This window comes from Centruroides vittatus, unplaced genomic scaffold (assembly GCF_030686945.1).
Source record: "Centruroides vittatus isolate TY-2023 unplaced genomic scaffold, ASM3068694v2 contig_971, whole genome shotgun sequence".
NCBI lineage: Eukaryota > Metazoa > Arthropoda > Arachnida > Scorpiones > Buthidae > Centruroides > Centruroides vittatus.
Window position 1 is genome coordinate 57,910 of NW_027122644.1, and position 72,089 is coordinate 129,998.

At 29.2% G+C, this 72,089-nt stretch overlaps 4 protein-coding genes across 4 annotated transcripts; all 4 read left to right on the plus strand.

The window, feature by feature from the left end:
- The first annotated feature begins 2,250 nt into the window (after positions 1 to 2,250).
- LOC136985536 (patched domain-containing protein 3-like) lies at positions 2,251 to 13,530 on the plus strand. Its single transcript, XM_067282831.1, has 4 exons — positions 2,251 to 2,402; positions 5,788 to 6,800; positions 6,865 to 7,182; positions 12,155 to 13,530. Exons 2-4 carry the CDS (start codon positions 5,804 to 5,806, stop codon positions 13,480 to 13,482), a joined length of 2,643 nt encoding a protein of 880 aa, XP_067138932.1. The 5' UTR covers positions 2,251 to 2,402; positions 5,788 to 5,803; the 3' UTR covers positions 13,483 to 13,530.
- Positions 13,531 to 28,578: 15,048 nt separating this feature from the next.
- LOC136985514 (patched domain-containing protein 3-like) lies at positions 28,579 to 40,036 on the plus strand. Its single transcript, XM_067282804.1, has 3 exons — positions 28,579 to 29,587; positions 32,587 to 32,904; positions 38,775 to 40,036. Exons 1-3 carry the CDS (start codon positions 28,579 to 28,581, stop codon positions 40,034 to 40,036), a joined length of 2,589 nt encoding a protein of 862 aa, XP_067138905.1.
- Positions 40,037 to 45,737: 5,701 nt separating this feature from the next.
- Positions 45,738 to 53,796, plus strand: LOC136985513 (patched domain-containing protein 3-like). Its single transcript, XM_067282803.1, has 3 exons — positions 45,738 to 46,742; positions 48,024 to 48,341; positions 52,562 to 53,796. The coding sequence occupies exons 1-3, from the start codon at positions 45,971 to 45,973 to the stop codon at positions 53,794 to 53,796; spliced, it is 2,325 nt and encodes a 774-aa protein (XP_067138904.1). The 5' UTR covers positions 45,738 to 45,970.
- Positions 53,797 to 58,225: 4,429 nt separating this feature from the next.
- On the plus strand, positions 58,226 to 61,888 carry LOC136985547 (patched domain-containing protein 3-like). Its single transcript, XM_067282852.1, has 4 exons — positions 58,226 to 58,265; positions 58,794 to 59,800; positions 60,248 to 60,565; positions 60,639 to 61,888. The coding sequence occupies exons 2-4, from the start codon at positions 58,804 to 58,806 to the stop codon at positions 61,886 to 61,888; spliced, it is 2,565 nt and encodes an 854-aa protein (XP_067138953.1). The 5' UTR covers positions 58,226 to 58,265; positions 58,794 to 58,803.
- Positions 61,889 to 72,089: the final 10,201 nt, after the last annotated feature.

The following is a 72,089-nucleotide window of genomic DNA, read 5'->3' on the forward strand; positions in this document are numbered from 1 at the left end:
TTAACTTGTATTTAATTTTATGTTTCTGGTAATATTACAATTTTGCAATGTTTAAAAGGAATCTAAAAATTTTAAAACAATTAATATAAATAATATAATTTTAATTTGAAATACTTATTAGGTCATTCATAACGTGAATTTAAAATTATAATATATGTAAAATATATAATATATATAACATCTGTATTATATTGAGTAATACAGTCAAACCTGCGAATAATAGCCACTGACGGGAACGTAACAAATGGCTATTGTTAGCAGGTGAGCTGATCGTATAAATTGAAGCAAAATTTAATTTATTACTTTTTAACGTTGTAGAAAATACAAAAAAAAGAAAAACTGTACAAAAGTTCTATAACATTCAGAGAACTCTAAAACTGCACGTAGATATATCTTCACTTTTGGGGCTACAACCTACGTTAAAATATGTCGAAAAAGAAGTATCTTCTGCCGGCGGTGATAATCTAATTTATTCTTTCAAATACTTTTTAAAAACACCTAACACATATTTAGTCTTTGACGTTGAATTTTTTTTTTTTTTTTTTTTTTTTAATATCACCGCCATGAGAAGATACCGTTCCTCCTATATATATCTTATATCTTAACGTAAGTGATAGCTTAAATAAAAGATTGATTTATATCTGTGTTTTTAAGGAGTCCATTGCACGTTCGAGAAGGACTTCACTAAAAAAAATGATTTTTTTGCGATTGATTTTACAACGTTAAACGTAGTTAGTCCTTGATTTATTTTAGAAAGATATATTTTTTTACGTTTTTAACCAAGTTCATTAACCACGTGAAAAATCAGTTGTCAAATTTCCAATCATCAATAATGATTAATTTCGTATTAAGTGCATTATATAATATTTTCTGAACGTCATTTTGATGGCAGTGACTGGTTATGAGAGGTTGATAGAATTGTTAGTGGCGGGGCCGTTGTTGGGAGTTATCATTGATCATTGTTTGAAGGTTATTTTGTACAGATTTTTTGTTTAAAAAGAAACATTCTTGAAAAAATGACCGCTGTAGTTTTTTTTTTCATTTTGTAAGTTTATAATAACTCATGAACTTAAGATAAAATGAATAAAATTCCTTACGTAATTGTAAATAAATTATGTTTCTGACTTCAATATCAAGTAAATACATAAAAAGTTGAAGAACGAATTTGAACTCGTTAATTAAATAAGAAATTCACTGTTACTAATTTTAGATCGGAGTGTTCACCTAATTTTAGATCGGAGTGTTCTAGAAGACTAAAGTCCTCTAGGTAAACATCCTTGGACCCCACGTCCTTGAACCCTTTTTTATGATCATGAATCTATTCAGCTACAGATCCCCCAAATCAATGTTTTTATATACTATTTCATATAAACTACCTGCATATAAATCAAAGTGTAATATATTTATAATGAAAATATAAATAGATTTACAAAAATAACGAGTTTATATAATAAAAAAATACTTCAAAAAAAAACTATGAGGTCAAAATTGACCGATCACCATACTTTCCCTCTGTTATCTTCTATAGTATCCAGGGAGATAAAATATCTTAAGTTATCATGAAGAGTGAAGTTCATAAGAAAAAATCTTTTAAACTTAAGGAAAAAATGGATCCATTTTGATAATAAAGAAGAAAGTTAATGTAATATGATAATAATAAATTTAATTACTAAAATAAAAATATTTATAATACCTTTTTACTTTATAATACTTTAATTTACATACTAAACTAAAATTAAGATTATATATATATATATATATATATATATATATTAAAAAACTATTTAAAATAATATAAAAGACAATGGAAAGACTCAATTCAAGCTTTAATTTAGTTAGCTTTTTGTTAAATTTAATTGAATAAATTACACAATAAATAAAGGAATATTTACAGTGAAGTATAAAAGAATACACTTTCGGATGTATTTAATTTGCCGTAATGAAAGATAGGTTACTACAAACATAAAATTGTCTGAGATTATGTCAGTACTTGTTTAAATTACAATAGTTGATAATTTAATTTAAAAATGCTCAAGTTATCCAAATTTTTTAGCTGTTCGTATAATTAATATTAATGAAAAAGTATGTAATTAAGAAATCGAAATTTGACGTGGAAATGTCCCCCCTTTTTTTCCTTAGTGGATCGACTTTTAATGTCAAATGACCTTGACTGATGAGAAACGGTGATCCCCTCTTTCCTTCTGAAATACTTACTCGAAAAACAAGTTTCGTTCAGTCATTTAGCGATTTTTACTTAGCGTTATATCCGATGACCCAGTCTACTTTTGTTTAGTATACAATATATCCTGCTAAGTATCACAGCTCTCCACTTGACAAACTCTATAATTTTCTTTTTGTGATCAACGCTTCCGATACATCTTCCTTCCTATAAGTCAAACAAGGTAATTTTTTCCTTTTAACTACGAAGGTAAAATTTGTTAATTCCCTACAAAAACTTCCGCATTATCCGTTATTTCCTCTCAATTAATTTATTTTTGTTTAATTTTAAGATAATTCGTATTTGGTTTTCATCTTTAAAATTATATAGAAAACTTAAAAATATGTCTTTTATATTGCCAAATTTAAATTTTGGACCAAAATACGTCGCGTGAGCTATCTATTTTGCGTTTTAGTTTCTCTATTTGATTTTAATTGTAGGTTATTATAATATAAAAAAAAGGTAAACAACGTAAAAATTAATCGATTAATGTTTTATTGACAAGTTTGTCCACTTTTTCATATACAGGATTTAGATGTAAAGACTAGATAACACAAAGGATAGATTTCTTTATAAAGCTATATTTATTGTAACTGTTTATATCTTTTAATCGTACTTTCAATAGTTTTTTCCCACTAACAAATTAGTAACAAGTTAGATAACATATTTAGTTTTATTGTAAAGTAAATAGAATAAAAAGAAAACTATTAATTGCTTGTGTCATGCAAACAAAATGACAACCATTAAGAATAAAAATAATTTATGAAACAATTTTAGTGGATAAAGTACGCTTGAACAATCATGAAATTACTTTATATTGTAATAAAAGTCTTTAATAACTTTTTAACAATGTAATATTTTATATTCGAATTCATTTAAATCCTTTTGTGTCTCCATCCTCGTTTATCGAAGTTTTCTTTACATAATTTCAAACTGTATGCTTAATATTAATGTAAGTAAAGTTTTATTATAATTTTCTATAAAATAAATTATTCTGAAATACTAATTAATATTCTTTACATTATTTTTTTACAAATATAATAATAATAAAGATAATAGTCATTATGGTAAGGTATACTCGATATAGTTTATAAGCGCCAATTGATAGATCTCAATATTTTATTTATTAAATCAATAATAATTATATAGAGTATTGAAAAATAAAGTAAACTTACATATATTTAAGGAGGCTTTTCAATTGTCAGCAGTATAAAATGAAAGAACTTTTTCTGTTTCGTATTGGCGCAAAATTTTATTGCTATAGTTATGTATATATAACTCTGATAAGGATAGATAATATTTTGTAAACATAAAAGGAAAAAGCGTAAATGAATGAAAGAAGAAAGTATTATTTTTTATAACTGATAATTTTATCAATTTCATTAGTTCACAAGTAATTATTTTGTAGTATGTGATAAACCTTCTTGTGTGGAATTTTAATTAATTTCTTTCTATTTTTGTGTTATTTTCATTTGCATAAACTTGTTTAACATATGAAAGTGAATTCCACAACGTATACTTTCGATTTTAATAAGTTTTTAAGGATAAAACTGCAAATAATTTCACTTTTTATTATTTTTTTTTATCCTGAAAGTTGTAGAAACGAGTAAGAGGACAAAGAGTCTGACCTATTATATATAGGAAAGTTTATTCTTCCCTAAATTTAGGCCCGCTAAATATTTTTGGTATATAGTATAAATTTTACAACTACTTCCTTCTAGAGTCTGATCTTTCGTGGCATCTTCATAACATTAAAAAACTATAACTAAAACTAAAATAATTGATAATAAAAGCTACACTTAAAAGCTGAAAATACAACTGATTACATGTTACATCCACACACATTGCATGCAACAGAATAAGATCAATGTCAATGAAAATACCGCAAACATGTTTTATGGAGTAGAATGCTTTTCCTGGCTGTGCAATGAGTATAAAGCTTTTATATAGCCTATATATTCGAAACTTGACCATCATATTTTGAAGGGAATAAAAATTACATTCTAAATTCATTTATCCAGGAAATAAGCATAGTTTTTGCATTAGACAGGTGTGGTATTATAGCCTAGATAACTATAATTGTAATAGGGAAACTTTACGATTTTCCTAAAATAAATTTACAGTATGCCGAATATTTTTATTAATGATCAAAGCGAGAGAGTTAAACTGTAACTTTATTCAACTTTTTATGAAGTTAAAAACACTAATTGACTTGATAAAATGTATATCTATATCGATCTTTTTTTTCGCAACTTTAATGAACGGGAAATTTTTTTTCTTGATTCATTACTCAGTTAAATTGTATATTATGTTTTATTTATGTTATACAGTACTCATAATTAAACATAAAAAAATCAAAAAAAGTCACATCTCCGATAGGAAATTATAAAGTAATGGCTTCATGCCATTCTAAATACAATATAAAATATAAAACAGGATATAAATGAGAATAAATGATCTTAAGTTACATTTATTTTTCGGTATTTTAACGGTTCATGAATCAAATTTAAACAAAAATATTAGAACTTTTTGATGACTCAGATTGTTTTTAATGCTTTTGGCATATAAAATGAAGTATAGAAATTCCCTAAAATCAATGTCCATACTCTTTTTACAATATGAAGAGAAAATATGTCAGATGATATCAATATAATTGATTAAATATAAAAATTTTCCCTTTTAGAAAGAGATTTTATTTGATAAGAATAAAATATTTTTGTTCAGTTATTCTATTAGTTCAATGTAATCGAATTCAATTGGGCGTTTAGAAAATTTATCTCTTATTATACATTTTTTTAATGAATTAAGAAATTATTGAAAATTATTCCAATGAATAAGTTACTTTTTATAATAAAATTATAATAATCTCAATAGATTAATTTCATTAGTTATGCGTAATCTAACTCTGTAATAATGGCTTATTGAACAGCTCTATGGGCACTTTCTCTTTAATAATTTTTCATGGTCAATTCCTTAGAATTACACGTTTTATCCATTACCTATTCTGGTTGACCTCGTTAAAATTTAGATTTTCCTCATAACTGGCAAAAATAATGAGCAATAAAACCAAACTGAAAAGTATTATTGTATTATTTTACTTTTATATCAATAAAATTCTTTAAATTTCAAAAATTAAAATGTAAAAAGTTGCTTTTCATCGTTTAATCGTGATATTAATATATAAACAATTGAATAATTGGGTTATTTTTACATTAGATAGAGGAATATTCTTTGTCATACAGATTTTAAATACAGTGTATGACGATTAATATCTATTGTTTGTATATCCTTATGGTATATATAAACAAGTGGGAAATGTAACTTGTAATTAAAATTCTTTTATCATCCTATGAAAATATCCTGGAAGTCTTTACTACATTATTTATATCTCACTTGATAAAACAGAATAAATATTCTTACTATGGAGTGTTTTTAATATCATTATGAATTTCATTTCCTGGTTATTTATACGTCTAAATTTTACAAGTGGATATATACAAAATGAATTACGGTATGAAGTAGAATAACGAAAAATGAAATTTACTCATAAAGATTTTTATGTATTTCAGATTACATCAGGTTGAAATGAAACTCATTTGTATACAATATGGATTATCTCGGTATTTGTTGGTACTAGGAAGAATTATCGCTAGGCATCCTCTGTATTTTGTATTTTCACCGATTATCATTACAGCTTTACTATCAACGGGCCTGTTTAGAATGAAATCAAACAGAGATGTAGAATATTTGTTTACAGCTCTAAACGGAAGAGCCGACAATAATAAAAAACTTGTCGAAACTCTCTTTCCACAGAACTTGTCTTATCATTATGATCATCATCGTTTAGCGCAGAAAAGTCATTTCACAATGGTTCAAGTCATAGCAAAAGATGGAGGACACATACTACACGATAAGATTATTAATGAAATATATCTACTTGATGAAATAATCCGAAATATTACTGTTTATGTAGACGGGAAGAAAGAAGACTATAGCACTCTCTGTGGAAAGAAATTTGGCAAATGCGTTAAAAGCAATGCAATGAAAGTTTTATCTAATGCAAACGACATTAAGGCTGGTACTTATAAAATAAGATATCCATACGATATTGATGACATAAGAATGACGTATGACGAATACATACTTTCTTTGGGAGGTGTTTCACTCGACGAAAATCAATATCTGACAAGTGTTAAAGCTGTAAGACTAATATATGTTTTGGATAAATCAAATCCCGCGAAGAGAGAAGCTATTTCAGAATGGGAAAGTATATTTAATAAAGTTATAGAATCAGTAGACTTTGAAACTATATCTGTATCGTATATTAACGATGAAAGTATCGAAGAAGAAATGAAGAGATGCACTGACAGATTGCTTCTTCGAATACCTATAGTAATTACTATTGTTTCGATATTTTCTTTCGTGACTTGTCTGACTAATGACTGGGTAAAGAGTAAACCTTGGCTTGGTCCCGCTGCTTGCCTTTCCGCAGGATTAGCTCTTGCTAGTGGAGCTGGATTTATGTCATATGTTGGAATTGAATACGTGGATTTCAACATCGCTCTTTGCTACATTATATTAGGTAATATTTATTTTCTGTTAGTTATTTTGTCTAATTTATTAACTACAAATATTTATTCTTTCAGGTACAGAGATAGACGATGCTTTCGTATTGATAGCAGCTTGGAGAGTAACAAACCCTAAAGACAGTATAGAGAAAAGAATGGGACAGACATATTCTGAAGCGGGAGTTTCTATTACTATAACATCAATAACAAATTTTGTTTCGTTTTGTATTGGAATGTCAGCACCTTTTCCTGCATTTCAAACATTTTGTATGTATGGAGCTACTTGGTTCTTTTTTACATATGCTTATCAGATTACTTTCTTTGGAGCATGTCTTGCATTGAGTGCATACAGAGAAAAAAATTATCTTCATCCTTTAACTTTTCGTCCTCTTAAATGTAAGTTAATTTTCAATATTTTGATCAATTATATTTATATTATCATTAACTCTTATGTTTCTCTTTTGAATCTTAATTATTTACTTCTAATTATTCTATTTATTAAAGACGAAGATATTCAATTTAGATTCGTGGTTTAGATAATGAATTTCCAACCTGGTGCCAGAGGTGCCCGAAGGATTAAACTTCAATTTCGTTTCAGGAAACAAACACTAAAAATGTTACACGTATAAATATTCAATCAATTAAAGCCAATGAAATTATCGGATTATCCGACTATAATTCGGTAATTCGCTTGACATAGAATCTTACTCGAAATTTAAAATGAGTAAAGAATACGTTAAGTAAATTCACATATTTCATCTATTTGAATATTACTTGGGAGCTGTCCATAAATTACGTAAGGTATTTTGGGGTGGGTGGGGGTCAAGGATTTCTTACGATTTCTTACTCAGGGTTAGGGGGTAATAGATCTCGTCTTATAATATTAATATAATATTTTTGTTTTTTAATCTCGTTGAGTGGTGGAGTTTTGAATTTGGCTTTAATTTGGCGGTTTCTATTAAGAATGCTCGTTGTAATAATGTCATCTCATGTGACGTGATAGAATAATAATACTAGCAGACTCACGCTCTGCACATTTTTTATCATGGGAGAAAGGCCGTGTGGTGGTTTCTCTTTCTCTTTTTCTTTATTAGAATAAGTGAACCACTCTTATGGGTGTATAACACTAAGAATATGCAAACCAAAATACATGATGCAAAGTAAACATAAAATTAGCATTCGGCTTTTAGTGAAAACTAAAATGTAAAACTAGAAATTAGAAATTATAGTCTTTTCTTCCATATATTTTGAACATAATTGTAAAAAGCATCAAACAATGGCTTCTAAACAAGCATGTCGAGTGAACATGCTTAATAGATCATATGGTAGACGGTGTCTAGGTTTTCTATAGAGCAATAGCAAGAGGCAGTTTCTGCCCAGTTATACATCGCCAGCTAGCTTCTAAAATTACCATGCTCAGTAAGAAGTTGAGCAGTAGCAAACGTTAAATCTTTAAATGGCCATGAGAACCTGCATTCAACACTAGGAAAATAAAGTTTTGTTATTCTACCAGTTTTACTCTCAACCATTGTTGATTCCACATTTACATAGCGTTGTCATGAATATAACTTTTAAGGCTGCTACGTGAGAGAGAAATGTGAGTGTAGTCCATGTCAGTGTCGTTTTCAGCAGACTTAGCCTCAAAGTCGGCTTTTTCACTTCCTAGTATGCCAGTATGGCCAGGAACAAATATAAAAGTTATCTTATTTACAAGATTTTTAATATGGTGCTGGATATATGTAATTTTATCGCTATTGCGATTTAATAGAGCTTTTAGGACAGACTGAGAATCTCTGTAAATGTTGATAGACAGAGTTTTGTTTGATAGTGAAGTGTCCCACTGAACAGCTTGGTAGACAGCATCTTCTCCAGCTTGATATGTGGGGGTATCTATACCTTCTAACATATTTTGGGCAAAATATGTCAGTTTGGAGGAAGATACAGATACTTGAGCCGACATGAAGGGGGCTTTTGGACCCATCTGTGTAGATATTAATGTATGCATGGTTATCCATGGAGGAAGCAGATGACACCAAACATACCCTGAGAATAACCTTGTTTACAGGATGGTGATCAGAGATAAGGTAATTGCAATATGGTAGCATTTGAACAGCCGTAGATAGGATTAGAGACTGTTGTTGAACCTTGATGTTTGTAGTTCTGATGTAGTAGTTTAGAACGTTTTCTACAATACATAGTGGCAAAGGAATGAGCTCTGCTAGTATCAGAGAGGCATTAGTAGAAACAGTTCTACAGCATTTTGAAATTCTGATGGCAAACTGTCTTTGAAAAGAGGGTAATTTACTTGATACTGAATTTTTACTAGTTACATGATCCAGCTAGAGTCCGCGTAAAATAGCATTGGTTGTATTGCCCCATTATATAGAGTTTTACAAGCTTTATAATTTAGTCCCCAGGTGCACCTAGCACATTTTAACAGCATGTAGTTTATTTTCTTAGCCTTAGCCAAGATGTAATCAATATGGTAACGGAACGTAGTTTCTCTCTATTCTTTCTTGTTTTATTTTGTAAGACGTTTCTGTTTACACATGCTAGTCGATCTGTCAAAGTATTTTGCGTCCTTTTGTGAAAATTAAAATTAATATAAAAATGAATATTATGACGTTGATTAATGATAATAATAAAAAGATTGTTAATAATTAAAAAATAAAGTTCTTAAAATAAATTGTTCATTCGAATTCATTAAATTTTTATATTTTTAAATTTGTTCACATAAAGTCTTTTATAAATAATAGTACATATTAATTAACTAATTAATAATTATATATTTTGAACCTAAGGTTTTTAGAGTTTCATAAAAAAATTTTTTTTGTTAAAATCTTTCTATAAAATCATGCCTAAATATTACGTAAGATAGGGAAAGGGAGAGGGGATCAAAGAAAATATTACGGTTTCTTACACAGGGGTGGGTGGGGGTCTAGAATGACCGAAATCGCCCTTACGTAATTTATGGACGGCCCCTTAATATACTCATTATTCAATTTAAAAGTTCAACAATGCATTTTTAATATTTTCAAGTGACAAATATTTTGCTGATGTTTCCTTTCATTTCTAGCAATATTTTTATTTTATGGAAATAATCATTTTAAGTTGCGTTTTACAGCATGAAAAAATAGTAAAACTTTGGAGAGTGAATAAGTGCCGAAAAATCAATTTAAAGATGAAGACCTTGCATTTTGCTTTAATGTCGATATTCAATTTTTATTCAGACAGTTTTTTCTTTATATTATCTGTTTCATATTTCTTTTTTTCAGAAAATGAGATAATAATGAAAAAATGATAATCCATACTTATATCAATGAAAATTCATTAAAATAAATTTTCATTTTAAGTACTTTATAATAATATTAAGCTTGTCCATCCACGATAAGCTTTAATATTTATCCAGACACAAAAGAGAGACCTTTCCAGCTTTGCATGAGAGGGCATGTGGTACACTAGTTTCAGTGAGATGTTTATAATAAAATAAATTAATAAATAAAATATATAAAATCGTTAAAGGGGGATATATGTAAATCACGCTATATGTAACAGCATATATTTTAGACGCCCGTATTAAAGAACCAACACCATGCAGTATGCTAATTGGTAGTAACATAGCAATGCATCATACTCAAGAAAATTAGGTTAAGGTGCTTATTATTTATGCGAAACGAGAAGAAATTCATGTGAAGCAGCGCTTACATTGTACAACCTCTTTCTAGATGCATCAAAGACTACAAATACAACGATTATGAACGTAATAATCGCTTGATACAAACCAGTACCACAGTCAAGAGTCATGGTCCAGGTCGCTCTCGTCTTAACGACATTGAAATATTGGCACTCTTCCACACACAGGCATACTTGAAGCAAGATCAAGTAGAATACAACAGACACGAATTTTATATCTATTTTACTGCTATCTGAAGTTGGTGTATGTAATTCGATTGGTGGAACGTGATGCAAATTCACGTCTTGTCAAACCACAACTTTTTGGACACATTGTGTGGATTGACAAAGTATTTCTTTTTAAAGTTTGTAACTGCCATATTATGTGCCATTAGAATCCAAGATACACGCAAAATACAAATAGTTTTTACAGTAAACGTCTAATGAAGTATCTGGGGCGAGCAATTACTTGGTCCTTGACTGGATGATCGTATCTTAATATTCAGAACACAACGGTACATAAATGGCTAGATGACTGCCATTGGAGCAATGTCATCTACATCTTTGTATTTCCGTTGAAGAGGTCTTTTTGAGCGTGTACAATAGCAAAATAAACGTGTTTTCGTATTAATTTATGTAATGTTGATTTTTATCCTTTGCAGTCAGAGATTCTTTGTACATAATGCTAAATCCTAAAATAATTTCCTTTCGTTATCCTTCCACTTGGGAGAGATAGGAAAATTTTTGTGTTGCTGTTTTTGAGCTACTGTTAGTTACATATGTCCTTTTTTTTGAAGGAATTTATTTATTTTACTGTTAAAGCATCCCAGTAGAGTAATGCATCACATACATACATTCGTGCAATGCTGGAAAGATATTTTTGCGCCTGGATAAAAGTAAAATACCCTGTATAATGTAATCACGTATTATATGGTCAGATGAAAAGAATTTTAAGTTTGTGTTTTATTTATTTTTATTTAAAAATTTATATAATATAAAGTTTTCCAGTTTTTCATTGAAAATTTTGATTTTGCCTGTTTTTAGATAAATACTTCGTAATATTATAGAATTAACAGATTAATTAAAATATTTTTCAATTGAAGTAGTAGACGTATTTTTTAAAAATTGTTTAAAATATCTTTGTTTTCTAATTATCGAAAACAATTTCAGTTAAAGAAACTTTGATTCTATTCAAAAGCTACAGATGAAAGACTTAAGCGTACTATAGAAGTTTGCTAATTTAAAATGTAACAAAATGGAAATTGAAAAGACCTTATTTAAGCCAATTTAAAAATATAATATGGTGTTTCTTACTGAAAAAATGAAAATTAAAGTTACCATTTTCATTGTTTGTTTGTAAGGAACAGTACTGTAAATTTTCATATGTATGCTGTATTTGAAACATTAAAAAATGACTCATAATTGAGATACGTGCAGAAATAATAAATAAAGTAATTAAAAACTTTATTTTTTATTAGGCTGCTACATTAATATATATTTCACTTTAATAAATTAATTATGAATTACACTACAATACAGCAAGAAATCATTACTTTGATTTTATAAGAATATTTAATTTTAAAATTAATAATTGATTTTCTTAGCTTTTAAGTTATATCACAAAATGTATATTTAACAAATGCTTATGGTGTCAGCATTGAAACTTTTGCTCTTTCCCTTCCCTTTTCTATTTCAGATAATGAAGAGAATTCAGACAAAAAAGCAGATATATACAAAGAAGAATATATAATGGCAAAGTTTCGAGATGTTATTGGTCATTTGCTAACTTTTACTTCAGTTAAAGTAATTGTTATCATTATTTTCATTACTAATTTGGGAATTGGCATAATGGGATTAATGATGTATTCGAAAAGTGGTAACGATTATGCTGATGTTTTTCGCTATAATTCTTCTTTAGTTACTTTTAACAGCGTTATGCATAAATATTTTAATAAATATGCTTATCCTGTTCACGTTATAATTGACGAACCACTTGATTATTCAGATATGGAAGTTCAAAAGAAAATCGAAGAAACTCTACAAAAATTTGAAGCACATCCGAATATTGCCGATTCTTCCGTAAGACTGTCTTGGTTAAAATATTATAATTTTTTTCTTAATCACCCCACACGGACAATTTTATTAAGAGGATTTAATACATCCGATAAAGAAGATTTTGTATTTGTTTTGCGTAACATATTCCTACGTCTCCCTCAAGCTCAAGAGTTTAAATCTGATATTATTTTTAATGAAAACCATACAGAAATCATGGCCTCTAGGTTTCTTTTACTTTTAACTAATATCAACGATCAGAATGTAGAAATTAATGTACTCAGAGATCTTTATAATATTGTTGATAATTCACCTCTAAAGATACATATTCATAGCATCATGTTTCATATGATAGAACAAGCATTACTTATAACTAGTATTTTATATCAGCTAGCAATAGTTAGCGCAGTTTTGATTTGTCTAGTATTTTTTATTTTTGTCCCTAATGTAACGTGTGCTCTTTGTACCTCGATGATAATCCTGTGTATTATATGCGAAACAGTTGGATTTGTCTCCTTGTTCCATGTAAAACTAGATATAGTAATGTTAGCTTCGTTAGTAGTGTGCGTTGGTTTCTCTATAAATTACCCAACTCACATATCATACTCATTCGTTACATCGAATAAACTTAATCCCGATGAAAGATTGAAGAAAGCACTCTACGAAATTGGTTTGCCAATTTTTCAAGGTTCGTTCTCGACTATACTCGGAGTTTCAGTGTTGCCCTTTGAACCATTTTATAGTTCAGTTTCGTTTTTCAAAATCGTTCTCGTTATAGGTTTACAAACTGCATTTCACGCTATGTTCGTCATACCTGTATTTCTAACAATTATTGGCAATTTTAATAAATCTTTAACGCGTAAAATAGACAGCACGAAATCAATTGGGGCATTCATACCAGAAAATGATTTACACGAAGAAAGTATGGCCCTCACTTCCGAAAAAGATCAAGCCGTTACCACAAAATTATAACAAACATTTACGAATGTAAATATCGTGTATATAGTCATATAAATACGTATAATTGTCTTAACTGAGTTATACAGTAGAGCGTCGATAAGTGGAACCAATTGGGGACTGGGGTCCTTCCAGTTAATGATTTGTTCCAGTTTCCGACTTTGTACGAAAAAATACATTAACCTGTCCGATGTTCAAATTTTTCTCCGTTGCGTATCGCTTCCTGTTGAATTTTTCTCCGTTGCGTGTCGCTTCGTGTTGAATTTTCGTCGATTTTAAGCCTAACGAAAATTTTTATAATAATCATCGAGGCTATCGTATCGTTAAAAATTATTTCTGCATTTTGTACAAACAAAATAAATATATTAAAGAATATAAAAAACATGAAAATTATACTTTAGAAGTAAATTTAGTATCAAAAACATTCGATTCAGCACGACACAGTCCGACTGAAAATCGTTCCACTTTCCGGCCATTCCACTTACCGACGTTCCACTTATCGACGCCCTACTGTATTTTTCTTTTTTTTTTTTTACAAAAAACGTATTAATTTTAAGAACGAAATTATATATAAATTAACATTTTAATGAATTTTTAAATCAGGAAAAATTACGAATTATTAAATTAATAAATAATTTTCATGTTCTTTGTGAATTTTTAACCAATGTTACCCTTTAATAAATAATATTCTTTTGTATTTATTTTTAATAATATTACTGTGATAATAAATTAATTGTAATTATATAATATTATTGTTCTTTATGTATCTTTAAATTCATTTTAACGAAAGTACATCGAATAAGAAATGAATTAAGCGTCATTATAATACTTCGATATCTTTATTGTGTTTAGAATTATATTATGACTTAATAAAGGAGAAAATCTTAATAGAATCTTTAACAAGTATATGAAAGACTTGACATTATTTTTGAATAAAATTCCTTATACTTCCTGACTTTATATATATATATATATATATATATATATATATATATAGCGACATATTTTTATATATGAAATTAAAAATTTAATTTTTGAACAATAGATATATTATTTTCTTATAATGTATCACAGATATAATTCCGTCGTTGTTATCATTTCCTCACTTTATTAAGTCAACGTGCTTTTTTTTCTACGTTAAATTAATAGAGGTCGAACGTATCTTTAGGCATTAATTTAACCTGAATAGCTAGTTTTTTCATGCTATTTAATAAAATTAGTCTTATTAACATACTCTTATAACAACAATAATACCGTGACTAGAATAACAAAAACTTCTTTAATGTGAAATAATCTATGATCTTCGTTTTTACTTCCTCTTGTTCCAGTATAAATAATGATGCTCGATTTGGTTTCTTTTAACGATTAACAATACATTTCCGTATGGTGTTATATAGATACATTCATAGAAAATGCAATTTCTCCTTTAGTAACACTAGACTTTTCATTATATTATATTTGCATTTTTTCGCATACAATTTTTAGAATATTGTTTAAATAAATCTAATTTTTATTTCTTTATTATTGTAATAAACCTAAATTTATTTTAATTAAATTAACAACCTAAAATACTTTTAAAAATATCAGGTAACTAAATAAATAATGTCGCTTTTTGAAATGTGAATAATCCTAAATGAAGCTAATCCTAATCCTATCCCTGAAATCTATCCGAGAGTGAGATCGAAGGAAATGATAATGAATGTCCATACTGTAACGTTAAATATTCTGAAGATCAACGTGGGGAGAAGTGAATAAGGTGCACCCAATGCTGACTTGAGCACATGAAGATTGCAGCAATGTGTCAGGATTATATAATATAATTACAAGTATATCTGCGCGTTTTGCTTAAATCTTTAGACACGTGTTCGATCTCTGTTTAGATACTAAAAATTAAAATGTAAGATTTTCTGGTTTTTCATATTATTGTTTTGAGTTTATGTGAAATTGGTTTTATAGCAAGAATAAGATATAATAAAAGGATATATTCCTAATAATTGGCTTTTTATTCCCTACTTTCAAAAAGTATACTTTGACATAAAGAAAAAACTAAAGGGGACATATTTGACGATTGTACTTCTATATTGTACAGTATCTCATTAAAAAATTAAAAACCTACAACAAAAAGAAGGAAACGAGAAAGACTTTTTATAGGATGATGACGATCAGTCTACCTTAAGCAGCAAACAGTACAGTTTGAATCAAAATTCACTACATCATATTTTCACCAAAACGAATATGGTTCATTATTTCTACTTAAAATTCTAATAGGAATGTTAATCAAAGTTTTATTTCTTCATATAACATTTATTAGAATAATAAAAGATTTTTATTGATGGAACTGTGATTATTATTTTTTCCTTTTTATCATCTGCTCTGTAACTAAGTTATTATGACTTTTTAAATTAAAAAACACCATTAGAGAGCAACGAGTTCCATTAACTATTACTAACAATAATTTTAATTGATAAAAACTTACAATATTGAGCAAAGCTATTAAAATTTACAATGTATTATGAATTATAGTGTCTACAGTCTTCTCTGTAAACTATTCTAGTTTGACACTGAAGGTTACTTTCAATAGCACTTGTTTTTTTTTAAAAAAAGCACATTAAATAATTTCTAGTTCACGCACATGAAAACACCAAAAAATCTAATCTGATCTTTGGCCCATTAAATAAATTCTCTTTAAATAATTAATATAGTTTGTTAATAGTTTGGGATTTATCAACAAAATAAAGTACAGTATATTGGATTAGAAATTTTTGTTATTTAATGTGCATTTTAAATTAAATTGTAGAAAATTTTTCAATTTTCCAATTCTTTACAGAAGTCATTTGTTAAATTTATTCCTTATAATTTTATTTCTAATTTAAAAATCGTGTATCACTGTTTATTTATGCTAGGCAATTTTATACAATATTTGTACTAAAATATTTTCCTGAACCGTCAACGAGAGTGATTATGATAATAACTTCCTTGAACATCGGTCTGAAAAGATTTCATTATCGTATATTATTGAAAAATTGTAAAGATTATTTTATAAATATATACAGTATATAAATAAAGTCATTCGTAATATATTTGGCAACATAGAATTTGCCCCAAAATAAATTTATACTAGAAAACATTATAGTGTAGCATATTGAATAAGAAATAAATCATTTCATATTAAAAATTATATATATGATTCTATAATTCTTAAAAGTAAAATAAATTGTGGATATTTATTTTTAAAAGCATCTAATAATTTATCTGTTATTAGTGATTGCGTTCTCTTTCTTGTTAACATTAAGGATCTGCGAGAGTCAACAGGAAGTTAAGCGTGAGCACTTTTGGCTTTCCCCATTAATGTATATCTTACGGATAAGTGGGTTACACTTCAAAATATCGAAGATTAAATCACAGTAATTTACTAGATATAAACAAAATATTAAAAAAATCCCGATGCATTCACAATGTGGAAAGATAGAACGTGAAATAATCAAAATGTCGGAAATGTCAAATAATCAAAGTGTTGAAATGCTTATTACCTCGATAGTCTATCGATCCTATAACGACGGAAACTATTTTATTAAAAAAAATCGATTCCAGGCAATCGGTTGCATTACTAGTGGCACGATAAGCCTATATAACAATTAAAAATTAAGTTAATATTATAACTTAACTTAACCCATACAGTATTATAACTTAATTAAAAATTAAGTTATAATACTGTATGGGCATTAAACACGTTCTATATAACAATTACTCGTAACTTTAACTACAACACGGGTTAATTGCATTAACACTAGAGATGCGCTTTTATAGAATTCGAATTTTAATCATATCTCGAATATTCAAATATTTTGAATATTTGAATACCTCGAATATTTAGTAAACTTCATTACCTTATATAACTTATTTACTTAATAATTTTATTTAATATTTTTTATTATAGAACTTGCTTTATTTATTTCCATACATTAATAAATTTCACATGTAAAGAAAATATTTAATTATAAAACTGTTATAAATTACTCAGAGTGGATATATGCCTATGCAGTGAAGGATTTCTCTATCATCGTGAAGTTCATATTTACGATGCTAGAGAAATGCTTTACTGCAGTGATATCGAGAATCTATCCGCTTATGTCTTATGAAACAAAAACAAATTCAGAAAATTAATTGAGGAAAATTATTCATAATTTATTCCAATTATAACTTTTATATTATAAAATACATTACATATTCACGTGAAAACGATTAAAAGATAGCGAGCATTCATTGTTCTTTTAATTAATACAATTTAGAACAGAAAGGGCATGCTAAAAATAAAATTTTAAACGCCTTTTTAATATCAAATATCCGTGAATTTAATGATAATAATAAAATTTAATATTTATGTCGTCTTAATTATATCTTGTAATGAAAGTTTACGTGTAAAGTTTTATCACATGTTTAACATTTAAGTAAGGACATTTTCCAATAGATAATACCTCCGGAAGGCAGGTTGCTTACGTATTGTATTACCTTATTCCATCAAACAACAATTAAACATGATATTTCATGTTTAAAGATTATTACAATAAAATTATTTATATTTTAATTTAAAAAAAAGCATCGCAAATATACACATAAACTAATAAACTGAGAATTAGAATCGTGTCTATTTGAAATTTATATAAGATAATTCATAATTAATATATATCATTAGGATTGAAATGGAATTATTCACTAGTAAACACTTATAAATAATATATTAATTGTAATTCATGCATTATTTTTATTATTATAATGCATAAAAATACGAGTATAATAACTCTACAGTTTATTTAAAGTAATTATATTATTTTATTCATAATTAATATGTTTTTAATGCAATGGTCTAATATTCAGGTTAAAAATACAAAGATAATTAAAATTAATTAATAAAATAATTTAAAAATATATCAAAAATTAGAGTTCTTTTTATTTTAATTTAATATACTGTTGTAATACAGTGAATTAAATGAGAATTAAAAAAATTCGAACTTTTGATACTTTTTATTAAAAACAATACAGCTTTAGTGTTATGAATAAATATTATGAAGTGTAATTACAATAATAATCGATGCATAAAAAAATAAAGACTACAATTATGTATTCGTGATATTTTTATTTGTTCAGTAAAGGAATAAGCTAAAGAAAAGGAAATAAAGGAAAAGAAAGAAATTTCATAAGAAAAGTATTTATTTTTAGAATGGACTGACACTTAACAATTTATGCTTGAAACCATTATTAAACTTCACAAAGGTTCAATTACTAGAGATACGTTTCGTTTCCAATTATATCCCATAATTTCTCGACAATTGATTGTTAATATATACATTATAGAGGACAATGACATTTATTGTTTTCAGATTCGTTCATTGTATTAGATGTTCTCGAGTAATTCTTTTGGTTAATCAAATTCGAGTGAAACAAGCTCAATATCATTTATTTTATGCTAAGTTTATCTCTATGACATATTTATTCTTCTCGAAAGGCACAATGCTTGCTTTTCAGGAAGAATAAATGTGATTAAAGCGAATATATTTTTAAAAGAATAAAAGTAATTTAAATAATTTCACGAACATCACTATTTACCCAAATACTGTATAAATATAACATAGGATTTAGCTTATAATATAAATAATAATAATAATAATGAATTGATTTTAAATAGTATTGTAAGTTATTGTTGCATTTGTCATTCTTATAATCCTCCTATACCAATAATACAAACTAATGTAAATTTACACATTCTCAATAAATTTATAAAGATATTTATTAAAATTTAATTGCTTAGAATGGTATTAATAATGTGTAAAAATTTATCTATAATTTTTAATATTTTCTATTTTTATTTCTAAATACAGTAATTATTAATTATTGTGTTACTGAGCTTAATACACATTAGTATTAATATACTGTAACCTATCATATATTAATTAGTGCAATTTTGCATTGAAATATCATATGTTTAATACATATTTTCATAAAACTCCACATTTGATTTTATAATTAAAATTCTCAAGAATACAATTCAAATTAAGTCATTGAGATGATATAAATAAAAGTTAATAATAAAATTATTATTTTATTTTGCTGCAAATACGAAGCGTTTTGAATTAAACGTGCTATGTATATTCTAACACATAATATACATGATTCTGTTTGTATTTACGCTGTTGTGAGAGGTTCTGTCCATATTGTCAACAGTGGATTTTTAACAATATGTTATATTTTATGTTTAACTCTTTATCTTCTATATTAAATTAGTTAAAGATTTGTTGTTTTATTATTTATAATTGTATGAGCTAGCTATTCACAAAAATTTTATACTTTACAAAACCTCCATGAACACAAAAGATTGAGTGTATTTAGTCTGTAGTCATTCTATGATTGTTCGAAACGAATTTTATTCCAGTATAAAGAGATATTTTTAATTTTTTATTTCTAAGTAAACCGAATTCATACGTATTTGAATGAATAATGCAGGAAAGTTAAACTAATTGATTTCACTAGCTCAAGAATTTTTTGTCAGAATTTCTTATTGCGCGATCTATATATGCAGTAAAATACTTTATAAAGTTTTAAATAAATAATTTATTATTAATTTTAGAAAAAAATGTAATTTTCTTATCAATTCAATTATTTTCCTTATGTGCAATCATTAAAAATACATACTTATACTTATCGCATAATTTAATCTAGTTTTTAGTACAAGAATACCACGAATTCTTTTTATTTTTCCGGTAGTTAAACTATTTTTTCACATTCCAATAGTCAGTAATAGACTTGCAAATGTGTTTTATTCCTTGAAAATGTATGTACAGTACAGTACAGTACATGTAGTAACACTCATACAGTAACATACTTCACCATGTGCTTTTCAAACTTGAGATTTGCTAAACAAGTTGTTGCTGCTATGTGTTAGAACATTTCAAACATTTCAAGGAATAAAGTACTGTACATTTACAAGACTAATACTGTACTAATCATTGGAATATGAAAAAAACAGTGGCGTGCCGTCATTGGAAGCGATGGAAGCGCCGCTTCCACCTTCCAATGACCTTTCATTGTATTTTATAAAATATAAATTTTCATATTTTAACGTACTTTGAATTAATTAAAATTAATATTTTATTATAACTGCATTATGTATCTTTTACAAATTTCTATACTACATGTGAAAAAAAAACGATAAGATTGCTATTGTATATTTGAAAAATTCAGTGGCGGAAGGAATGTCGAAACCGGGTCAGTTTCCAATCAGCCAGATTATATAGGCATTAGCACATGCGGTTTACAGGGCACCAACCTCACCCGGTTTAGCTGGTAGAAGCGACACACGCGTAAAGAGTCCGACTTTATATCCCGGAGCGGTTGTGGGCTGTTAGCCGCCTGCTAGATATTCGGCCACCCTCGCCCGATTATGTGAATCATGAGCAGACTAGATCAACGGCGGGCAACCCCCGGCCCGCGGGCCAGCTATGGCTCGCGAAAAGTTTCTATCCGGCCCGCGAGATCTTTAATAGATTATTAAATTGGAAAAATAACTAATTAATAGTTATTTTTCCAATTCTTTGTAATTTTCGAAAACGATAAGAGAAATAAATGTAGTAATTAACTTTTTATTTATTTATTTCATATTTGCAGACTAAAAAAATTACAAGTTACAAGAAGGCGTCAATTGACTACTACGGCCCGCGGAAAATACGTAAAATTTATTCTGGCCCATGTTATAAAAACGGTTGCTCACCCTAGACTAGATTTATAACTTAACCCAACCGATAGGAGTTTACTGGCATGTTTTTATGATAGTTCTGTATAGTTGACAGGAGTTTTAAAAAAGTCCATTAAAATATTTGATATATTTATTCCGCGTTTATTCTGCTCTCCCATCTTATATTACTTACGGATTTAATGTTAAGCCGGTGATATTACGATTTAGTATGTCCCATCTGTAAGGGGATGCAGAAAAAACGTGTACAATTCTAGTACAGTGTTAAAAATTAACTGTTACTTTGGCAGCATCATTTACAACCAAATTTAATGAATGAGACGTACAATGGTACAAAAAAAGCTCTAGAATTTATTTTCCTTAAATTTACGATTTATATATCCGTTGTCATAAAAATTTGTCTTTCCACTGTTTTCCCAAGACTACAGATATTCGGGTACAAAGTAACCGGTTTCAACTTATTTCTACTTAAGTAGTAGTTAAATAATTAAGCGATTAGGGAATTAGAAACATATATAAAACCCTGATGAAAGAGCCGAAATTTTACTTAAACAGATGCTTAACTGAACCAATCTCTTGCCGAGTACAGTGAAGTCTGATCTCTTCATAATATTAGATGTAATAAAGACAGAAATTTTTCCAGTTCAATGAGAGTGACCGTTAAGTTGTAAATTTTGGAAATTTCCGTGAACACTCGGTTCTAAAACGAATTAGTTAGAAAACGAACGACAGACAAACTGTTAAGTTTAACATATTTAGATTTTTACAGCTATGACGAGAAACGTTTAAAATCTACAACAACCCTGTCGCGTCCTTTGAGATATACTAGTAATGCGACAAAAGAGGCATTTGACATTGACCGGTATCGGCACCCTCGGGATTTGGCACGCACACGCCTACCTGGACCGTCTCTGATTTCATTCATTAGCCACTCGTAGGGAGCTATTTCACTAACTTGTAAGTGGATTGTTTTAAGATTTAAAAAGTAAAGAATATTTTGTTATTTTTATGTACGTTTCTTCACAAAGTTATATTTAATTATAAGTTTCTTTAAAAGTATATTCATATAATTGAAGAATTTTTTGTACTGGGTATGTATATTCATCATACATTTTGTTTTACCAAGTAAGTTTTTCTGATAATTTTAATTTTAGCCCTTATATCGTGGCTAATGATTCAAAAATTTATTTTAAAAAAGTTTTGGCTCAAGACCGTATAATGGAAAAGAAAACATTATTAAAAGAGAAAGACAATGCCTAAATTAAATATAAATACGTCTACAAAAAATTTCGACATTTTGACGATAACATTTTTGACGAATGACGATTCTTTCGTAAAATTGAAGCAATTTGGAAATCAAAGAGGAATAGAATTTAACATTGGTAGACAATATAAAATAAATATTGAAAATTATAACGAGATAATTACGATTAATAGGTATATCTAAATTAATAGATGTTATATGTTTTTTCTCAAAGCAAGAATTGGCATTTAGAGGGCATAGGGAATTTATTGAATCTAATAACGGAGGTAATTATATTGAACTTTCTTATTTATTAAGTACGTCGGATAATCTATTAAAAATACAATTAAAGAAGTATACGGTTTTTACTGGCTTATCGAACAAACGAATACGAACGGGCCCTGACGCGCAATTAATTGATTGCCCTTGTAAGTCGGCTTCTTACAGAAACACAGCTTCCCTATCATCAAATGTCACGGCACGCCACTGGAAAAAAATATAGTTTCTTAATCGGAAAACAAAATAATATGTCAGTATAGCTCCAAACATAAAGAACGAATTCTTGAAGTTTTTATATAAACTAGCTTTATTCAATTATATTATAGCATTTTATCAGTTTAAAATATACTACAAGATAGATCAAATTATACGAGTGCTTATGTATGAACTGTTTGAGTAGAAAAGAAAAGAAAAACGAACTTATTACATAACTTATTACCAGTATTTGAAAGTAAAACAATTTTTTCCCCTCTTTCCATCCTATGGGCAGTAGGGGAGTTGTTTTAATCATACCCAACGTGAGTTCACCCAGGCCCACAATAGGGGGTCGGGTGGTAAGAAGTGGAGCCCGACATACCCGGAACATGAAAAATTCTTTGAATTATTCATTCGAATACGATCCTATATCTCCCAGAGAGGTAGTTTGGCTCGACCATATTAAATATTTTCAGTAAAAATAACTGAGAATTGAATAAGTATAAATTATTAAATTAATATTTTTAATATTAATTCAGTTTCAGTATCTTAAAATATACATCAATGTTTTTTTACTCTTACCGTCTCGTGGACACTAAGAGGACCATTTTTAAAACCCATTATAGATTCGACCAGGACCACAATAGTGATCCGGGTGATGAAGGGATATAGTCATACCGATTATGTGTAGTACAACAATAGAAAAGTGTTGAGAATAAGTTTTATTTTAATATAAATAATGTCATTAAAAATCAAATTGAGTTAAAAATTTGCATTAATATGAATGTTCAGACCGATTACATCTATTTTAATATTTAACAACAATTAATAATAAATTATTAATTTAAAAATATCGTGTTTTTATTCTTGTTAATTGCATCTATATTAATTATAACTTTCTCAGTTTGCTGTAAAGTAATATGCATTATTATTATTATCTAATTATGCATTCATGTAAGTCATGTAAATATATAAAGACCAGTTTTACTAGTGAGAATTTTCCGCTATGTCTTCGAAGAAATCAAGCTTAGTCTGAACTATCCCCCCTTTCGATGTACCGAAGATAGTTTTCCTGAAGGAAATACTTTTCCTTCAATATCCGCGAACTGCTGACACAATTCTTCCTGAGTCAACAGTTGACTAACCTATTTTATTTTTATCTTAACATCGATGGAATTTATTTAATATGATCGCTAACCTTTATGCACGAAATTTTGCTTTTCATCGAACTTCTTTCTGCTTCTATGCGCAATAAGAGTGCGTGCATTTAAACCTTGTATCAGTTATCTAGCCTGATTAACATTATAAAAATATAACTAACAATTTCTATATTATTGTCCTAGATTAACTAGATTATTTTTGTAATAAGTTATTTCGAAAGTAAAATTTAAATAAGAGAATCACAACCATATTTTTCCTTTTATTCCCTTTTCATAATGCTAAAATTAGTTTAAAACTATAAAATGTAACTTATATAGTTAAAACACTTTAACTATATATTTGCTCTATTTATGGTGTAATGTATATAATGCATATACTATATAATATAATATTTAAGTAATGAAATAGCGCTCTAATAAAGTATAATGTCACATAACGTAATGAGAATAATAGTGATAATTTTAAACATCGTGCTGTGTTGTAAATGATATTTAATTATATCTAAGTGACATTCCAGAAAACTAAATATATATAATTACAGAGATAAAATGTAAAAACTGTCCTAATAAATAATTTAAGGAATAAAATATGGATTAGAGATCAATTGCTACTTCATTATAAACTGGTGATATAGAACACATCTTTGTGTGATCTTCCTCAACTTGCAGAGGAAAAAAAAAAAAATATTACGAAAAGATATTCAGAACTATTGAGAATAAAAGCTAAATTGAAATAATTTAAAACTAAACTAAAAGAATTGTGTCAAATTAACATTAAAGCGCACACTTTCTGAATAAAACAGAGCTAAAAGGCATTTTAAAAATGTCTTCAGCATCTTTACGGTCGATAGAATAGTAAAAAAAAAAGCTTTATAAAACATAAGTCGAAACCTCAATCGTTTCTAACAAATAATTCTACAGAGACCCAGAATTTTTGGAAGTTTGCTGCTATAAAAGTAGATGCCAATCATTCATGGAAATGGAAGGATGGCATGCGAAAGTCGTGTAAATATCGAGGCAAAGCATTGTGAAAATTGTCTTATCTGAGACAAAATGAGACACGTAGAAAACAAATAAATTAGTTGTGATAATAACATACAAAATTATTAATATCCCAAGACACGGTTAAATTTTCGACCTATCTTTACACTAAAATATTTTTACTCAGCGTAAACCATTAAAATTCTGAATGCTTTCTTAACACCTTGTATAACAAGTTTATCAGATGTACCGTAAATAATTATGATATTCCTATTTATAACATGTAAAATTAAAATGCTAACTAGTTAATAATATTTATAAACATTTAACTTGATTTTCCTATGCATTAATATTTATAAACTTTTCAATTTTATTTGAATTTGTTAAAGGAAGCATTTCGATATCGCCATCTATGAGCTGAATAAACAAGCTTCTATGATTAATAATTGTTCAAAATATGGAAAAATTTTTATTAAAAACATTCTTCTTCAATTTTATAACATATCTAGTTAAATAAAATAATCAATGCTAGACTTGAATATAATTAGATTCTAAATGTAACATTTTAAAGCTTAAGTAGGCCCTATAAACGTCGTTAGTATTATATTATGTTCATTCATTATCTGACAATTTAATGAAATTTTAACAAGTTAATTAATTTGTATTAACAGTGTCAGGCTGACTAGGCTATAGCCAAGGGCGCACAATTTTTCATTTAATTTTTTCCTTGGTCTGTATAAAAAAGTATTGTTTTGATAAAGAAGTATAAAAATTGTTTTTATTAATATAACAATTTATCTTAGCAACGTATTTTTGTACTTGTGCAATGTCCTACAAGTTCTTCCTTTTTTATAACAAAGTTGACAATCTTAAGGCTATGTTTCAATTAGAATCTTTTCAATTAAGTTTCATTTATGGACAATTTTCATATACAGTATATGTGTATATACCGGAAATGAAATCCAGGCGTTGTGTAGAATGCTATATGCTCTGCTTGCAAAAAATAAAACGAACAGTAAACATCTTCTCCCATCTTGTAATCAATTTATAAATAATATTTTTATAAGTCATTTAAACATTTATAAAATTCTTTAATGTTATCCAGTGGCGTTTATGCACTAGACCAAAAAAAAAAAAAAAAAAAAGACAATTGTCTTGGATCCGTAAATCTCAAGGTCCAGTGAAGAATTAGAAGTTGTCAATACTACAAAGAATATAAATGAGAAAATAATTCATTATAATTTTCAATGGTTATTACGCAAAATAATATACTTCTACAAAAAATCTAAAACAATAAAACGATTTAATGAAATACAAAAGCGTAGCGCAGTTTCCTAACAAATCACCTCTTCATTATTATTCTTATGAGGGGAGATGTGTTTAAACAATAAACTACGATTTCCGATGTTTTTACGTTGTGTTTTCATAGTTTAGTTTGCATATTCCCAAGAAAAACTGAGTAGTTTATCTTTGTTAGGAACTGAAAATCAGGCGATAAATGAATTGAATTGTGATACAATAAAATCTCGATTTAACGGACAAAATTTCCCGTCTGTGTGTCATACGTAAACATTAACACCCTGTTAATTTTAAAATGCTTCTTTATATGTAATTAAATTATTCATTAATATGCGAATCCATAGGTTATTTCGCTCAAATTCAAGAGTTCAGTTTCTGCAAAAGTAGTTACAGAACTTAAAACGCTTTTGCATGAAAAGTTCTTGTAACTCAAAATGCCGTTAAAGTGCTACATCTAATAAATAAACCAGGCAGAACAATGAATAAAATTAGTGTCATTTCATGTTCATCTTCTTACATCTTATAGATAGTAAAAACCAATTTGTTTTTATTTTCTCTATAATTTATATCAAAATAAATTAGAAATAAGTATTAAAAGTCAATTTTTGATATCAATGGCGATGACCTTTATCTTTAAATATCGGATTAAAAATATAAAATATAATTGCTAAGTCTTTATAATTATGGAAGGGTTAAAAGTAAATTTTTAAAATATCTCAGAGTGGAGTATAAAACAAAGAAATTTCATATCTAATAGGAAATAATTTCGTCATAATTTCGTATCTAACATAATCATAAATAATGTTCTACTATAAACAATTGTTAATTTTATCGATTTTAAACTATAATATTTAATCCTAAAGCTGCACAGAGACACTGTAAAAGTAAGTTGAATTAAATACTACTACAGTAATTTAAATTTTATATATAATGTAATATAAATTGCATATAACATATTTTTAGTTAAATATAAAAAATAAAATATTATATATAATTTATAGATTAAGTGAAATAAAAATTAGTGATTAATAAAGTTATCTTCAATTTAAAAAACATCGCTGTAGAATATTTTAAATGAATATTTCTCGGTTATTTATTTAAAAGCTTAATTAACTTTTTTTTAAAATAAACTAAAATCTCTCAACTATTAAATAAATATAGAGTTGCATTCTATCATTAGAAAGCTTCTAATTTAATTTTTATTGTTTTCCTGTTGTATTCAATTGCTGTTGAGGTATTCATTTTTTAAGATATTATACAATAATTATTTTCTAACTATATTTTCTCTCTATTAATTAAATATTTAAAAATTCATATTTAAAAACGTTAAAATATTGAAATTTAAAACGTTGAAACTTTTATTAATTTAATTTATATATATATATATAAATGATAAATAAATAAAATGCCTGCACTCGAATAGACTATGGGTCTATTTTTTTTTTTTTATCTGGCTGTGTTGTGGGTTTATTTTAGCCTGTGGGGTTATTCGAATCTATGGGTTTAGTTTTTAAAGTTAGTTTTTCTGTGTTGGTGTAAGTATCTGCAGGGGTCGATAAAAACCAAAAGTTAATTTTCAACGACAAAAAAATAATTTACGAAATTGCAATTTCATGTATATTGTTTACATTAACCACTGGCTTAGAAAATGTGATTTGAATAAATCCACGTTATGGTTTATTCACATACTGCTATTGTTTTTAATGCCATTGTGATGTGGTTCTAATCGAGTGTGTGGAGTAATTTAAACCTGTGGGTCTAATCGAATGTGTGTGAGACATAAATATTTCCTAATACAGTTTAATTATAATACTGTATCGAGAATAATTTTTATATAAAATTTTCATATTTTAAGTTGAATGGATATTAGAAAAATTCGTACTTTATTTGAATTTATTTGAAAGCATTTTATGAATCGAAATAACGACATTTTGTCAGACTAAAGTTTAACTTGTTTGCGGTTAACTTAGGTTATCTTTTGTTTAAAGTATATTTCCATTTAAAACATAAATGAATCTCGATCAATGACCTCTACGGCATTTCCTAATTGAAATTTATTGACACGGAGCAAAGATTTTCTATAAGTATTACTTTATGAGAAAATATAAATATGGATTATAATATAATATATATACTTATTATTATATATTATATATTATATACTTTATATATATTATTTTATGAAAATATAAATATATTTTTTTACAGAAATGAAAGAAAAATTCCAATATCCTTATCTTCAACGAAAACTCTCTCATCAATTTTCTTGTCTGGGAAAACTAATAGCAAGACATTATTTGTGGTTTTTTTTCATACCAGTTTTGATGGCATTAATATTATCAACAGGATTTCTAAAATATAAAGTCAACAGAGACACCGATTATTTATTTACTGCTACAAATGAAAGAGCTAATAGAGCTAAAGATCTTGCTGAACGTTTATTTCCTATGAATACATCAATATATTCTGATTCTACCAGAATTTCAAAGCCAAACGATATGTGTTTGATACTTATATATTCTAAATCTGATAAAAATTTATTCGATGAAAAGATTTTTGAGGAAATTGCAACCTTAGATAAAATTATAAAAAATATAACTGTTGAATGGGATGGAAAATTAGTCAATTATTCGACATTGTGTGGGAAGAAAAACGGAAAATGTGTTGAAAGCGAAGTAATTAAATTAATTCCCCACATTAAAGAAATTATTTCAGGTAAATATAAAATTAAATATCCTGTTGACTTAAACAAGCTCACATTTGTCTATACACAATATGTATTCTCGTTGGGAGGTGTAAAACTTAACAGGAAAGGATATGTTGAAGAAATTAAATCAGCAAGATTACTTTATCTGTTGGATAAAACAAATAAGAAAAAACACGAAGCTATTGAAAGATGGAAAAGCGTTTTTAACGAAGTATTAAAAACCCAGGAATTTCGTTATATATCGTATACGTTTCTGAACAGTTTTTTGTTACAAGGAGAATTGGAAGAATATTCTAATTGCTTAGTTCCTCTTATACCAATATGTTTTGTCTTAGTTCTAATATTTTCTTTCGTTATTTGCATGACAAACGATACAATTAAAGGTAAACCTTGGTTAGGTTCTATGGCATGCATTTCCGCTTGTCTATCAGTTTTAAGTGGAATGGGAATGCTCCTATGGTTTGGTTTCGAAAAGGTGGACGTTGTCTTCGCTTTATTTTTTAGTGTTTTAGGTAAGTAGATATGTTTTAAAATATAGTAAATAAGAAACAATAATACGCAATTTTTAAATAAACTTATTAAAAATCATTGATTATAAGAATTATCAAAGAATTAAACGTTAGAAGCAAATATAATGTTTATATTGAATAAAATTCCATTACTTTAAATTATGGTATAAAAATGAATACAGAGTCTTTCATATATTATAGAAGCTATACTATAAAACTTTTGTAAGCTATAGAGAAAGATATTGCGACGTACTTCTAAATAAAAATGAATATTCGTAGAACATTAACCCTCTTTTCATAAATAGTCTACATTTAAACTACATTATAAAGTCGTCTAAAATAATATAATTTCTATTTTATAAAACTAAAATAGTTTAGAAAACAATTTCATATAATCCATATACTCTTATAAAGGTGCCAGATTACAATTGCAATTCTTCCATTGTGCCATCTTCAGAGCTTAATACTATATACAATAAAAGGAAACCGCGCCATCTGTTGAGTAAATCTGATAAATTAGAGGAATAAAAAATACATTCTCGTGTTTTTGTAACTACAAATTTTACAAACTTTTAAGCAATATTAATTACTGTATAATAAAAGAAAAATTTCAAAGATAAAATAAAATTTTATTATGGCCAAATGAATAAAACGAAACAGATACAAAAAACAATAAACAACATTGTCGAAATAAAAACACTTAATTAACAGAACGAAAGAAACAAATTAAAATAATGTATTTAATTATCATAAAAGTTCTTATTTTAATAAATAGCTAATAAACTTTGGAAAAACAAAATAATTTAAAATATATTTTAGGAAAAAACTCAAAAGTATCTTTTTGGACTGGAAACATAAGTATTAAAGGTTTTTACTTATACTGCGGAAAAATAAGTCAACTTATACATATTACTTGATGAAATCACATTATGAGCATAATGTGATTTCACCAAGCAAGTTAGTGATTTCACTAGAAACTTAGCAATAAGCTCCAATATCTTTACAACTCTGTAGTAACAATAGACGACTTTGAACTATCAAACATAAACAGCAGATAACAGCATATCATCTCGTCACTAGATATCAAGTAAAGTTATTCATGCCACTGTATAGCGCAGAGTTTTAAATTCACGTATGCTTCATTTTGCATATACAGAAGGTGATTTGCTAATTGTAACTAATTTTTTCGCTTAGTTTCTTTCACAAAACACCTGTCCATGAATTGTTTTTGTCTCTTCTCGACGTGTTCTCCATCTCGTTGGCTCACAACACAACATCATTATTTCTACGATTCGAAGACCTTCTTGTAGGCTAAGTTTCGACAGATACCGATGACCATTCCTGTTGAATTACTTTCCAAAGACCATCTAATGTTGTAGCCTTACGAAGAAAGAGAGGTTGCTTCAGAAAGCCAATTCCAAAAAAATCCATGAGGCTGATGTCAAGTGTTTTGGTGGGTATGTCCTCTGTAGGAATGTGGTTCGGTCCACCTTCAGTCTTCAACTTCTGGAGAAAGCTAATGTATATCTATCTGTGTGATTAGACTCTTTGTTATGGTAAAGAGTCACTTTGGCTTTTGCAGGATACAGCTTTGGAATCTCACATTCCAAATATAGTTGCAAAATGTTCTCCACATAGTAATTAGCGTTAACTTTCACAATTTTTGGCACTCTGAGAAAAGGAAGTTTTCGGCCTGTCATTCCTCCAAAAATCATAAATCCTTCAGGCCATCTTTCGTGACATTTGACAAGCCATTCTTCTGGCACTTCCTGTCTGGGCTGCACGAGTTCCATTGCAATAATCAAGGTATATATACACTTTCATCTAGGGTGGCCATGTAGTCGCTTTTCCCTCCGGCCAGACGCCTCTCGAAAGCTTTCTTGCGTGCAGATGTTTGTGTGTAGATGCTTTTTTCTTGGTAGCTGCTTGCAGATCTTCATGTATAATGGTGTTAACTATGAACTGAAATATACCCAGACATTTTGCTATGGTCCTCTGATTAGGTAGATTTCTTTTCTAATCATTTCCTTATCTTCTCCTGACCAAGTTTTGTGAGCCCTTAGAAATATTGGGTGTAACTCACCAGAAGCACTCTCTTATCACTTTTTCGTTTCGTTACCAAGAACTCTGATAGCTGTAGACTGGAAAACGTCAATTTCATTTTTCTTGAGGGCTTTTACGACAGTGCGAGATGAAAGACCTTCGGAAAGAAGCTTGATACGCACGTCAACTTCGCTCGCAACTGCTACCTCCATTTTTGAACAATTGAATTCAAACATTCTTATAATGCAAAAAAAAAAAAAAAACAACAACTACCAGTTTTCAAAATTTGATTTATATTCGACAAGTAGAACAAATAATATCCTATCGTAAATTTCAGTCATAATTAGCAAATCATCCTCTGTAACTGGGTATTTTCTAGGAAAAGGTAACTAAGCTTCGCGACGTAGGTTAACTTTGACACAAAACACAAATATGATTATATACTTCTAACGTTATGCTAATACAGTTTATGACAATGGGCCTGCAAGTATTATGCTTGTCCATCGTCATTGCCGAAGAAACGTGAAGAAACGTTTAAAACGATTCTTAGCGACTGCATATCACTGCGATCTTTTTCCTCTTATTTTCAGTCAGTGAATCGAAATAATTTTGCAAGAACATTAAAAAATTTGTTGTGGTAACTTTTTATCGCAGGTAGATCTGGTTAAAATATTTTAAATTATTATACTGTAAGCCAGTATTTATAAGATAGTAGCTTACCATATTGTAAATTACGCTACATTAGTTAAATTTTAATTAGATAACTTCTTTTTAATAAAATTAATAACAGTTAATTTATTCAGACTAACTGATAATTATTCTAGAATAGTAACAATGTAAATTTAGGATAGTATTAATGGATATTTAAATTTGAGCTTTTTATATTCGGAAACTTAAATTAAGAATGCAAAAATTATTATTTTTTCATTATGAGTAATGAGTGATTTCTGTACTTTCAGCAATGGAAATAGACGATGCTTTTATACTTATAGCAGCTTGGAGGAGTACTGATCCAGAGGATTCTGTAGAAAATAGAATGGAAAAAACTTACTCGGAAGCCGCAGTATCTATATTCATTACATCTTTTACAAGCTTTCTCTCGTTTTGTATTGGAATGTGTTCGATATTTCCAGGCATTCGTATATTTACGTATTTCGCAGGGGCATTTGTTTGCTTTACTTACATTTACTTGATGACTTTCTTTGGAAGTTGCTTAGTGATCAGTGGTTACAGGGAGCAAAAACGACTACACTGCATCACTCTTCAAAAAGTAAAAGGTAAGTATTGTATTGCGCCTATTTTTAAAGCAAACCGAGCTAGAACATTTTCTGAGGTATAGATTTTATTAAGACCATTATATAATGAATTATTACTTACTTATAACATTTTGTAAGAAGTACGAACTATAGTTTTAAGAAACTTTTAACTATTAGTACGTATAATACCGTATATAAACAAAGTAGTAATACAAATCGGTAAAAATACAGGGTTTTCCAAAATGAATGTTACTATTTTAAATTAATGTAATTATGCTAATTATTATTTGATAAGTATGTAATGTATACCAATCGATAGAGTAACTAGTTTCATCTTCCTTTTTCATTTCAATGTCTTCTTGTCTACTATCTCTAGGAAGCGCCGTAGAATCAGTAACAGAAAAGGCGTATCATGTTCTGCAGTTTGCAAAGTGATCATTGTGCAAAACGAATAATATGCAGGAGCTGTAAAATTGTTTTTAATAGCTGTTGTAGGAGGAGTGACAACGGTTATGCTGTAGCCAGTGTAGGAAGAATTTGAATATCGGTTCGATGTGTGAGGTATGACACGAGGTGCACATATTGAGAAATTATAATGAACACATGCAAACTTGGACAGTTTTGCAATGTTTTAATATACATTACATATCTCAGATAATATTAACATAATTACAATAATTAAAAATAGTAGAATTATTTTTGGAAGACACTGTATTTAATAATGATTAAATAAATTTTTTATAAAAAAATTTATTTAATATTTTTTTTAATAAAAAAATTACTGCAATTTCTGTAACTGTTGGAGTGATCATAAAAAGCTATGCAATACATATAAGCCAGTGATAAAAATTATAGAAGCGGTTTGGGAAAAGCAATTACCGATATTAAAGCATACTTTTCGAATTTTATTCAAATTCGTTGTTTTCTGTTTATTAAAAATATCAACTTCTCAATAATAAAAATATGGTATCATAATGGGTAGGTCAGTTATGGACAGTTTTAAACAATAAATAGAAAGGCGGTTGTCTTCTAATAGAAACAATACGATGTATGTATTATTTCTATCATTTTTATGATTAATTTTCTTGATTATTTAATTTATAACCGATAAATCTATTATCTAATATTTTAAAATAATATAAAAGAATACATATCGTAAGTTACAGAATTTTGAAAAGATGGCAAAAATAGTAAATATTTAACATAAAAAACATTACAGTTCATGATATTTCAGCTTACACTTTAGAAGTACTGTACTCTATTATGATGTTTCTACATTATGTATATAATAAAAATTGGTTAACAAGTTTACCGCATTAAGTTTTTATTTAATATTTATATTATAATATGTACTTAAGCCTATATTGTTTTAAAATTGCGGAAAGAATCTATAGAATTCGATATTAAAGAAAATAGTAAGAAAGGAAAGCAGCAAGTTGATGTAACTGTAGGGTTTCTGAAACGGGATCCCGGGAACCCGGGATCCCGGGATCCCGGCTGTTTTTTTACCCCGGGAAATATCCCGGGAAATTTTTCTCATCCCGGGAAATCCCGCAATTTTTTTAAAAGTTCACTTTTTTCTTATTTTGTGTTAAGATTGAAGAAATTTTACAAAGAGAAAGTATAATTAACTCATAAACTGTCAGAATGCCGGAATGCATTTATATTTAATTTAAGCCTGTGTTACTGATGGTGCAGCTGTAATGGTGAAATTTGGAAGGTTAATTGAATGTGAGCATCAGTTATGTTATGCACACGGAATTCATTTAGCGGTATGTGATGTTTTGTACCAAAAGTCAACCACTTCAGTAGCAGTCCCTCTTTCTGAAGAAATTCAAACTGAAGATGAAGAGCGCAATGATGATATTGAGAAAGATGAAGAAGACTTTAGTTATAGTATTGATTTTGAAAGTGTTTTGTGTGAGCGTTTGGCTGAAGATCCTTTCGATATAGATATTTCATTTGAATTACATGACACACTAGGTAATGAAATAGTCTGTTCTCAAATCATTAATAAGGTTAGAAAAATAGCAAAATTTTTTCGCAAATCACCTTTAAAGAATAACATCTTACAAAAATACGTTGAACAGGAACATGGGAAAAATTTGCACTTATTTCTGGATTCCAAAACCCGATGGAATAGCCTTTTAGCCATGTTAGAGCGATTTATTAAAATAAGATCATCCATATCGAAAGCAATCATTGACTGTAATAAAGATACGGACAATTTTGATCTTGACAAACAAGAAGTTACTGTAATTCGTGACATCGTGGCATCACTGCAGCCATTAAAAGCTGGAGCAGAAAAGCTTGGCAACAGAGGATCGACTTTACTTTCATCGGAAGGTATTTTTTCTTTTATTATAAATGAGTTAAATCAACTAAACACACCTTTTTCAAGAAGACTAAAAGAGTCGTTTATTCGACGCATAGCAGAGAGAAGAAATGTAAAACTGACTGGCCTCATACAATATCTCAATAGTGGAAAGAATTATGGAAAAGTTTCAACTTTCCCAAGTGAAAAAAGTTTGCCAGCCTTACCAACCAAGACTATGTTAATTTTATCAGCAAAACAGATGTTAGATCGTCTTTTTGAAGTATCTACTGATTCTACTTCCGGTGATACAGATCAACTACCAGATGTCGCAAGCTCATCTGCAATGACTTTAGCTGAAAAGCTTGATGCTGCTATCAAAGAAGCTGAGATAGACAGATCAAGAAAAGTGGACAACAAAAGCAGTACTGAAACGCGTCTCGAGAACGAAATAGAAATCTTTGAGGCTACAGGTGAAAAAACACACATCATCTGTCTTCTGTTAAATGCGTTAAAAACGATTCCACCCACATCGATTGAATCAGAAAGGGCATTCTCGGCAGCAGGACTTTTTATTACCAAATTAAGAACCAGATTGAGTGATCGGAGTATCGACCATCTTTGTTTCTTAAAATCTCATTATAAAAATTTACAGTAATATTTGTATTATGTTTTATTTAAATAAAAAATATCATTTTCTAAGTTAGAAGTTTGATCAAAGTTCAGTTTTTTTCTTTAAATTTTTAACTCAATTCGTAGGCAATTTTTGTTATAAGCAGTTTCGAACAAACTTTAACAAATTTTTTTTTATTTGTGAATTTTCTACGTAATTCAAAGGTATTTTTAATACATATTTTACACATCATTATTAATACGATTTTGGAGGTTGTAGAACACTTAAATTACTTTAAAAAATGAAAAATAATGATATCATTCGATTTCAAGATATTTTTTATATTTTAAAAATAATTTATTATATCCCGGATTTCCCGGGATCCCGGGAAACAGTTCACTTTTATCCCGGAATCCGGGACAAGCAAAAGACCGGGAAATAAGAAACCCTAATGTACTGTATCTCAGATAATCAGAATATTTATTAAATGAATTATATTTAAATATAAAATGTAATATACTGAAAATATTTTTATGTGATGAAATATAAAAAAAGAAATTAGCTTGAAACAGAGCGAAAACTTTAATAGATAAATATCAAAAGAAATGCATATTTAGGTATTTGCAATTTGCTTATTTTTATGTGTATACCTGTATTTATGAATAGATTTGAAGTAAGTTATATTATGATAGGACGAGATTTTGCAGTAATTAATCTTGAAAGTTTTTATATCTGTAAATGATTTTATTTCCCTTATATTGAGAATAATGTTTTTTTTTTTTTTTTTTTTTTTTTTTAATGGTCTGCTATGTGGCACTAAGAAGTTCTTTTAATCCTATCTGGCATACGTTCGGCCAAGTCCACAATGGAGCAGACGATTGGTGTAGGACAGGGTCCGACAAATCCAGACTACTTTTCATAAAATTCCTGGGGTTTTCGAATCCCTTGGATTCGAGAAAAAACAATATTCGTATCAACTCCAATATTATAAAATTTCATCGTATCTTCACTACAATACACAAATTGCCATAAAAATTAGCAAGCCTAGGAGTTGTAGAAATCGAACGAAATTGTACTGTACATGTATGAGTGTAACGGTGATATAAATAAGTGATTACAAAACGAAAGCAAAAGATCATTTATTGCAGGAAAAACTACTCCTGAAAAGAGATTCTAGTACCTTGTTAGGCCACCTTTAACGTGAATATACGATGAAACACGGGCGGGCATGAAGGCATATAGTTGCCGTAAGGTATTCTGAAGCATCTCAGTCTACAGTTGTTGCAAGCGGTCTTCTAGTTAGGCCAAACTCATAGGCTGTTCAACTTGGCGTCCCAAGTGAACCCAGACATCTTCGATCGATGACAAATCAGGGGACCGGCAGACCAGAGAAGTGAGGCAATGTTGCAGAGGTAGCCTGTGACATCCTTGCTGTGTGTGGTCGAGCATTCCTGTTGGAAAATGGCTCTTGAGAGCTCTGTCGTGAGAGGTGACACATTTGGCTGCTGGATGTCAGTAACATACTGCAGGGCTGTCATGGTCCCTTGAATCAGTGCTAGAGGTGATCGGGTGTCGTATGTAATGGTACTCCAGACTATCACACCAGCTATGGAGCAGTGTGCATATGCAGGATTGAGGCGTTCACCACGGTGCCGCCAGACAGGAACACGGCCGTTGTCAATGTCCTATCGAAATCTGGATTCAACGCTATAGAGGACCCGGTTCCATTCCATTGTGGTTCAATCCCATCGGAAGCAACACTACTCCAAACGGAGGCAACGGTGTATGATGCCAATGGCAGTACACAATGGCCGCCACAATACCAAATATTCCTCACCCAGGCACCTCGAAATGGCACGGACAGACACAGGAGCCTGTAATGATGGTGTCACCTGTGTCCGGATGGCAGACAACGATACGGTCGGCATTGTGTGCAGTTGTCAGAGAAGGCGGTCCTCTCGGATTGTGGTCTGCCGAGGGCATCCTAAACCTGAGCGCCGTGTATGCGGGCTTTCTCTTGTCCACTAGTCTCAATATCTTCACACATGTTGCCAGAACGGCCTAGGTAGTGGGCTATTCGCCGAAATGACCATCTGGCTTCTCTCAACCCAATGATCCTTCTCCTTTCAAACTCGGATAGTTGTTCATATGGTCTTCGATTACAACATAAAGGCATCTCTAGTGATACCAGCCATCTGCAACAGGTAAACTACAGACAGGATGCCTTTGCGCGCTTTTTATAGGCTAAGGGGGACGCATTTTAACTTCCTCTGCTGCCATTACGCAATAAGCCATCACACTATAACTCTAATCATTGCTACATCTGTTTAAAGCTTATCAGCATGCCAAGTTTCGCGGCGATACAACTGTTTCTTGGTGCGCTACTTTTTATGGCAATAAGTGTATTTATAAATTCCTTTGTCATTTACGTGAATATTCTATTTATTATGTTTAAAATCGGAGATTTATCAATTTTTTCCGATTAAAATTTCTAAATATAAACCTAAATACAGTAGAGAGTCGTTTATCTGAACACCGGTTATCCGAACGCTTTCCAGTCGGACTGTGTCGTGCTGAATCGAACTTTTTTGATACTAGATTTACTTCTAAAGTATAATTTTTATGTTTTTATATTTTCAATATATTTATTTTGTTTGTACAAAATAAAGAAAAAATAATTGTATCGTTAAAAAATAATTTTTAAAGATACAATAGCCTCAATTATTATTATAAACATTTTCGTTAGGCTTAAAATCGACGAAAATTCAACACGAAGCGACACGCAACGGAGAAAAATTTCAACATCGGACAGATTAATATATTTTTTCGTACATAATCGGTTATCCGAACAACTTCAATCCCCAATTGATTAGAATAAACGACTCTCTACTGTATAATTTTCTATATATAATTTATAAAATCTGTTTTTTTTCAAAAATTAAATTCTTAAATATTTTTTTGCAGATTCGAAAAATGAAGTTATGAGGAATGGAAATGTTTCTCTAAAAGAAGAGTTTATAATGTCCCAATTCAGGGATAAAATAGGCAATTTCTTAACACGTAAAAGTATAAAATTTAGTGTCATGTTCATATTTCTATGTAATCTTGGAATTGCACTCTGGGGACTAACATTTACACAAGCTGGAAATAATTTCAGTGATGCTTTCAAAGACGAATCGAAATTTTCTCTCTTTTTTAAACTAAACAAGCATTACTATCAATATGGTTATGCTATTAATGTGATTGTCAACGAACCATTAAATTATGCTGATCCTCTAGTGCAAAATTCAGTAGAAACACTCTGCAAACGGTTTGAAAATCATCCAAATATTGCAGATTCATCACTACGATTATCGTGGTTAAAAGAATTTCTAAAGATACAAGCATCTCCAGTAGGAAAATTTCTGTTTTCATCTTACAATATGTCAAACGAATTAGATTTCATAGACGCATTAAGAAACGTGTTTTTAAAATTTCAACAAGCAAAAGAATTCAATTATGATATCGCATTCAATGAAAATTATACTAAAATTATAGCATCTCGCTTTCTTTTTCCAACAATCAATATTAAAACTGAATTTCATGAAGCATCCTTAATGATTGACTCTTATAAAATAATTGATCAGTCGCCAATATCTGCTACCGTTGATGGCCTTCATTTCCATTTAATAGAACAAATGTTCTTGATTAAAAAGGCTACATTTCAGACAGCCTTAATAACATCATCATTAATTTGCCTGGTTTTTTTAATTTTTATTACAAATATAAAAATCGTTTTACCAGTCACTATCATCGTTTTTTGTATTATTTTCGAAACTATAGGTTATATGAGTTTATGGAATGTGAAATTGGACATGGTCAGTTTAGTTACTTTAATTTTGTGTGTTGGATTTTCTATTAACTATCCCACGCATATTTCTATCTCTTTCTTTACTGCCACAGACATGGATCAAAACGAAAGACTGAAGAAATCAATTTATGAAGTTGGTTTTCCCATATTTCAAGGATCTACAACAACTATTCTAGGCATTTTAATTCTATCATTTCAACCATTTTATTCAGTAGTTTCATTCTTCAAAATCATCTTTCTAATAGCTATGCAAACTACATTTCATGCAATGTTTGTCATTCCTGTAGTACTCAGTATTGTCGGAAATTATAATGTTTCATTTTTTTCCGTAAGGAATGCTATTTCTAATTTTAAATTTTCTAATAAAAAACGTTAACAGATATGTTTTTAAATACGTGATAAATATTATATATATATATATAACTTTAAAAACGTCATTTTAAATGTAAACGTAAACTTCTGTATAAAATAAAATAAAATTTTTAGAAATAAAATAGAATTTTTCTTCAAAGTACAGGTATCCCTCGTAAAACATGGCACTTCTACAACACGATTTCTCTCTAACACGGTAAAAAAATACGATTTTAGAAGGATAATATTAATTTCGATTTAATTTATATAGGGCGTCACCAGTGACGTAGCGAACATAACTGGCGCCCGGGGCACGACACTTTATTGGCGCCCCCCTCCCCCTCCAGAAACACATATAGTAATATAATATATAGAATTTACTCGCATTAAGAATATAATACAAATAATAATAGAACGTAGTACCTACCTTAAAATATCTATAATATATTACGAATAGTTACTATTACCTTCATGCCCCCTGCCCACCCTCGCTAGGCAACTGGGTGTCACACGTAAAATCGGTTCCATCGCTGAAAACGATAGAAATGAATTTTGGTAAAACGCACCTGTACACAAGTTATTTTAACATTATTTAAACGTACAGAAACTTGCGAAAAGTGTTAAAAGTGGTGTCTTTATTTATTTATGCACCTTTGTGTACGAATAATCATCGTACATGGAGGTGCATTATAATCATATTCTGACTGATCTTAAGTAAAATACTTATGTCAAGGGTCTTAATGTGAGTGCTTTCCAGTTTGCATATAGTTCGGTGATTGGTTCCATACACTTTTTAAATATCTCCTATAAAATTTACATTACTAATGTTTCATCATCTCATTTGAGCCGATTTTAAATGGGATACCCTGTGTAAGATGTATAAAACATTGTTTATATGTATTTTATAATTTATTTTAAGGTTTATTTACTTTTTAGGTATTCATATGAAAACATCTAATTTAACTATGACAACAAATCTTTAAAATTAATGCAAATACTTTTTGTTTGCATTAATTTGCTTTAAATTTTAGATATATTCTTCAATTTCATTTACATATTTCATTATTTAAATTAATGTAAATTTTGTACTTTTATCTTTTTCCGAATCATATCCGAATATTTTATCTAAACGGATTTAAAATGATAGCGAGGGCTAAGTAAATATTGATGTTTTAATATTATAGACCAATTGATGACAGCAATAACAATACTTTATACAATATTTTTTCCACTTATGATAGCTTCATCATGTAAAGAAACTATACAGTAACTTGAAAAGTCGTTTATTTTTTCTTTGTCAACAATGCCAAATGTTAGTTTTCTCGAATGAAAGGCAAACACTTTTTGAAATTTTTAACGTTGTTAATAGGTTAGTTAAAGTTTGTAATGCTCTTAGTCATGTGATTTGAGACGAATTCTCAAAAAGAACATCTATAACAATTCATCTTTATTTGTCCTTGCGTAGGGTGGGTATTGCAATACTGAACAGTTTTATCAATACAGAAATCTCGGTTGAGAACACTTTCAATACCGGAATACCAGCATTAAAACCGGCATGCGGATTTTTATTCAATACAAATGAACACTTTATTAAAAGATAATAAATAATTTACAATGAATTGAAGTGTTAGATAAAACAATTAATAAAATAATATCTTTTGCCAATCGAATAATTCGATGACTACTCAAAAAAATAAACTAGAATTACTGAATTTTGTTAAAGTTTTTATGCAATTTTAAAGTAAACGTGAGCTATTTTTTGGCTTACGTTTACTTTAAAATATGAACTTATGACTTAAAATATCACTTTACTTTTGTACATACCAATCTTACTGAAGAAAAAGGCTCTTTCCCCTCTTTAATAATAGAAAGAATTTACACTAAATAATTACATGCGAGTTTTTAATCATTGTTTAAAAATGTAAATAATCTTGGGTTTGTGTGAAATTACATGTAAGGTATAAATGAATTCCCAGACTGCACTTTTGAATAAAGCTTAAGATTCACTCAGATTTTCTTATTTTATTTTTAATAAAATATTGTTAATTTTTTCATGTTATTAGTTTTATTATTGATAAAACTACAATTATTTACTCTATTTCATTTCTTAATTATAATTATAATCTAAAGTACACTGTATAATATAAACACTTCTACACATTAATAGGTCACATTGATAAATGAATATTTATATTAAAACTATGGTAAATGTTTATCTAAATTTTCGAACATTTAATTCGGATGACTAGAGTAAGACTCTCTCTGAAAGTAAGTTTTTAATAGAAGTCTTATTTTAAAATTTTAATGTAAAAATTTAAAATTTAATAAAAGATTTGCCGGGACAAATAAGTTTAAACTTACAAAATTTTTTCACAATTCTCAAAAGAGATTATACATTAAAAATGTTCTCAAACTTCGTCTCTTTCACGCACATCAGGAATTAGCGTAAAAGGGATGGCATTTGAAGACACTTTTTATGTATTGTCTGTTTTGAGAATTTTTTGTAAATTTTCTAAATTTAAAATCTAAACTATTCAAACATCTTTAGTATTAAATAATTAATTAATTTCTGATTTATTTGTTTTTTTTCAACAACAATTGAATTTTTTCTATAAACTTTCTGGTTTCTTATATATAAGCAATTACAAAACAATGAAACCGAAATTCTTTGCGACAATTAAGTGTAGTTTAATAAAATAAGTGTATTAAATACTCTAAAGATTTTTTTTACTTTATAGGCTATCAGAAAAATAAGACTTTCGTAAATAATTGTATCTGAAAATTTTTTTAATGCAATTAGCTTTATTGAGTAGTCTTCTTTTATTTAATTCGGATTAATTATTTTTATTTTTATGTGAAGAAGGTTTTTCTATGAGAATTAGACTACATATTTATTGTTGAAATAAATAATAATTAATTAAATTAAAATTTGCATGCATTATTATTGATGTACATTACTGGTTAATAAAATGACTTAATATAAAATAGCACATAATTACAATAGATATGTTACAGTATTTTAGAGTTTTGCAACAATCTTTAAATTTTAAATCAATTCTATAATTAATAGAGACGTTTTTATCAGTAGTGGAAAGCTTAGCAAAACATCTTTTAGTCAACTTTAACTTTCTTTGTTTATATTAATTTTTAACTTTTGGCTGGTCAAGGATAAAAAGTCGAACATATCTGATGGACAATTGATATAGGTATTAGAAATGAAACCCACTTTTTACACAATTCAATATCAGTAAAATAGGAGAAACTTGTTTACGATCACTTGTGAATTAATGCTGTAGAGAACAGATTTAATTATACACTCCCACAACTAAATGTTCTTTAATTTGTGTTTATAAATATCTAGAACCATTTTTCCTTGCAAGGTATGTGACATGTTTGTCATCAGCCGCAGATTTATTCTGTATTTTTACTCACAAGGAGACAGAAGATAATAGAGGACAAGGTCTGACTGTCTCCTTGTCAGCAATAGACTTACTTTGGTAATGGCTATTGGAATGGTTATTTTTTGTGTGAGTGATAATGACAAAACTTGAGATTCGACAACAGGTAACAATACATTTACCGTAATAGGCACTTCTTTACGGCATAGTCTCAACTGGAGAGTTCAATCTGTAAGATATCTGTAGGTCGATCTGTAGATATAAAATAATTCAACTCTACTCAGGCAATATGTTAAAGTATTTTCTGATAAATATGAAATAACAGACATGATATTTATCTGTATAGATTATTTCATTTATTTATTATTTAGGACCGGTTGCATGAGTTACCGTATAAACTTAGTAATAAATTTGAGTTTGTCACTAATCTAAAGAATATACCGCTTAAATAGTCTAAATAAATGTTATCCACAACGAAATCAAAGCTGGTCGGCCATCTTATTTTTTCTCTATCTACAGAATAAATTTTAATCACTAGAAATTCGCCGGTTAACTTATCTGGAACTTTATTCCGAAGGTTTTGATTTCTGCCACGTGTGGAAAATAATTCTGTAAATTAAAGTGCATTTACCCTTGAGATTAAAACACGCGTAACCCACCCTTGCAATAATAAATATTTAGTTTGAATTTATATGGCAAATAATATTTGTTGTAAATTAATCAAGTCAATGTCATCACAAATCTATGTCGTTCAAAATACGAATTATTGTATTATCTATATTGCTGTAATATAAATTATAAAGTTAATTAACGACCTTGATTAATGAAGGTTGTATCGAATCAGCCTTCCGCGAAACAATGTTTTCAAATTTTTAAGGTTCAGATATCCAACGTTGCATCAAAGACGTGGTACTAGACGGAAGAAACACCAGAAGAATGTTTTTCAAACATTTTACGCGAGGATGAGCAACAAAGTTATCCAAGGAGTAGAAGAACTGTTCTTGACTTTTCCTTCAGTTCTTCATCCCAACTCATAAGCCTTTTCAGAAAAATATTGAAAGTCATTCATGCATTCTTGTTGGCTTAATACTCAACTGGTAAACAGTCCATTCTAAAGTCTTTAAAGCACCAAGACATAGCGTACTTTCTAATGACTAATAAATTACGTTTATCACTTCCTGACAGGTTACAGTAGCACAATGTGGTAATGCGATCTATTGCTTTTTTAACTTGTCAATACCTCATGTTTGTAACCCATGAAACCATCTGAGGTGGTCGGTAAAACAGCTCTGTTTAATCTGCATTATAGACTTGATCGGCTGCAGGCAACACAGTTGATTTCCACTCTTCGCCTCTCGAAGTGTCATCACTGATTTTTCACCCTGGGCCCTCTTAAATTTTATTTCATGTCTGGTTTTCTATTGTTATAACCACCATGTATAAATTTGAAATACGTGTGACTCATCTCTGTAACTAACTCTTGTGATTTGGATTTTAACATCGGCCCATTAACGCGTACTCCTCTTTGCTGCGTATGCTATCCTGACAATGGCCCCAATGGTGGGGTGTCCCAAATAAGTGAAGTAAATTTGCCTTTTAATATCTCTTTTGTTTCTGTCTTTCAATACATATTCTAAATAAATGGAATATAATTTTTATAATTGTTAAATTTTCATATTTTATTATGAACTAAACTACAAATTATTTTAAAAATTAGCATATTAAGCTTATTTCAGAAAATGAATATATGAGATGTGTTAACAATATAAATTACTGCACCTCTTCATTATGAACAAAAGTAATTTTAATTCGAAGTGCAGTTATATGCATAAATTTTAAACAGTGAAAAGATATGGGTATATTCCTATTCCATTTGTTTTGTAGAAGGAATGAGTGTACAGGATAGGCGAAAGGAAGGTAAAGGAAATGATATAACGTGAATTACAGGGGAGCCTGCAGCTGAAATCGTGGTTCCTGTAAGGTGAGCTGTAAAGCTGTATGCATACATAATTCATATAAAATCTCTTCACCTTACTTTAGTGTGCCCTGTATATCTATCCCCTACAAAACAAATGGAACATGTCTACATTGTTTCTGTCCAAAATTTGACGCATCTAACTGTACATAATATTCATAGAAGTTGTCCAATCTATTCAGAGTAAACTTTATAACGTATACAATGATTTTAGATAAATAACGTAAGCCTCTCTAGGAAAGCTATAATATTATAATGAAGAAACTTAATTTTTAAAGCTTATAATTCTTAGATAAACGTTTGTAAAGATAAGTTTTTTATGTAACTAAATTTTTATTCTTTTACAGAAATGAATAAAAAATTCAGGCATCTTTACATTCATGAAAAATTATCTCATCAATTTTCACTCCTGGGCAGATTAATTGTAAGACACTATTTCTTATTCTTTTTTGGACCACTCGTTTTAACTGCAATTTTATCACTGGGATTTTTAAAACATAAAGTTACTAGAGATGTCCACAAATTTTTCACTGCAACAAATGGAAGAGCCATAGAAATTTTGAATTTAGTTGAACGTTTATTTCCGATGAATACTTCAGAATTTATTTATATTCCCAGAGTTGCGAGTACAAAGAATGAGTGTATAATTATATTATATACTAAAGAAGATCGAAATATATTTGAAAATGATATCATTCATGAAGTCGTTTATTTTGATAATGTTATAAAAAATATTAGTGTTCAAAGAAATGGGAAAATAGCGAATTATTCAACATTGTGTGGAAAACAACGTGGAAAATGTTTTCAGAATGAAATAATTGAGCTAATACCACATGCACGAGATATAATCTCTGGCAAATATAAAATAAAATATCCTTTTGATATAGACAAAGTAACATTTTTTTATAAACCACATGCTATGTCAATAGGTGGTGTAACAGTAGATTCCAAAGGATACCTTCAAAAAGCGCAAGCATTCACATTTTTCTATACATTTGACACGTCAGATTCATCAAAACTAAAAGATATTTCTGAATGGAGAAAAACTTTAAACAAAATCTTAAGACAATTAGAATTTCGGCATTTAAATTTAGCATTTATAAATTTTGAATCATTAGAAGATGAAATAAAGGAATATTCTAGTGTATTGCGTCCTTTATCTCCTATTGTTTTTATGATTGTAGCAACATTTTCTTTCATTATTTGCATGACAAATGATTGGATAACGAGCAAACCTTGGCTTGGTTTGTCAGCCTGCATTTCAGCATTATTAGCCATACTAAGTGGATTTGGATTGATACTTTTTTGTGGAATTAATTCTTTAGATGTAAATTTTGCCATAATGTTCGCTATCTTAGGTAGGTTTGTTGACATTCGTAAGTATATATATTTTTTAATTTACTAATTCTTACTTTTTACATAATTTATAAAAATAACATTTGTGTATAATATGTAGATAACCACATTGAGTATTAACGTAGTAGATATCTGATATCTCTTTGAAATTTAATTTCAAATGATGCAAATATCGTACTACTTTAAAAGTAATAACTTAGTGTAATATTATTCATATCCCTTCTATTGTTTTGGACATACTCTCAGGTCAAAAATATTATTTAGACAGGTCAAAATTGTCATATACCGGGCGATTATAATTAAAGAGTATGTGTTTAGAGCACTCTGTAAAAAGATTTGCCCTGTCAGGCAAATCTCAATCAAATTTGATATTAATACTGTCTTAAGTATGCAGTTTAGATTTTTGAAAAAAAATTTCAAAATTTAATCGCTAGGCAAAATTTGGCGTTGTTGTATACTTAATTTGAATATTACATACATTTTCTAATGCATTTCGTTATAAAAGTCGACAAACGTTCTTCATAAATCTTCAAGTTATGGTGCTCACTTTACACGAGTGTACAGTACTTGTTAAACTATTAACGAAACAGCAATTCCAGTTTGCCACTTATGAAACACTTTTGAAACAAGAAGCTTTATTCGACAGAAACTAAACATAATTCCCACAGAATTCAAGCAACTATCTCATTCTTTTACTAACCAGAAGATAACTTTTAGATATCGAGATCTTTTTCTGTTTGTATTCATCCCACTTGACGAAGAAGTCCTGGGTTTCTTAAACCTGCAACTTTTAAATGCACCATAAAAATCTTTTTTCATGTTCTCTCTTACTTTAGGGGAAAGATAGTAAGGATGGCATCATCAGGTTGGAGTAAGTCTTGGTTTGCCCTTTCTGATCACATATTTATTAATCTGGAACGACTAATAAAAGTGGAATGGGGAAGCTGCGGATCTTTAAAATCATCACAAAAGCTTCATGGTCTACACTAAAAGTTGTATGGACACCAACAGAAATGTATATTGAAAGTGGTCTTTATAAATACTTATACTATACACGTAGTAAAATTCATATTAAAAGTTCGATTTATTTTTGATTCTACCGTGCAGTATATTTGTCATAAACGTATGTTTCGTAGCATATTTTGACACTGATAAAACTTGATAGTGAATAATGGTTTATTATTTAAGCATTTTTCAATATTAGTTCGTAATCTTCACATTAATTTAAATTAATATAAAAAGTTAAAGAAATTAATATTAAATTCAAGTCATTATATTTCTAGCTATGGAAATCGACGATGCATTTGTATTTATAGCAGCTTGGAGAAAAACTAATCCGGAGGATTCTGTAGAGGAACGAATACAGAAAACATATTCCGAAGCAGCCATATCTGTAACTGTTACTTCCATTACGAATCTTTTCGCTTTTGTCATTGGAATGACTTCTCCATTTCCCGGTATCTCTTTATTTAATCTGTTTGCCGGTGTCTGTATTTGCTTCACCTATATTTACTTAATGACGTTTTTTGGGAGTTGCATGGTTCTAAGTGGATTCAGAGAGCAGAAACGATTACATTGCTTTACTTTTCGTCATATTGAAGGTACGATTAACTTAAAATTATTAGTTAATACAAGTTCACGTATGTAATATTATTTTTATTATTATTTCATGAATATTTATATCTTATGAAATTATTTTGATAATTTACAATCAATAAAGTACACATTATAAAACCCTGTTTAGAAAAAATAGATAACATTATCATGCACTAAGTTTTAAAAGTTTAGTTTTGTTCCCAAAAGGGAAACGTTGGCATTGTCCTTACAGCAAAAGTTCGGATGTAATAACATGTCATCAAATCTCGTCCTATTTAGAGTGATGGTAAAAAACGTTTAGAATCTGCTGCTATACAGAAACATAGTAATTTGCCTAAATGGAGAAAATCTGAAGATATCGCATTTATTAGATAAAGTAGAGCAAGAACACAATCAAATTAAAATCTGATATATTTGAACTGATTTTTTTTTACCCCTCAAATTATCAATAAAATACGGGAGAAAACATGTCTGTATGCATCGCGTGACAAGAATAATCCAAATTTTGGGGATCTGGGCAAGAAATTAGGCAGTTTTTGAGATTGTTTCTCGTTAATGGATACCATTCTTTGCTCACTGGAAATGACTACTGATCAACTGCCAAGGATCTTTCAGCTCCGAGTTTTGGCAAAATTATGAGCCGAGAGCGGTTTTGCAGTTCCATATTGTTGACAACCAAAACTTGGGTCATTCGAAAGTCGCCAAAGTCCTCTAGGAAATTTTAAACTCTCAGTTTCAACAATTTGGCATCTTCCATCAATATTTGGGTATTGATGAAGAAATGGTACTTTATCATGTGCACTATTCATCTAAAATGTTTATTAGAAACAAACCTGTCAGGTTTGGATTCAAAGTTTGGATGTTATGTAGAGTTGACGAATATCCATACAATATGAAAATTTATTGTGGAAAAAAAGCGGTGTTAAAAATATTCCATTACGTTCCAGAATCATGCGTTGTTTTCTTTGACAATTTTTTCGCTAGCCATGAACTTTCAGACAAGAAATTCCGAGCCAGTGGTACAATCCGAGAGAAGCGTACTTCAAAATGTCCACTTTCTTCCACTAAAGAAATGAAAAAAACAAAAAGAGTCTCATACGACTATCATTCAAATGGGAAAATAATCTGCGTGAAATCCGTTTCAGATTTTTTTTTAAATGGTGGTGTCCACTTTGTTAATGCCTTGAATATGACTGACGTTGCAGCATTTAGGTTCTACCAACGTCATCTTAATGAAAAGATTTCACATATTTATAAACTTGGAAACATTACAAAAATTTCTTAAAGACATATTGATTTCACATATTTCTTTCTGTCGTAAAATTGCAATATCACTGTTGAAGACAGACCGACAAACAAACTATCTTTATTCACCCGACACCGCTGGACACAGTCGGGTGAATGTTACATGGTTTACATAGTCGATACATGCCGAACGTAAAAAGACCGACATCAAAGAATTATTAAATAAAAACAAAGCAAAATATCGCGAATATACAAAAATGGGCCAATGCCGACCCACAGGCTCTGTGCAATGCCGGACACCAAACTTTCACTACACACTCGAACACGTGAAGAAAAACTGAAACACCAGCAGCACAATCACGTAAAATTAAAAGTCTAAACACCATTAGAGTCGTATTGATGTAAAGTTTGGTCATGATGTTAAAAAGATCAAAGTACCTTTTGCTGGATATTGTAATTCAAGTTCGCATGGCCAGTTGTGGTTGTCCTCTTCCATTCGCAGTTTAAGCGTGCGCCTGATATCTTCCAACATTGGGCAGGACAGAAGGTAATGTCTCACTCCATCTTGCACATCGCAGATGGGGCAGCAATTCGTATCACTATGATGAAAACGGTTCACGTATACATTAAATCGTCCATGTTCAGTTAGCATCTGCGAGATCTGGTGTTGTGAATGAAACCACTTCCATGTAAGGCGTCTTGCAATGTCTGGGATAAATTGACGGGAGATATGTTGCTGCGGTAAACGATTCCATTCCCTTTGTCACTCTGTGATGCAATGATGCAATAAAAAGTAGTTTAATTCTGGAAGTTGGAAGATGGATGTACGATAGGTTAATGCCATGTTGCCACACGAACCGGTGCGTCGACACGTTCGTTACCCGGAGTGCCAGAGTGTCCACTGATCCAATTGATGTTGTACTTGTTGCTGGATTGATCAGCTGAAATGAAGATTATCCCTTGAGATAGGGTAAAAGCTGTCTTTATTTGTCAACACCTGAACAGTAGCATAGTTGTCCGTGAAGACAGAAATGCCACAGCTGGAAAAGTTTGTTTTGCAAAAGTTAACCGCTTTGAAAACAGCGATCATCTCCGCCTGAAACACCGAGCACTCCGAGTGCAACAGAAAGACGTCATGGTACGTTTCTTCATTGCTATATATACCACGTAAGCGCTGGCGGTGCCTTGTTTAGTTTTTGACCCGTCCGTGTATACCTCGATAATAGATGTACAATCACAAGATGTAAGCCCTCTTCTAAAAGCAGTGTGCAGTAATTCAGTAAAGGATCTACTAACCTCATAAAAAGAGTATCGAGCGAGTAGTCCGTGATGGTAATACATTTACCTCGGGTGAGGAGAAACCTGCCAGTGCCATATTGAATCAGCTGCAGAATAGGAAGTTTCCCTGATAAAACGGGAAGCACAGCGTTCGAAACGGTAGTGTAGGTTCTGATCATGTGCAACGCTTTGCACTTCTGTGCATGACCAGAACCTACACTACCGTTCTGAGCTTACTGTGATTGTGGGAGTGGAATGCCGCCTCACCCCACACAGCAGATGCATAATTTAGGCACAAACACACAATCATATATGACATCCATAGCCTCGTGCGCAAGTCCCCAGCTGTTCCTGGCAACACATAAAAGGTTATTGAAAATGGGTTAGTCCTATTTGTGATGTGGGCAATGTGACTCTTCCAAGTACGTCTATGATCGAAGATCATGCAAAGAAATGTAATTTCTTTGCATGATCTTCGATCATAGACGTACTTGGATTATATTTTGATGGCGGTGTTTTCGAAGCGAACACATGATACACGCTTGTAGAGACTTGTCGATCTGGAGATAGAAAACACAATACTCTTCGTCTTAGTTGCGTTGAATATTAGTTTATTGTTGATGACCCATTCATTAACTCTCGTCAAAATATCACTGGCAGCATTTTCGATCATCCGTCTAGAGTTAGCGTTAAAGACAAGAAAAGCGTCATCAGCATAGACAAAAATTCGGCACTGATGACCAAAATCAAGACGAAGAAAGTTGTCTAAGATAATAATCCAGAACAAGAGACCACAGATAGACCCTGTGTAGATACCCCGCTTGTTCGAGAAAAACTGCTGCCCAATTCTAATGAGGGCCCTAAGGTAGTCTTTAACAAGATTGAAGAGGTTTTCAGGGCATCCGTTTTCACTTAGCCTCTGCAAAATCAGTAGCCATCATGCTGTGATGAAAGTATTTTTAAAATCCAGGCTAAGCCCGAATACATTTTCAGTGAGTAGGTTTCTAATATGTGCCTTGGGATCCGCGGGGGCATCTGTAGTTCCTCTTTGCCGCCGAAAATCGTACTGGGAGTCGCGAAAAAGCCTCCGCGACTCCTAAAACCAGTAAGACGAAAAGATTAGATAAGATTCGTCTGGTTCGCCCACTGCCCCAACTACTCGAGACATTCGCTTTGGTGACATAAACCATATCTTATGTCTTGTAACACAAGGAAGATGCAAGGAAGTGTGTAGTAAAACACTTGAATTCAATGCCAAAAATGTGAAAAACATCTTCATACACAATGCTCAATTGCTTATGATACCAAAAAATTTGCTGTAATCTTTTATAAAAAGTAGCCAAAATAATTAAAATTTTGTTTTATACCATTTTTAATTGTGCAATAATTTTTTTTATAAAGCCTAATAAAAGCATATATTTTTAATACATGGACAATGACAACGTTCCCATTTTGGAAACATAAAATAATTTCATGAATATGAATGGAATTAAAACAGTTTATACAAAAATGTAATGAATAAGTCGTAAAGAGTAACATATTACAAATGACATAATTTAATTAACCAGAAATTTGACCAGCCTTTAAACGGTAAATAGTTTTTTAAAAAAAATACAAAAATTATTTTAATTCATTCATATAATAGGGCCGGAATTTATTTTAATTGCTATTTATTTACACGATTTAATTTTTAATTATGCAGATTCCAGAACTGAAGATTCAAGGAATGATCACAAGAAAGAAAACTTCATCATGGCTAAATTTAGAGATTATATCAGTAATATGCTAGAAAAAAAATATATAAAATTTATACTTTTTTGTATATTTTTCTGTAACTTTGCATTATCGATTTGGGGATTAGATTACATTCAAGAAGGTAATGATTACAAAGAGGCATTTAAGGATAATTCTGAATTTTCTACATTTTGGAATGCAAACTTTAAATATTTCAGCCGTTATAATTTTCCGATTCATTTAATTTTCGATGAACCATTAAATTATGCTGATCCTAAAATTCAAAAGTCAATTGATGAATTGTGTAAAAAATTTGAAAATCATCCACATATCGCAGATATATCAATCAGAGTGTCGTGGTTGAAGTACTATGAAGAATTTCAGAGTAGTCTCGTAGGAAAAATTTTATTATCCCCATATAATTTGTCTAAAGAACAAGATTTTACAAATGGTTTAAGAAATGTTTTTTTAAAGCTAAAGCCAGCAAAAGAATTTACTTTGGACATAGCATTTGACAAAAACTTTACAAAAATTATAGCATCTCGTATTTTATTACTAACGAAAGATGTTACTGATGACAATATTATTATTAATATCATGAAAGATAGTTATGCCATTGCAAGTAAATCGCCGATACCGGTTAAAGTTCATAATACTCAGTTTTATTTAATGGAACAAAGGCTTCTCATCAAATACGCTACATTTCAAACAGCCATAGTAGCTTCGGCTTTGATTTGTATTATCTTTTTTCTCTTTATTCCTGATGTTAAAAGCGTGATTTGCGTTGCGGTGATTGTATTCTGCATTATATTCGAAACTTTGGGATATATGTGTTTATGGAATGCTAAATTAGACATACCTGCCTTATGTACATTTATCTTGTGTATAGGATTTTCTATTAATTATCCGATACACATTTCTTTCTCGTTTATAAGTGCTAAAAATAAAGACTCACACGAAAGAATCAGAAAATGCATTTATGATGTTGGATTTCCAATTATTCAAGGATCGATGTCGACAATTCTAGGAATACTAATATTAGCTTTTCAGCCTTTTTATAGTATTGTTTTATTCTTTAAGATAATTTTCCTTATCGCTCTATTAACTACTTTTCATGCAATGTTTATTATTCCAATTACTTTAAGTATAATTCAAAATTTAAATTGTACTTCTGCTTTCAAGAAACGAAGGATCAACAATTAATGTTTGAATGAATTTACTGTAATTACTAAATAATATTTTTTATAATTTTTATTACTTTTTGTATTTGTCGATACTATTAGAAAAACTGTAATTAAAATTTCAATAAATGACTGATTAAGCTCGAGCGTTAACTCGTAAACTGACGAATTGAAATCATATTTACATAAACAAACGTAACTTTGCTTATTTAAAATGTATATAATTCGTTTATTTGCGAACTGTTTCTTATAGATGCTAAAATATTTTTCGATTTTAAAATTATTTACTGATATTTTCACTTATTTTATCCTGACTGAGAAGGAAAGACGCGACTAATTTCAAGCATAAAATATTTAAATGTTGAGTAAAGTTTATGTGAAATTAATTCTATACGTAATAATGTAAACTCCTTGATTGCAGTTTGAAGAAAATATGAAACCAATTTTGTTATTGCGTTTATATACTCTGGTGCAAAAATATTGAAAATAATGAGTGATGTAGTGGTTATGTGCCCCATGACATTTAAAATAAGCAAACTAACTTGTGTTTATTAATATAAATATGACTTCAATGCAGCCTTTGATGAAGTAATTCGTGGAAAGTGTAGTTTGTAAAAATCAATCAATGAAAATACCACACATGCCATGAAGATGTAAATATGCATTAGAGAAGAACCATTCATGAAAAATTTCTGGAATTTTCGACCGTACAGATTTTTACCCGGATCTCATGGCTGACATCTTAACGGCTATTTTAACGAATTTTATTATAAATTATAATACAAAAAAAGACTTTATTTTTTAAAAAAACATTGAAAGGCAATAACGATTAAAATTTTCATTAATTCCGACTCCACCCAAAACATGATACATGACTCCCTTTATTCCCTCATCCCCTCAAACTTCAACCACTTAAATTTAATAGCATCGATGTCACTTTTAAACAAGTTACCGTGCCAAATTTCGTTTATTAATCTTGATTTCATCCTGAAATATTAAAAGAAATAGATGCCAACACACAATCCACACACTCACCGCACGCATATACATATTCACGAAATTTTCCACTTCTTGACTTCTTTTTTGGGGAGTTAAGGGAGTCTCAAACGTCGAGATTTGCAAACAAATTCGGGAGATTAAATTTGACACGATTCCATTAATTTCCTGATACGTAACAGCCGAGAAACAAATTATTAAAAACATTATAATAATTAAGTATTGAATTATTACAGAAGTAATTAGAAGATAAATATCGAAATTTGTCTGCTGATATATTATTTTCATTGCAAACAGAAAAGAGATACATCATATTATTCCAAACCTGCCACTCAAGTAGATAAGCCAATAGACAAACTGAAGCTACAAGACATAAAAAGGAATCATATATGCTCTTTAAGCATACCATGCTTTGTATAACGTGTTAAATTGCGAATGAATGTGCAATAAAAAAGGGGGTTATACGATAACACAGTAATATTGGAATTTTACTCTGAAAGACTGTCATAACATGCTAGAAAGCATTGGAAAGAACATGTTAAATCACAATTTATTTTTGTCAGCCTATAATTTTTTCGCAAATTATTATTATTAGATAAGAAAAATTAATTATACTTTAATAAATTGTAATAGATCCTTTTAAAATGAATTATATAATAATGAAGCGATACATTTTCTTTCACCCACAAAATACAATATTTTTATAAATAATTTATACTGGTCAAAATGTTCTATAAGCTACATTATCATATCTTTAGATCCTGATTAATTCTTTTGACGTTCATAATAATTTTTCGTGTTTTGTCTTGTCAACTAAATATAAATACTATTTGAGTAATAAAAATTGTTTCGACAAAGATTACCCGACACAAGAAATATGCGTTTCAAATTACCAAAAAAAATTGTGAATTTGCGCCCAACTAATGGGTTGACCACCTGGACGTTTTCAGGTTTTTTTCACGTGGCTAACGTCTAAAGAGAAGCCATTTTCTCATTCAAAATCCTCCCGGGAAGCACTTCCCTTGGTACATGGTCCACTTATCCTCATCACTTATCCTCATTCCACTCAAACAACCGAAAAAGTTTCATCTGAGAAAAATGCAGACAGTCCACTAATATACAAGTACCAAACGACCTTTTGATTCCACCTAAAGTTATATTCAAGAACTTCTTAACTTTGCATTTCTGACAATATTCAAAAATTGTTGAAAAATTCTGATTGAAAATATTTTGGAAAGTAAATGAATTGGAAAACGTAAGCAGTGAGAATATAATCGAGAAATTTTTGTATTGGTCTTGGAAGTTCTTTATGTCACCATTTAGGGAAAAGATTTGATTTTTCATTATTGCTAATCTCTTTTCATTAAAGGACTTTCCTTTTCTTCGTGTACTCCTTCTTTTTGTTTAAATTTGTAAATACAATTTCAACAAATTTGCTTTAATCTTTCGTCGAGCGCATTAGATCAATTTGACACCATGGACATTGTGAATTTATTATTAATTTAACGGAAAACTGTAGTCACGCAATTTTTCAGTGGTGTCATTTTTATCATTTTTGATGGTAATTTATAATTTGTAAAACCTACAACGTTCGTAGCAATATTTTTTATTACCATTTTGATATATTGCGCCTCTCTTCCCGCTATATAATTAAAATTTCCAATATTATCTGGTTATTTGAAAAGTACAGTGAATTCAAGAAACGGTGTTTAACTACTTTATACAATTAAAATTCTATAAAATCAATTCTATCATTTAGAAATTAATATCATATTACATGCAATACAAGTCAATAACAATTGAATATATGAATAACACTGAAAGCGAAAAAAACGAAAAAATAAGATATATTAATAATAATTGCAATGTGGAAATAAAGCTCCACACCACAAGCGGAGATTTTATTCTTTGAGTCAGCAAAATGTCATAGCAACAATTTCTTGTTATAAAATACAAAATATTTTGTTGATCGGCACATTTAATATGTGCTCAATCCTTACATGTCATATGTAATCTTCATGAATGAATTTTTAATCTTGATCTTGCATATAAAACAAACTACTTGTTTTTCCATTTCTTCATTGAAAGTCCTTTGCAATCTAAGGGATCATACTCATATTTTTGCCAACTCGGATTACTCTCATCTATATATATAATCGAGACGAGTTGATGATGATGATGATAATGATAATAATAATAATAATCAGCGCAGGGCCCAAACGGTTAGGAGTTGAAAGTTGAAATTTGGTACACAGTTAGGGTACGTCACGAGAACGCACACTAAGAAGGGATTTTTCGAAATTCCTCCCCACGGGAAAGAGGGACAGGAATAAGGCTTAGCACTTCTATTAACAATGGAAGTGTTACGTAACAATGGAATTGTTAAGAGAAAGCGACGTGCAAGACGCAGATGCAGTTTTTTTCATTTTTGCGGGAAATCGAACATATTTTTAGACTCATCTAAAAATTCTCTAACTAGTCTGGGGAAACAGAGGAACCCAATTCTTGCATTCTGTGAAAACGGGTAAGGTTGACTATAATGTAATAATCTTAATCTTCACTATCGTTAATTTTGCCCGAGCAACGCCGGGCCCACCCGCTAGTTCCATATAACAGCAGAGGCGATCGAAGAGCTAGGTAACGTAGCGCTATCTAGTGGGAATAGGGAACGTAAATCTGGTTCCTTTTTCTTTGAATTCGGATAACCTTTTCGTAGTTCAATCGAAATTCGCCAAACTCTGAAAAAATATAAAGCAACTGTACAGCTTTATATTCCAGAAAACAGTACTCGAAAATGTCAAAATAGTTTATTGTTATTAAGCATCAAAGAGACGAAAGTCGACACTTTCGTTTTTCGAATATATCTTTTCTCAGAGTCAATTATATTTTCGATAAAGTAATTTGTACACATTCTCGGATTTCACTGAGCATTTTGACACCAAAATTATCAAAATGTAACGTGAAAAGTTTAAAAAAAAAATCAGACACGAAAGTGTCTGATTTTTTTTTTTTTTTAAACTTTTTACGTTAGATTCAAGCTGCTACAAAAGCCATGCAACAAACACCTTCTCTAGTTCGTGGTTCCTATAATCCTAACAAACAAAATAGTCCCCAAAGTATATGACCTATGACGTTGATATTCTCTGCGTATGCCTGTAGAAGGCTGCTATCTAGCTCCAGTAGTGAAAAACTAGTAATTGTTAGTACTGTACGACTCTCTCCTAAATATGTAAATTATAATGATAGACCCAAAATTTACAATAAATGTTCTTTAAAAACTGTTATTGTATTTGAATTAAACACGTTTCTGACCTTACATTATAAATATTATTTCTATAAGAACTCTTCCGATTATCTTAACGATAAGAATTTATTTACGTAGAAAGTTGACAGATTAAATGAAAGTCTATATAAAAGTCTACATAGAAGACCTAATATATACAGTATATGAGCATCACTGTTTCATTTCTTCTAGATTTAAAGTTTTCTAAAATAGTAAGTATTATATATTATTATGTATAGTATCATTTATTTGCTCTAATTTTATCTATTCTTTTATAAATTTTTATAACCTATGTCACCTATATAAAGGTACAATTAATAATTAATAAGTTTATCACGCATTTTTTCTAACCGTAAAACAGTCATAATTTTATTTTGGTAAATTTTAAATTTTATGATAAATTAATTAATTAATTACAATTAATAAACGTAAAATTTCTAAATATAATTTTTAAGATACTTCCATAAGTTCATTGAACTTTGTGAAGCGTATATGGAGGTTCACTTTGCCCTCCAATTACAGAAAATAACAAGTTCATTACACTAAAGACAGTATAAGAATAATAATTATTTTAGTGTAGCTTCAAAAAAAATTTAAATATTTAATGTATTTACATTAAAACATAGAATTGGTAAATATACTCTATTTTATCATATAACAATCTGAAAATTACCTATTCCAAATAATAAAATTATCATATAATATTTAAATATAATTATCATATTTAATTTTTGTTTTAGTTAAGAAGTCATGAAGTGTTACTGTGTTCATAGAGTGTTATCAAGACAATTTTCTAAATTGGGAAAAATAATAGGAAGTCATCCGATATACTTCTTCTTAGGACCTATTATTTTATGTTCAATACTTTCGACTGGTATTATGCGTTTGAAATTAAACAGAGAAATAGATTATCTATTTACAGCACAAAATGGAAGAGCCCATCTTAATAAGAAATTAGTGGAAAATATTTTCAAAAAGAATACGTCTTCTTTTTCTGATATCATCAGAAGGACAGGAAATGATAATACAATTATTATTCAGATGCTAGCAAAAGATAAAGGCAATATGTTCAGAGAAGAAATATTTGAAGATATTGTTATGATAGACGAATACATAAAAAATATTACAATAGAAAGAAATGGAAGATTGATTAATTATTCATCTATATGTGCTCTAAATAATGGACGATGCTGCCAAGATTCTGTTTTAAAGATAGCGCCGCATATCAAAAGCATAATTGATGGAAAATATAAAATTAAATATCCTTATCATCTAGATGGCTTTACATTCTATTTAACGCAATACATATTTTCTTTGGGTGGTGTAGAATTGGATGAAGATGGCAACGCAATATCAATCAAAGCAGTTCGTTTGTCTTACATGTTTGATAACACCGATAAATCAAAAATTGAAGACATTAAAGAATGGATTAACCATTTCAATAAAGTAATTAAATCAATCAATTTACCTCATACAGTATTAATGGTACTTCATACTTACGGTTTCTTTGAAGAGATAGACAAATTTACAGATGGTATTTTACCAAAGCTTCCTGTCCTTGCTGCAGTAATAATAGTTTTTGCTATTCTAACCTGTATGACAAATGACTGGGTTCGAAGTAAACCATGGTTGGGATTATCTACTTGTGTTTCTGCATTTTTAGCCATTGCTAGTGGTTTTGGTCTTGGAATATATTTTGGAATTGAATCAATTGATGCAAATTTTGCTTTGATATTTGGTGTAATAGGTAAGTAATTTGAAAATAATAGAGAGCACTCGGAAATTTTCTCTAGATATTCGTGATGAATCTTAGTCATAGCATGCTTATACGAGTTGATTGATATAAAATAAACAAAAGTTTACACTGGGTTATTGAACTCATATCAATTTATCTTTAACTTCTCTCTTATTACTATCTTAAATTTCACTTTTCAATTTTTAAACCTAATTTTAATGAATTTTATAATTTAAAAATTGATTATAACTTATATTGGCCATACACATAGTTCCATAGGAATATGTCCATAATAAACTTTATTAGCTAATTATGCAATAAAATTCCATTTCTATTACGTTTTTCTATTTTTATTTCAATTATGACATGTAAATAATTTTTAACGTAAGTTTATTTTCGTTCGTAAAATATATATATAATTATATAATAAAACATTGTTTGAATTCTATATTTAATTAGCAACCGAAGTTGATGATGCATTTGTGTTAATAGCAGCATGGAGAAATACTAATCTTAATGATCCCGTGGAAAAACGTATGGAATCATCATATTCTGAAGCTGCTGTATCTATAACGATTACATCATTAACTAGTTTTTCATCATTTTGTATTGGTTCATCATCACCATTTCCGGGAGTGAAAATATTCTGCATTTATGCAGCCATTTTTGTATGTTTTACCTACATATATCAGATCACATTTTTCGGAAGTTGCATGGCTTTCAGTGGTTATAGAGAGCAGAAGAGACTCCACCCTTTCATTTGTAGACGTGTAAAAGGTAAAAAACATATCTTATTTACGTTCAATTTTAAACAGTAATAAATATACATTAATTTGTATTTTTATTACAGAAAGAAAAGCTTCGCATTCATCACTGCCCAAAGAAGAATTCCTAATGGTTATATTTAGAGACAAATTAGGATCTTTATTAATGTCCAAATCCACTAAAGTTATCATCATCGTAATTTTCATGATAAATCTATCCGTTTCTATTTATGGCTTAGTTAATCTCAAAACAGGAAATGATTTTTCAGATGCGCTAGCTTTTGATTCTGAATTAAACGATATTATCGCTTTTAATTATAAATATTTTGGTAAGTTTCTTTATCCTGTGCACATTATTATCGATCGTCCATTAAATTATGCGGATCCAGCAGTACAAAAATCTATAGACAAAACTTTAGAACGATTCGAATCACATCCGCATATTGCAGAAGAAGCTCTTACAATTTCTTGGCTTAAATATTTTAGGTTTTTTTCTAATCGTCCTCTCGGAAAATTCATTCTAAATGGTTATAATATAAGCAACAAATTGGAATTTATCGACGTTTTAAAAAATGTTTTTTTGAAATTATATCAGAGTAGACAATTTAAGGAAGATATTATATTTAACGAAAATTTAACAGAAATTACTTCCACTAGATTCTTATTACTAGTTACAAATATTTCGGACACGGAAACAGAGACAGAAGTTATTAAACAATTGTATGAAATAGCTGATACTTCACCTTTACCTATTAAAATTCATGGTATAAACTTCCATTTACTAGAACAGGCTCTCATAATTAAACAGGCTACATTCCAAATTGCTATTGTTACTTCAGCTTTAGTGTGTATTATCTTTTTTCTTTTTATACCTAATCTCAGCAATGTCTTCTGTATTGCTATAATCGTTTTCTGCATTATCTTCGAAACCATCGGTTATATGAGTTTATGGAACGTAAAATTAGACATGCCATCTTTAGGTACATTAATTCTATGTGTTGGTTTTTCAATTAACTATCCAACTCACATATCCTTTTCTTTTGTGACTGCTAAAGGTTTAGATTCCAACGAAAGAATTAAAAAATCATTGTATGAAGTCGGATTACCTATTTTTCAAGGATCAACTTCTACTATATTAGGTGTAACTGTTTTGGCTTTTGAACCTTACTACGGTACATTATGTTTTTTTAAAATTATATTTTTAATTGCCTTGCAAACTGCCTTCCATGCTATGTTCGTTATACCTATTGTTTTAAATTTATTGAGTCGTTTTGATAAAACATTGACTGTTAAAGACGAACAGCAAGAGAAAAAGAAAAATTTTTATTTACAATGAATATAATTAATATTTCATATTGTTTTTCGTATGTTTTATTCAGTTATATTCATTCTACATATAAACTGAGAATAGAAAGCTTAATGAAAACAAGAAATTAACAGTACAATAGTTTAAATAAATATGTGTGTTTTTATAATTTAAACTGGTTTATTATTAAATTTATTTAGATTATACACTTTTTAATATTTTTATCAATAAAAAGTTATAAAAAATTATGCAGATATCTATTGAAGATTTTTATTAAATATATTTTCTTTAATGTAACTGTACGAAAAAATATACTTTTATATAAATTCATATATCTACTATATGAAAATAAATTTTATAATTATTAAGAATATTATATTTAACAGAATGATAATTTTGAAATGTAAATCGTAAATTAAGAACAATAAACATATATATTTTTTTTAATTCGTGTATTCTTAATAAAAGTATTTAATAACTATTTAATTAAACATTAAATAGTTTAATGTGTCTTAAATTTAGGAATTAAGTTATTGCTGAATAATAAATTAATTAACTTTATATTCAACTTATGAGACACACTAAATAATACAATATACTCTCGATTATGAGGAATCGCAGTGGATTAATCGAAATTTTTATTAATCGGAATGACATTTTTCCTATTTATCTATATATATAATCGAGACGAGTTGATAATAATAATAATAATATTAATCAGTGCAGAGCCCGAACGGTTAGGGGTTGAAAGTTGAAATTTGGTACACAGTTAGGGTACGTCACAAGAACGAACACTAAGAAGGGATTTTTCGAAATTCCTCCCCACGGGGGGGAGAGGGACAGGATTAAGTCTTAACACTTCCGTCAACAATGAAAGTATTAAGTAACAATGGAAGTGTTAAGAGAAAGCGACGTGCAAGTCGCGATGCAGTTTTTTCGTTTTTGCGGGAAATCGAACATATTTTTAGACCTATCTAAAAATTCTGTAATTAGTCTGGAAACAGGGAGGACTCAATTCTTGCATTCTGTGAAAACGGATAAGGTTGACTATAACGTAATAATCATAATATTCGCTAAAACGGTTAGGAGTTGAAAGTTGAAATTTGGTACACAGTTAGGGTACCAAATTTAAGTACCAAAGTGTTAAGTAACAATGATAGTGTTAAGTAAAATGTTAGTGTCAACAATGGAAGTGTTAAGTAACAAAGGAGAACAAGAGAAAGCGACGTGCAAGATTTACGGGCGCTGGAAAAAAAAAGAAAAAAAAGAGTAATATGTTAGAATATATTCGATTTTCAAATTTAAACAGATTAGTTCGGTTTTTCTCGACCGTTCTTCTTTAGAACATTCGATGAAAATCGAAGGATATAATCAGAACACGGTCGTGAAAATCGAACAATATTAGAACATTCGATTTTCAAATTCGACCTTTCTTTAGAAATACTTAGTTCGTTGATGAAATTACTCTCTTTTTTGTGACTATAATGTAATAATCTTAATCTTCGCTATCGTTACTTTTGCCCAAGCAACGCCGGGCCTACCTGCTAGTTTCGTATAATCGAATGTTGCAATTCATTAGAAATAACATTAATGAGAATTGTTTACAATAAATAACACTTTAGTAGCTATAAATATTTAAATATATTTTCATTTTCGTTCAATTTGTATAATGATAGATGACGAGTAAATTTTACAATTTATCAGAGTTTATAAAAATTACGACATATTACATAAACCATTCCTTAATAAATAAACTTCATAAAAGTAAACAGTAAAGTAATCTTACATAACCAATCTTTCTTGTTTTTTTAGTAAATTTTAACATTATACTTATATTAAATAAATTTATTTCATTAAAATAAAAATTTTTATTTATCATATTTTCATAAACTATTTTCGAAAATAAATAATTTTTTTTCTAATTTTATTGTGATAGATATTTAATATTATAAAGCTAATCACCTTTTGAAAATTAAGAGAAAAAGTAGCATAATGTATATAATAATTAAGTCTATCTCTTATCCTTAGTACTAGAGTTAATTTTGGAGCCACAATTTCGGTACAAAACTTCTGATGTGAAGAACGAGAAATGCGGACCCTTTTCTGATAAACTATTCATTCTTACCATAGCGTTAAGTTAATCTCATTCTTTGAGACTACACAAAAGAACAATATTATACTGGTGTAATCAGTAGTTACTTTGCCATTACTAATAGTTGTAAATAGTTGGATTTGTTTGCTGAAAGATTCTAAAATATCATGACTTTTCTGATAACAAATGATATAATTTTTATTATTTTACACTAAAATTGCTTAAATTTACGAAATAGAAAGATGCTAGTTTCACTATTGTGAATCCGCTATTAGGAACTAATCATTGTAATTTGAAAAAAAGACCAGACACAAACAACAAAAATATTAAATCGAACATTTTGTGTTTGGTTTATATTAACTTATTTTTCAAATAATGAAAATCTTATAAGCAACTAAATGCACAATTAGAAGAAAACAATTAAATAAACCCACCCATTTATTTTTGAACATTTTTTACATATTTATACATCATTTCTTCTGTTCTAGAGTGAAATGTGAAAAAATATAGATATTTTGCAATTCTTCGTAAATGTCCATCGGGAAAGAAAACAAGACAATGATCTGTAATTTTAAACGTAAAGTTTATAAAAAGTGATTTTGAAATTTTTACCGGTAAATGTTTATATAAAAATAGAGATAACACTGAATACAAGGAATAAAAACAGATAACAGGTAACAAGAAATTTCCTTTGATTTCGTAATAATAACGTTTGTTAAGATTATAATGAGATATAAGATAACTTGTTCATATTTTTTTTTCTTTTTTGGAGTTTCTTACAGTAGCATTGTAATTATCATTTAATTTCTGCATCTGCTATTCTAGTTTTCTTCGAATATTTCTTTATATAATACATGTTTAAGAGCTCAATTCATAAAAATTCAATACTAAAAGAACTTTTAAAGAAATTAACACCATTTTTTTTTAAGTTTTCTAAACAAAGAAACAAAGATGCCATAAAGTGTAGATTCGTAAATAAGATGTTGAGCAAAGCAAGTATACTAAAGGATAAAAACTGAAAATAAAAGTGAGTCAAGAGATTCCGGTATCCCTCTGTACATTTATATAGTTTTAATATTATTAAAATAAATAAAATGTTCTACAACAGATGGCGCCATAAGACAATAACCTAAAAATAATCAAATAAGTATATACTGTACAGCATATTTCTTTGTTGGTATTAAGGGAGGAACATTGTAGACGTTTTCTGCTCGGAAACATTTACGGGAGAAAAACACATTTCGGACACTTTTCTATTTACTTTTCCTGTATAGACAGGTGCACAATGATTCGGAGATATTTTTTAAAAACTCACTTTTCATCATTAATTGGGTAATATTAATTGTTAATGTTCGTTTGAAATTCTGCAAATTCTTGTTAAAGAAGCTATACTATTTTTGAATATACAATGTGCTTATGAATACATCTTAGAATGCATGCTCAAAATAATGATGTATGAATCTGAAGTTACCAAAAATCAGTAAAGAAGATCTATTTCGTTTCACTTAAAGATATTTTTCTAGTAAAACGATATTTTTTCAAATCTTTGCTATTATTATTTACTTCTGATAGCTGACAAATAGTAACCAATCCGTGCATTATGATTAAAGATTCATGGATACTTGATGGGTCCTCAGTCGAAAAGTGTAGGTATTATTGCAATGGTATCTAAACTGTTCGATTGGCAGGCCAAATTACGCATAAATCGTAGATAGGTGGACCACAAATATATATTTATTTTATTATATTTTTATTTTTGTATAATTTTTATTAGTTGACTGTATTTGGCATTTGTGTATCTCTTGTTAAAACTAAAATGAATGAATAAATGAGTATATAATTCATAATTGTTAAGTAGCTTTTCTTATACTAACTATCATTTTGTTTTCTCACAGTACAACAAATAACTTTCATGTTTATTTAAGAAAAAAAAAACCTTTGCGGTTTCAAGTTTTTGTGCAAATAAGCAATTTATAAGAAAAAACTAGGAAAAGCCTTGACTTGAATAACTTAACAGATGATTCTTTTAATTGTCTGTCAGTCTTTGACAATGGTTTCGCATAAAATATAATGTTCTTGACCAGAGTTCGACTAAATGCCCCGAGCACAACTAGAAAGGGCACAATATAAAAAGAAATAAAAAGTTATTTATGAAAACAAAAACTTAAGTTATATATTGTATTAAATATTTCTTTTGTTTTAATCATATTTTTAATTTATTTAATTTAAAATATATTCTATCCACCTCAAATTAGTAGTGGCTTGCCCATGTACCGTACATCAAACTTTTCTTTTAACTATAGAGTCGATCCAGTCATGTATATCTAATAACTTTTAGGGAAAAATTTTTGAATTTTTAACATCATGACTTTCGGTTTCCAACGGAAGTTCGTATATAGTTCATTAGGACCTCCTCTCACTAAGATTTTTATATTTAGTCTTGACTTTCATGTATCTAACTTCTTCCTTGAGATTAAGGAAGGACAGACGAACGATGGGAATTTATAGGTTTATAATTGCTGTCAAATTGCAGCCCAAGAAGAAAGAAAATCTAACCAACAGAGTACCAACTAACCAACTGATGGCAAGAAGCTCATTCTTTCGTATGGTTCCGAAATTATGAGATACTTTGGTTTGCAGAACAATCCTAGAGCATTCACAATATAACAAGTATATGAAATATAAATGAACATTTATCAGTTGTGAGTTAGTCCTTCAGGATTACCATTATAATAAAGTCTGACCTGATAAATAGTTTTATTAATTTTTTAATTAACACGTAATCAACATATTAACATACAGGTACTGTACAATACTTTGCACTGAAGACATACGAAACACTTACCGAATTGATAATGAATTAAATTTAATCAGCACATCAATCCTTAAATACTATTGAAACGAGGGTGGGCTATTATATCTCGTATAATTGATGCCATTGAACAACATAGTCTTTCTCGACATATTATTAGCTAACCACGATCATACTCTAAGTTTTGCAAAACTGTAGGATGCAGCATTTCCGAGTGAAACAATAAAATAGTTCCACAAACAAAATATCTGCAAAAAATAAACAGTTATTTACAAATATTTTTGCACATTTTCGAATCTTTACATGGAGGCTCTTCGTACTCTTCTTCACATCCTTGGCAGAGAACGCTCTTTTTGGTCTGAACTCACCTCTTTGGAATCAGGAATGCCATTATCCATGTGAAGTGATTTATAAGTAACTTTTCTCGGTTTTGTTGTTTGTTTTCTTTGATATCTTTCTCTTCAAATCTTTTGCTTTTGACTTTAAAATATTCTTAAAAGACAAGTTTGTTATTATTCCGGATTTTTCCCCCTTTCTTCTTTCTTTGTTGTGTAACCTTCCTTTTTGGTAGTGTTCTGATTTCCGCAGAAAAGACTGGGAGAGATCATTGGGTTCAAACTGCATCTATTCCTCCAGATGATGGGGCTTCTCTATTTGCTACTGCAGATATTTGTGTTTCTTTATCAACGTGCATATCTGTTACTGCACAAGGTGAAAAATCCTCATCTGTAAACAAAGTTCTCGTGTGCATTTTTTCCCCACAGTGGCATGAGAGCATAGAAATAGTGCCCAGTTCTAGTCTAGGCCATTGAGCGTCGCTTAACCACGCTAAATAGTAGTTACGCCACTGTAGATAAATTTACTACAGTTATAATGAACGACATCTCGTCTAAATTTTAATGTTTAGATTCATCTCACTCAAGGACTTCTACTATTTTACACGACATGCTAACCTCGGATTCAAACGTTATCAACTTTAATCTCACATAAATATGTCCTCGATGTCACACGTAAAATTCTTTTTTTTCTTTTCTTTTCTTTCGAAGACACAATGTAGTTACGTAAACTTAAACACTGGGCGAATTTTTCATCCTTTTTATTCGGTTGGAACGCTTTTTTATTACATAACGCGTTTCGGGCCGATGCCCCTCTTCAGCCAACTAAACATTAAAAAGTGAGAGATGACTATATACAAATATTTAAAATAAATATCGTGACAGTATACATAATTAGTTTTTAGAGGTTGTTACCTTCTAAATCCTGGTAAGAGCTTGTATACCGTTAAAAGCTGGTCCGTACCTCATTCGGTAGTTTAGACGGATGTAATAGTCCAAGGGTACGAATCTTGATAAAAATTCCATAAAAAAGGAAGGTTTAGTATCAGTCTGTAGAAGTATACGGGGTTATTCTTTCACAAATCATATTCGTGAAACCATACCTGAGATTCGTCTTCCGGTGTGTTGTCTAACACTGGGCTCGTACTCCTCCACCTCAACTGCGGAGCACGATCTGTTTTTAATTTGCATATGTCTGGTCGAGCATTAGCAGGGGAATGTTCCTTTTTTTAATAGGTTTCTTTTCCGATAAAATTATTCGGGGGGTTTAGCGGTGATTTTTTTAGAACATAGCACGTGGCCATTGCTATTTTTTCCCGCTTTTAGTATTTTTAATATTTGTCGCTATGCAAATGACGTAACAGATCGTAAAACAGTTTTTTATTTTATAGTATATTTTATAGTAATTTAATCCAGTTTTCATTGATTTTTATGCTTAGATTAGTATTTATGCAGGTCTTATTTTTATTTTTAATGATTTCTACACTTTCTTTGAATTTTCTGTTGTATGTCTTCTTTTCTCTATGTAAAATGCTTGTTTTAGTATCATCGATTTTACAGTTATTTAACACACAATGGTTTAACAAGCAATATGATTTGTGAAAGAATAACCCCGTATACTTCTACAGACTGATACTAAACCTTCCTTTTTTATGGAATTTTTATCAAGATTCGTACCCTTGGACTATTACATCCGTCTAAACTACCGAATGAGGTACGGACCAGCTTTTAACGGTATACAAGCTCTTACCAGGATTTAGAAGGTAACAACCTCTAAAAAACTAATTATGTATACTGTCACGATATTTATTTTAAATATTTGTATATAGTCATCTCTCACTTTTTAATGTTTAGTTGGCTGAAGAGGGGCATCGGCCCGAAACGCGTTATGTAATAAAAAAGCGTTCCAACCGAATAAAAAGGATGAAAAATTCGCCCAGTGTTTAAGTTTACGTAACTACATTGTGTCTTCGAAAGAAAAGAAAAGAAACGAAAATACAAAACACGGTTTCCTCAAGATAGATTCTTTTTTTGTTTTGTTTTTTTTTTTTTTGCTAAACTCCATACGTTATCATGATAAGTTATGAAATCACGTAAAAGTGCTAAAACGAATATTTTATAAGTAGCAGTGGCTTGGGAAGCTTTGATCACAAAATTAATTTTCTAATTACAAATTTGAATTAAATTAATTTTATTTTAACATTTAAGGCAAAGTTTCTGTATTAATTATTAAATGTTTTAATATCCGAGAAAATTAAAACATGACAATTGTATGAAATAATGTAACACCAGAACAAAATTATTTTTTAAATATTTTTATTTTAATTAAGCTTTTCCAGTTTTTTTCATTCACTTTATATAAAACATGACACATTTCTGCAAGTAAGTGGAGTAATAAATTTCGGTGATTGTTGACAATATATTCCCGGTCTATTTTCTGATATTTTAAAATTTAACACCAAGAAAGTTCATTTTGGAAATCGTCAATATTTGGCTGGTCAAGTATTTGGTAACGAGAAACATAATTCCAGTTTAGATCGTCTTTTAATATGCGTAAAGACATAGTTTTTAATCGTTGGTATTTGAAATTTTCTTTTATATCAAACTTATGTATGTATCGCCTAATAAAATTATCTCAAATAATTTCAAATTCGGCGAATTTATTCCAATCAAGATATTGTGAAAAGTTGGTTAAGAATGCAACTCGTCTAACACCTGAGCTCACAAATTAAATTCCCATTTTGCATATTTAATATGTTTTTCAATAAATGAAGTAGCGAATATACAGTTTTTCCATAGGATTTCCCAATTTAACTTATCAGCAAATTCAGAAATGAATGTGAGAGATAAATCGTTTTGTTGACTAATGATATCCCAGTCAATATAATTTCTTAAATGACAAATATTATTTTCTTCTAATGGCGAAAATGAAAAATCTCCCCAATCAATTAGCAATTGAGTATTGTCTATAAAGAAACAAAATTGTTTTTTGTTAGGAAATATTTATTTAATTAATTACATAATAGGATACATTATTCATATTAATAACATTTTATTATATGGATATCATAATAGAATACATTATTCAAATTGAATACATATGTAAATGGATAACATTATTTAAATTGAGTACATATATTAGCGGATACAAAATTATTTATTACATTTCATACAGTCACATCTTGTAAAATATTTGTCATATATTGGTAATGTTATTTTATCATTTATTACAAAAAATTTACATTCATATGTTTTATTGTTAGACAGTTTTAATGATGCTGCTTTATTACCTGCTTGTTTTAAACACGGATAAGTTTTATTACAAACACTATGTATTACATAAGTATGTTTTCATTTGCATACTATTAAAAATCCGTATTGTGAAGATGATGATAATGATATGTGAAAATCTGAAAGAATCAAAGGCAGAAACTGTAATGACCGAACAATAGCACATCTATTCCATTATCTAGAATGCATTTTTATCATAAAATAGAGAAAGCGAAATTTTGTTTTGCAGGTATGTTGTTACTACATGATTTTTGTTTTTAATCCCATATTGCTGATGTCTTAATAGCTCTGTGTTGAATAAAACTTCTTTATATTTTTCATGATTAAATGTTTTTATAACAGATTTTTTAATACCTTTAGCGGTTTTTTTAATATTTTGTTTATCAAAAATATAAGAATACATCTTTGGTTTTAAAGAACAAAACTCAATTATCGGTTTCGACAGTGTCTGATCTTTAAAATATCCTAATTTATTTTTGTTCGTTTTATTATATAATTTGTGAGTTTTAGGATAGTTACTAAAATCAAAAATATCAGGGAATGATTTAAAATCTTCATAAATACCATTTGTATAAATTTGAAGTGTTAAAGAATCTGTCTGTATATAATAAATGTACTGTACGTTTTCATATATATGTAATTTGCTTAATTCTAATACACAAAAACCTATATAAATAGGTTTGTCTAAACATTAATTAGTTTCTTCATTTTAAAAATTCTGAGATTATCGTTTATAATTATGATTATTAACATGTCTAGATTATAGTAATAAGTATTAAAACTTTATCAGGAAAAAAATATTTAAAAAAATTACTTCTACAGACACTTTCAATTTTTACTTAGAAATAGATAAATTCATTTATTATAAAGGAGACAAACAAAAATTTATTTGAAAAACACAAATATTTGTTTTATTTGGGTCTCTAATTATTAAAACACGACGAAACACCATTTTAAAGTGCATTTTTATTTGACTGATATATTTATAAATAATATGTAGCCAAAAAGTAGCCAACGCGCCAAATGATATTTTTTACGCCAAACTAAAAAAATGGGTAGCCAAATTTGGCGCAAAGTAGCCAAATCTTGCAATGCTGGAAGGATTACTAAATAAAGCTAGAGTCGGAACTCAAAGAATTATAGACCCAAATGCAAGGACAAAAGATAAAGAAGTGAGGAAGGTTGGAAAATTAAGGGTCAATATTTGCATAACAGAAGGTCTATTTAACCTTTCTCACTACTTTTTATCTTTTGGCCTTTCTCTCCATTTCCCGAATTTGGGTCTATAATCCTTTGAGCCACAACTCTAGCTTTATTTAGTATTCCTTCCTCATTCACACATTTTCAAGTATTTGAAAAAATTTCCTTCCCACTCCAAAATAAAATATGTATAAAGGTTATGTGAAACTTCTTTTTGAGTTTATGCCGTTGAAATGAATAAATAAAAATAAAATTAAAAAATTTGTCGGTTTTTTTTACACATTCATTGGGCCGCGAGTTGGACACCCCTGATTTAGATAAAATTTTAAATTCCTATAATGAATTACATATTTTTTTTTATCAAAAAGAGTGGGAACCAATTTTTTATTAGTATTAGTATATTTTAAATTTAATTTTGTTAATACTGTTTTTTGATAATTAGATAATAAATCATGTGGGATATTAATATGCTCAGTAGCCAGTGGTAAATCATTATGTCCA

What these genes read in the sequence shown, in the direction of transcription:
- LOC136985547 (XM_067282852.1), top strand. Translation starts at nt 58,804, where the DNA reads ATGAAGTGTTACTGTGTTCATAGAGTGTTATCAAGACAATTTTCTAAA. An exon ending in TTTGATATTTGGTGTAATAG is followed by an intron (nt 59,801 to 60,247) that starts GTAAGTAATTTG and finishes ATATTTAATTAG; the next exon opens with CAACCGAAGTTGATGATGCA. An exon ending in CATTTGTAGACGTGTAAAAG is followed by an intron (nt 60,566 to 60,638) that starts GTAAAAAACATA and finishes TTTTTATTACAG; the next exon opens with AAAGAAAAGCTTCGCATTCA.
- LOC136985536 (XM_067282831.1), top strand. Translation starts at nt 5,804, where the DNA reads ATGAAACTCATTTGTATACAATATGGATTATCTCGGTATTTGTTGGTA. An exon ending in TCTTTGCTACATTATATTAG is followed by an intron (nt 6,801 to 6,864) that starts GTAATATTTATT and finishes TTATTCTTTCAG; the next exon opens with GTACAGAGATAGACGATGCT. An exon ending in AACTTTTCGTCCTCTTAAAT is followed by an intron (nt 7,183 to 12,154) that starts GTAAGTTAATTT and finishes TTTCTATTTCAG; the next exon opens with ATAATGAAGAGAATTCAGAC.
- LOC136985513 (XM_067282803.1), top strand. Translation starts at nt 45,971, where the DNA reads ATGAATACTTCAGAATTTATTTATATTCCCAGAGTTGCGAGTACAAAG. An exon ending in CATAATGTTCGCTATCTTAG is followed by an intron (nt 46,743 to 48,023) that starts GTAGGTTTGTTG and finishes TTATATTTCTAG; the next exon opens with CTATGGAAATCGACGATGCA. An exon ending in TACTTTTCGTCATATTGAAG is followed by an intron (nt 48,342 to 52,561) that starts GTACGATTAACT and finishes TTAATTATGCAG; the next exon opens with ATTCCAGAACTGAAGATTCA.
- LOC136985514 (XM_067282804.1), top strand. Translation starts at nt 28,579, where the DNA reads ATGAAAGAAAAATTCCAATATCCTTATCTTCAACGAAAACTCTCTCAT. An exon ending in TTTATTTTTTAGTGTTTTAG is followed by an intron (nt 29,588 to 32,586) that starts GTAAGTAGATAT and finishes CTGTACTTTCAG; the next exon opens with CAATGGAAATAGACGATGCT. An exon ending in CACTCTTCAAAAAGTAAAAG is followed by an intron (nt 32,905 to 38,774) that starts GTAAGTATTGTA and finishes ATTTTTTTGCAG; the next exon opens with ATTCGAAAAATGAAGTTATG.